Genomic DNA, 72089 nt, shown 5'->3' on the forward strand with positions numbered 1-72089 from the left:
GAGGATATCCCAACCTGACACAAAACAGAAAGTGTCATGTTCAAGAGTGAGCTGCCAACACAACTGATTAGATTTCCAAATTTCCCCCCACGATTTCTGGAAGGTACCCCAATTATTTTTTAATCGCAAGCTTGAAGGGGATAGTATATGCTTGCACTGTAAGTTCATCCTTCGGACGAATCCGACCTAGTAAGTTTAACGAGCTCTATGAAGGAGAAGATCATGTTCGTCATGGTGACGAATCTGATGTCATTTAATATTTTAATGAGTCCGACAAAGGTGTTGTTGGCATTATGATACATATGTTGTACTTGATGGCAACCCACTCATCTCAGATAATAAATTATAGTGTAGAGAAAAGTTCACGCACTTATATGCAGAGAAACGTTTATTTCATGTAGAGAAAAGTTCACGCACTTTTATGCAGAGAAAAGTTTATTTCATGTAGAGAAAAGTTCACGCACTTTTATGCAGAGAAAAGTTTATTTCATGTAGAGAAAAAGTTCACGCACTTTCATGCAAGGAAAAGCGCGTATATGTTGGAGAACTTACCTTTGGTCCATGGTAGTTAGTCCTTGGTATTTGAACCTATGAGGAAAAGCGCATATATGTTGGAGAACTGGTCCATGGTAGTTAGTCCTTGGTATTTTAACCTATGAGGAAAAGCGCGTATATGTTGGAGAACTTACCTTTGGTCCATGGTAGTTAGTCCTTGGTATTTGAACCTATGGTTTTGGACCATGGTACGCACTTTCATGCAAGGAAAAGCGCGTATATGTTGGAGAACTTACCTTTGGTCCATGATAGTTAGTCCTTGGTATTTGAACCTATGGTTTTGGACCATGGTACCTCGTCAAAAGTGTTGATCTCACGCAATTTCATGGTTGGTTCATGGTATTAGTCCGACAGTTTTTGATCCTATGGTTTTGGCCTGTGGTAATACATCCAAAAGTGTTGATCTCACGTACTTTCATGGTTGGTCCATGGTATTAGTCCAACAGTTTTTTGATCCTATGGTTTTGGCCCGTGGTATTGTGAAAGGCCTAAGACTATAAAAGAGGAAGTAGATCATTTGGCAAAGCCTCTTCTGAATTATCGAATATCTGATAAAGTGCTAGATCTGGAATATTGTGATTGGTTTTTGGTGCAGATATGGATCTGAATGAAGAAGGAACCTGAGCGTAAGGAGAAGGATAAGTTCTATTGATGGGTCAAAATCTTAAGGCTGGAATAGTGGTATCTCTATATGATTTTGATCTGTGATATGTGGCATACGCTTGATCTATAAATCTAATAATCTGGGTCTGAATTATTGATGCATGTTTTATTTTACACATGTTATGATCTGGGTATGTCTGATGTAACAACTGCAAAGTTATAAGGAAATATTTGCAGATCTGTATGCGGGTTGGCTTTGGTGAAATCAGAGATTGATGATGCAAGTGTAGTTGATGGGTTTTTGATGTTCTTGGATCCAGTTTGAAAATTTATGAAAATTGGTCCTTGAAAGAAAAGAAGTAGGGGGTTGTAGCTCCCTTCCAAGAGACTGGAAAACGAGAGAGAGTTGTATCTCTCTGCAGGTTGCAGCCTGCGTACTGGTAAAGGACTGCACCAGTACAAAACCATTGTAAAAGGAGTTTCTAATTTGAAAGAAGATAGAGACATATTGCAGCAGGTGGTTTTCACCCACATTGGGTTTCCACCTTACATCTTGTGTTCTTTGGTGTGACTATCTGTTTTCTTTGTTCATGCTCATTATTTTATGGTACTGACATGCAAAAATAATTCAAAGAATAAATAAGGAAGATTTATTAAAAGAACTTGATAATACTGATTCACCCCCCCTCTCAGTATTATTTCCAACAGGTGTAACTCAATATATTTTCATGTTTAGAGAGTTTTAAAAAAACATAGAGAAGAAAACTCCACATGGTCCCTTTTCATACATTTGTGTCTCTTGAGCCCAAAAAGGTAGAAAAGTATACTCGAGAGAACCGCTTGACCATTTTAGTCAAAAAGTACTTTTTTTTGTAAATAATGCATCCCACCCCGAAAAAGGGGTAAACGTATACTGGGCACATGACATTTTGTAGCCTTTAACGAGTTCAAAATGACAAGAGCTTGGCAATATTTTCATGTTTAAAGATTCAGAAAAGAGCTTGAAAGTGAACCCCACATTTTTATTCTCTTTAACGAGTCAAAAAGGGAAAAATACTCTATGATTTTTTCATGTTTTTACAAGTCAGAAAAGAGCTTAAAGGTGACTTGTCCTGGAGGAATGAGTGGTATAAAGGGTAGCAACTGGTTCCGGCAATGGAGGAACTATTCAAAACATGTAATGGTCAAGAGGCTGGCTAATAAAACCACTCATTGTTGCGGTTCCTCAGGAAAGGAAAAAACAACCAAGTGAAAGCATATGATTAGCCAAAGATATGGTGGTGATGGAATAAAACAACTAAGGTTCATCTAGTAGAAATCAACTAATTAAAATGGCAATCACGAGATGTAAATCAGGCATGGGTTCATTTTTACACAAGCTTGAACCATGGAGAACTCTACTTGGATTCAGTTTCATGTTTACACAAGTTTGAAATGAAAAACTATGCTTGCTATAATTTTTCATGCCCCCGGCATAACAACTCAATCGAGGTACATGCCCCCCAAGCTTCATTTTAGTCAAATAGGTGGATGGAATGAAGGTTCACTTTCGAGATCCTAGAAAGACTCCACTGGGATTTTACGAGATCTTAATCAGAGACTCAACTTGGAAGAGGGAATTGCTTCATTTCTTAATGAGGTTGACATAGTAAAAGAACTATCCTCAAGACCCTTGTTTCATTTTTTAACGAGCTTGACACAAGATAAAGAACTATGCTTACACACCTTGATTCATATTTTGATGAGCTTGACCCAAGACAAGTAACTATGCTCAAACCTTGTTTCATTTTTTAACGAGGTTAACAAAAGACCAGGAACTATCCTCATCACATATTTTCATGAACCATATGAGAACATGGCTCCCAAGAGGTCTTCACTAGACAGAAGAACCACGGTCTAGGAAGAATACATGTCATTTGGTACCAAAGACAGATCGGGTTCCAATGCCCCTAGTACATAATGTACTATACCATCTATGTGATCATCATCAGATGTGGAGACGAAATGGGTAGCCACATAATTGACCTATGGCAGGGAAGGAACTGCTTGCAAACAAGAGCTGATAGGGGACGATGGTTGCAAAGGAGGCGCCTGGTGACCAATGAATGACAATTGATCAATGGTCACTGTTACACAGTAATTTGTCACCATCCCTGTTACTCCTCTTGTCGTACCTTGGAGGACCCATCCCGGGAGTTATAAGAAGTGACAAAGTCTAAAAACACTTGCATTATGTTCCCCTGAGTATGTACTCCATGTTCCCTGAAGACACCTTCTGCAGATCATCCCTGAAAAGTGCTCTTTTTCCATTGGCGCAAGTCCACAGTATCCTACCCGCGCCAATGATGGAGATCCTCAAAAGAGGGCGCGACCATTGGCGCTCTGTCTTAGAGCAATAGTCGCGCCAACCAAATTTAGTCGTGCTTTTAACGCACGTCCGAGTGTTGTTTCCTTCATTACATGGAGCTTTTCTGAAGATAAAAAATCAGTCTTTTGTCGAGCTTTATCCTATATCCATCTTTAATGGCTTTCGAGGATAATGCTAATCCACAAAAGGTGTCCCGGTTCATCGTATCCTCCTCCCTTCTTCATCTATATAAGCTTGTCATTATGCATTGGACAAGCTAGTGCTAGAGTGCTAGAGTGCTAGAGTGCTAGTGATTTAGTGGCTGGTGATAGTAGTGATAATCGTTAGTCATGGAGTGTTAGATGTTGAGTTCTTGAGGTCTTGGAGGAATGCTAGTGAGTGCTAGAGAGGTTATGCTGCCGAAGAGGAGATGCATTGCAATACACATATAGTTACTCGCCCAGCCAGGAGAAGGGTCAACGTCAGAACAATGGTTGTAACTTTTCCTGTTTAATTAATTGATGAGCGACTGCTATTATAGTTCCAATCTCATTGTCTATTATGGTGATGTGTTGATTTATTTCCTTTCTGACTGAAATATAGTTGTGCCTTGGTAGTTTTTATGTTGGTATCTGTCTCTTCCTTTGCATGTGCAGGTGTTCGTTTGTGATCTGTTGGAGCGAGGGAGCGGGGATATCAACTCTGCTTCAACCATAGCGTTGGACTCCAGGTTGGTCTTCTTGATTCACCTTTGATGCATAACTAGGAACTTGCGTAGCAGTGTGGTTTGATTGTGGCTAGTTCTGTTATAGGCTAGTGGGATCGCCTCTGTCCGCAGAGGGGATTTACCTGACCAACAAATTGGCGACTCCGCTGGGGAGAAGCTAGTTGATTTTTGTCTTGCATGTTAATTTTCTTCTGCTTGCTTGAGTGAATGAGCTTCCTGAGTCAGTTTTGAGTTTATTCTTTACTGTTTGACCCATCTGAGCACTGTCAACCCGACCTGAGGTCGTATCATTTATTTTTTTAGTTGGAAAGCTTAATTGGCGCGGTTATTTCTCTGACAGTCGTGCCAGTTGGCGCATGTTGCTCAAAGGCAACTCGCGCCAATACTGTGGTAGCGCAAGTTGCAGGCTGACAGTCGCACCAGCTCTGTAAATTTTTCCTGTGTGTGGGTGGAAAGCTCTTTCAGTCTCTTTTTATATCTCTTTCAGCCTCTGGAACTGTGTTGAACCTCTGCCTGACTGGTCTTAGCCTGTATCCCTCAACTGTTTGCTCATTTCTATTGATTTTCGTCTCAGCCCTAGGATATCTAGTGACTTTGCATGTCTAGCCTTCTGTGGGAAGTTTCGATCTCTTGATTATCCAGTAAGCTTGTTGGTTGTGTTCTGCACCTATCCAGTGCTTTGTTAAAGCTTGATCTTCTATACTCTGAATACTTCACTTCTAGCCTCTTTGGAGTTCACTACTCTTTGTGTTTTTCCTTGCTTGCATGGTTCATTTTGGTGTTTCAGAATTGGTTCTATTTCATTGACTGAACTTGGATTGTGCATATCTCTTAGAATTTGTTTACATGCATCATGCCATCTTAAAGGAAAGAAAAACAAAAAATCTCTTGCATCATAGTAGTTAGCATTTATTGTTATTTGTTGCCATTAAAAAGAAAAAGAAAAAATTTCGTTTCTTGTTATTAGCTGCATTAGGATCTTTGTTGATTGTTGAGGTGATCATTTAGTTTGTGAAAAAGATCTCAACCCTCCTGTAGATAGAATTCATCGAATCAAATGATTTAGTTTTGGCATATAGTTTGCATGTAAGAATTTTTTGAGATATCACATACAGTAGGACCAAAAAACTGAAACATAATCAAAGATAAACTTTAAAATGAACTCAATGAACATAACAACGCATTGGAACATAACGCAAATACTCTAGAGGTCTAGGTTAGAGACGTGTTCCGGCGTCTTTAAACCTGGTAGTTTATCGTCGAGTGGTTGGGTGATTCCTCCACGGTGAAACGATAGGTGCCAATACGGACTGTGCTCCCACGTACCGTCGAGTATATATTGGGAGACCCCTATAGGAATAAAGCCTTTATCCATAGGAAGCCGTGTCAGCCGCCCTACGATTCGCAATGCAGTGAACACAGCATTCACGAAGATTGACCACCCGTACCCTAAAAAGTATTCTGTGGTTTTGCGAAAAGTTTGGCACACCCTCTACCTAGAATTCCAGAGCAGTCACTTTTGATCCTTTTCGGACTCCCTAAACGAAAAGGTGCCTGTGAGCGTCTTGTCACTTCGTGCTCATTAAATATTCGAAGGAGACTAGAGTCATCTTTTATCCTTTTCTCGACTCTTAAAAAATGAAAAGGTTAAGTTCAGTGTCTTAAAATTTATTGGCCACGATAACATTACCCAATTAGATTTTGTTTGCGTTAGCTTGAGTAGGGTTATTTCTCGTTCAATGGCAGCCTTTCCGGTGCCCACCGGCCAAGGTGTTCCTCCTGATGGGAACCCTCACTCATTTCCTTCTGTTGGAAATGTTGGTGTTCAGTATATCGCAACATTGTCTTTGCCTGGGTTGACCATTGGTTTACCCGTATGGTTGTTTTCAAACTCGGTGGTCTCAAGTGTGATGACTCCTGTCCCGCCACCACCTCCTCCACCCGAACAACACCATGTTGATTCTAAGGTGGACCCCTTCCCTTCTTCGCCTATTTCTGCGTCCTCATCTTCTACTTCGCCTGGTGAAACCTTGGGTTTCACTAACCAGGTGGCTAAGAAGAAGAAGAAGAAGACCAAAAAGAAGAAGTCTCCTAAGGGAAAGGTCGTATCTACCATGAAGCTATCAGAAGTGGAACCACCTTCTGCTCCTCCGCGGAAGCTTCGGTCTCCTTGTCGATTATGCAAAGGGGACCATTTTCTTTCTGATTGTCCTGGCATTCCTAGGATCCTAGATATATGGTCCCGTGACCCGACTCGCCCCTTGCTGTCGCAAATCGACGATACCTTACTAGTTGGTAACAGAAAAGGGAAGGTTCGTTTCCCTTGTCGACTTTGTGAAGGTAATCATCTCCTTCACCTTTGTCCACTTATGGATGAAGCTTCCTGTCTTTTGGCAAGTCTGTTGGATCCCTTACCCTAACTACCCGCTGGATATCAGCGTCTTTTTACAGCTGCAGAGCATCTCTCCACTAACCAAGTGATCAAACATGATTCCTCTTTGGTCCAACTTTCTCTTCCTGAACCTACCTGTGCTCCGCCTGCTCCAGACTAGTCCCTGTTCGGAACGAGTGTTGATTTATATTCATCATCTACGCACCACTTGATCATCAAAGATGAACCACCTGAGTCCAAACCAAACGAAAGTCCACAGTTCCAGCTTACAAGTGACCCGGTCTTTCGAAAGGTCCAGCTTACAAGTGACCCGGTTTTGCCTACAGAAGTTCCATCCTTAGATGCTCTTACACCTGAATCCAAACCAAACGAAAGTCCACAGTTCCAGCTTACAAGTGACCCGGTCTTTCGAAAGGTCCAGCTTACAACTGACCCGGTTTCGCTTCCAGAACTTCCAACCCTAGATGATCCTACATCTGAATCCAAACCAGACAACAGTCAAACGGTCCGGATTACAAGTGACCCGGTTTCGCCTTCAGAAGTTACCTCCTCAGATGATGTTATCACTGCCAAGAATGAAGAACCCACCGTCCAAATTCTATTCATTGACATAGACGTTAATGATCAAGTGAGCGTCCCTCTCATTCCTTCACACCAGGAAGAAAGTCCATTAGAATCATATCCGGCTGTCTATCCAGTCCCACCTCCAAGCAACCTAGTTGTTTCCTTTAATTGGGATCAACTAGTCAATCCTCGGTTACCAGCCTCCATACCATTTCGAATTATAGTCCAATTCTATCGCATGGTTATGGCTGGTACAATTATTGATGAAGGATCTCCTGTGAGTATCCTTTCTTCAACAGCTTGGGAAGCACTTGGTTCCCCACTGCTTCTGCCTGAGATGAGAAACCTTATAGGTTTCCATCGAGAAATCACTCGACCTTTAGGAATTCTTCCCAATGTACCTATCACGTTAGAAGGGAAGACTATCCAAATGGGTCTCATGGTAGTCCAAGGTCCGTTAGATTACAATTTACTCCTTGGACGAGACTATATTTATCGTATACGTGCTATTGTGTCCTCACTCTTCAGAGTGATGTGTTTTCCGCATGAAGGAAGAACGATCAAAGTCGTAGACCAACTTTCATTCCCCGGTTCACACTTCACATATAGTCATCTGCCATTCCTAAATGGTCTTATTTCCACAGGAAATGCCCCAGCACCCACCCCGTCATTCTGATGACGGCAGCTCACCCGGGCACGTGACTGAAGCCCGGGGGGCATGCATCCTCCTTCAAAATCGAGTCTTTCCAAGTAAACCTTCATTCCATCCACTCCGTGAATGCCATGAAGCTTGGGGGGCATGTACCTCGATTTGTATGATCATGCTGGGGGCATGCAACAAAATTTTTTTTACAAGCAAAGTTCTCCATGGTTCAAGCTTGTGTAAAAATGAACCCATTTACATCCCGTGATTGCCTTTTATCCGCTAAATCCTACTAGATGAGCCTTGGTTGTTTCATTCCATCGCCACCATCTTTTTGGCCGATCATATGCTTTCACTTGGTTGTTTCTCCTTTCCTGAGGAACCACAACGATGAGTGGTTTTATTAGCCAGCCTCTTAACCTTTACGTGTTTCGAGTGAGTTCCACCATTACCGGAACCAGTTTCTATCCTTTACACCACTCGTTCCTTCAGGATGAGTCACCTTTACGATCTTTTCTGACTCGTAAAATATGAAAAGATTTCCGAGTATTTTTCCCTTTTTGACTCGTTAAAGAAAATAAAAATGGAGGTCCGCTTTCAGCTCTTTTATGACCATTTAAAGAGGAAAAGATTGCCGAGTCACTCCTCTTGACTCGTTAAATGGTGATAAGGGGCGGTCGTTTTAAGTTCTTTTTGTCGCCCGTTAAAAAATAAAAAGATTACCGGGTTTTTGTCGTTTCAAACTCGTTAGTGGTTACGAAACGACGTGGTTTTGACCGCTTTTTTACTTTTTCAGGTCGAAGTCACTAATCATGAAAAGTACTCCTCGATCGTAATGATCGGGCGGTTCTTTCGGGTATTATTTTATACTTTTTCGGGCCCGAGAGACACAACTCTACGAAAAAGGACATCCCTGGAGTTTCCTTTTCTGCTATCTTTTCAAACTCTCTAAACATGAAAAGATGCCGAGTTCTTCCTTTGTCAGACTTGTTAAAACTTAATGACATCGGATTTTGTCACAACACAAGCATATGCTATCCCCATCAAGCTTGTTAAAAATAACTGGGGTACTCACCAGAAATGGCGGGGGGAAAAGAAAATTTTTTGAACCATAATTATTACCGTAACGGCAGTATGTCGCTCTTGAACATGGCACTTTTTGCTTTCGTGTCCGGGGTGGGGATATTTCATCTCATATCTTTCACTTGCTTCCATGGACTTGGGTACCCTATTTGACCTCTCATCCACTCATTGCCTCGTCATCATGACCTTTGATACATTGATGTCAAATACTGCCAATTCCGTTAATGTGCCGCCGATATGTTCAAGAGAAGTTGACCTCTGCAAAGAAACCTCCCTCTGATAGTTCGAACAATCTTGATTCACAACATCATCTCTCTGTCTCGTGTCGATGATGTGGGAAACATTATGGCCCACCTTCGATCAAGGTCACTCCCTGTCGACTTCAACTCATTATCCAGGGAGTTGATCTAGAGACTCCTTTCCGGTGCCTTGGAGCCTGCATGCCTCAATGGCAGGTTCTTCGTGTTCGACGTGAGGTTTTCATCATTGGCCTCCGATCGAATGATTCTACGGGTGTTCGACTTCAGATCATTGATTCACACACCGTAGATTGTACCTATAGTACCTTGAGGGCCATTGTCATTATTGGTGGTACCTCTCGCGTCTGTTAACAGTTTCCACTATTGACTGGTAATCAGACGATGTTCATGCATGTTCGACTTCAGCTCATATATTCACATGCTTGAACTTGTACTCTTGTTCGGGTCGAGATGGAGCGCAAGACCCTGGATTGTGTCTGTTGTAATCCAGGCGTGATTCTTGATACTTGACTCATTCACTGGATGGCTGCGACCATACCTGAGTCAATTCATTGATCCTAACCAGATGGTTGCATCCATACTATGGATCCAGATTATTTATGTACTCTCTTATGGATGGCTGCGACCATACCACGTACATCATGTAATTGAACTATCAGTCATGTCTCTTAATACAGCTCCTCGGCGGCAGTAACTATATGTGCTCTTATGTGTTCTTATGTGTGTTCTTGTAAAGCATTTCACCCCTCTCCACCTCTCGGACTTCATGCTTTAGGGGGCATCTGTTACACAGTAATTTGTCACCATCCCTGTTACTCCTCTTTTCGTACCTTGGAGGACCCATCCCGGGAGTTATAAGAAGTGACAAAGTCTAAAAACACTTGCATTATGTTCCCCTGAGTATGTACTCCATGTTCCCTGAAGACACCTGCTGCAGATCATCCCTGAAAAGTGCTCTTTTTCCATTGGCGCAAGTCCACAGTATCCTACCCACGCCAATGATGGAGATCCTCAAAAGAGGGCGTGACCATTGGCGCTCTGTCTTAGAGCAATAGTCGCGCCAACCAAATTTAGTCGTGCTTTTTGCCTTAACGCACGTCCGACTGTTGTTTCCTTCGTTACATGGAGCTTTTCTGAAGATAAAAAATCAGTCTTTTGTCGAGCTTTATCCTATATCCATCTTTAATGGCTTTCGAGGATAATGCTAATCCACAAAAGGTGTCCCGGTTCATCGTATCCTCCTCCCTTCTTCATCTATATAAGCTTGTCATTATGCATTGGACAAGCTAGTGCTAGAGTGCTAGAGTGCTAGAGTGCTAGTGATTTAGTGGCTGGTGATAGTAGTGATAATCGTTAGTCATGGAGTGTTAGATGCTGAGTTCTTGAGGTCTTGGAGGAATGCTAGTGAGTGCTAGAGAGGTTATGCTGCCGGAGAGGAGATGCATTGCAAGACACATATAGTTACTCGCCCAGCCAGGAGAAGGGTCAACGTCAGAACAATGGTTGTAACTTTTCCTGTTTAATTAATTGATGAGCGACTGCTATTATAGTTCCAATCTCATTGTCTATTATGGTGATGTGTTGATTTATTTCCTTTCTGACTGAAATATAGTTGTGCCTTGGTAGTTTTTATGTTGGTATCTGTCTCTTCCTTTGCATGTGCAGGTGTTCGTTTGTGATCTGTTGGAGCGAGGGAGCGGGGATATCAACTCTGCTTCAATCATAGTGTTGGACTCCAGGTTGGTCTTCTTGATTCACCTTTGATGCATAACTAGGAACTTGCGTAGCAGCGTGGTTTGATTGTGGCTAGTTCTGTTATAGGCTAGTGGGATCGCCTCTGTCCGCAGAGGGGATTTACCTGACCAACAATCACTATTCTCCCTTCATGCATAAAACAAACCACATGGAAAAGAGAAGAAACAAGAGTGCCCATGACATAAACATAGTCACGTCCAAGGAGAATATTGAAATATAAAGGACCTTGGACTACCATCATGTCTATATAGATGGTCTTCCCTTCCAAAGTAATAGGGAACTTCAGAAGGACCCCCAAGGGTTGACTGGTTCCTCTGTTGAAAGCCAACAGATTCTGAGTGATAGGCACAAGCTATGGGGAGCCCAAATCTTGCCAAGTAGTAGAATACATGATGCTAACAGATGCACCTTCATCTAATATAGTGCCATGTACTACCATATTATAGGCTTGTACTGTGATCTGGAAAGGCACATAAGATGGGAGGCGGAAAGCAGTCAATTGACTCCAATCAAAAGAAATGATAGAACTACTTGGTGGGGGTATCATATGATTTCCCTCATGCCCTGCAGAAGAAGGAAAAGGACTCTCCTGAACAACTAGGACGGGAGGGTCACTCTTCGATTCATGAGAATATGAGGAGACGAGAAGAACATAACCAGTATGATCACCACTACTCTCTTCAGGAATAGAGTGAACAACTGAAGGTGGATTCAAGTCGACACTCTTTTTTACCAATGGTTGGTCGGGAACAGACACAAGAGAGTCATGCTCAAGAAGAGCAGGATGGGCAAGAGATGAATCCAAGTCAATCTCTTTACCAACTAGGAGAGGGCCAGAAGAAATCCTCTGATAACCAATAGGAAGTTGAGGTTGAGGTTCTATAAGGTTTTCCAAAACTTTGGAAGCTTTATCCATAAGAGGACAAAGGTGAAGAAGATGCTCTCCTTCACATAACCTACAGGGGAATCTAATCTTTCCCTTCTTCTTATCATCACTAACTGAGGGTGTAGCATCGACATGATCTCTAGAGGTCAATGGGGATGGTCGATCCAGATTTTGAGACCATACCTCTAAGACTTTGGGAATGCCAGGATAGTCTCGAAGGAGATGGTCACACTTACAAAACTTTCAAGGGAATCTAACCTTCCGTGGAGGATCAGAAGGTTTGCCTACAGGAGGCGAATTTGGAGTAACAGCCACATGGTTGGCCTCTTGCTTATCTGATTTCTTCTTCTTTGTCTTCTTCTTCTTCTTTTTAGCCTCCTGGTTACTAGATTTCAAACTTTCACCAGGCGAGGTAGAAGAGGAAGAGGAAGAAATATGGGAAGAAGGGGAGAGGTCAACCTTAGAATCATCGTGACATGATTTGAATGAAGGGGGCATTTGGATAGGAGTCGGGACACTCGGGACCACCGAGGTCGAAAATAACTAGACAGGTAGATCAATGGTTAACCCAGGAAGGGAAAACGTCGCCATATAAGGAGCACCAACATTTCCAAAAGAAGGAAAAGGACCAAGATTCCCATACGAGGGAAATCCTTGATTAGAAGATTCTGGAAATGGTGCCATTAGAATCGACCCTAAATAATTACTAAGGAATATAACTTTAACTAGGAATATTTCATGGTAAGTTAATTTTAGAACACTGAAACAAAACTTTGACCTTTCATGTTTTAAGAGTCGAGAAAAGGGAAAAAGGTGACTCTAGTCACTTTTAAAGTGAACGAGCTCAAAAGGACAAGTGCTCAATGATATTTTAAATTTAACGAGTCAAAAAGACCAAAACGACTGCTCCAGATAATCTAGGCAAAAGGATTACCAGGTAACCGTGAACTGCAGAATACCTCCCGACGAACCGAGGAGTACTAGTAGGAAATCTCCCCGAATGTTGTGTTCGGTGTATCACGTTTACAAGGTGGCAGTGTTATGAAACCAGCTCAAGAAAAGATAGAAAATATAGATCAACGCCTTAAAATTCAACCTCTTAGAGGGTGCAACCTCCTTTACATTACATAAATGAACAATTCTTGTATGATACAAATGAAAAGAACTCCTTTCTATATATAGGAGTCTAAGGGGCCATAACATAATCAGAGCCGACATAACAATAATAATGTAAGGGCACAATAATAACAATAGTGGGCTTCTATGGGGCACAATAGTAACAATATGGGCACTACATGGGTACATCAATATAATAAGTGGGTTGTACTAATAACAATAAGGGATTACACTAGTAGTATAGGGGCCTAACATGCCCCTCTCCTTCAAAAAGCATTGTCCTCAATGCTTGAGTAGTTCTTGATGCTTCTGTATAAAATTCTTGTCCTCCCATGTGGAATCTTCAGCGGGTAAGTTCTTCCACTTGATGAGATACTCTAAAATTGATCAATTTCGTAGCTGTCGGGTTTTTGTTTCCGTGACTGCTCCAAGTTCCAATATGATTTTTCCTTCCTTTTCAATTTTTGGCAATGTTTTTTGAATTGGGATCTTTTGCAACTTTTGAATAAGTGGCCATAGTTCTTCATCCTTCTTCCATTCATCCCTTGATTCATTTATCCAATCTAGTTGGATAATAGAAATAGCACAAAACAATGCTTCCACATCCTCATCCTTGAAGAGTCTTCCCATTCGGTAAGGTCGCCATTTTTTAAGTGCATGTAGTATTGCCAACATTTAATTCTCATAAATAGCTTGCTTGAGATGTAGCAGTAAAAATACCCAATCACCTACATCAAAACCTTTTTCACTACGATGTTTATCTACCTGTTGTTTCATTTGATTTTACACTGAAGTGGCGTTATCCTTTAAAAATTGGAGAACTTGTTGTTGATGCTCGATGTGATCTTTCACTGCTTGAACCTTTTTCTTCTTGTAATGTCCTTCTATCTCTAGAGTTTGAGGAGTGGCAATTTCTTCCAGTCCTTTACAAGATATGGTCAAATTCATTTCTTGATGCTCGATGTGATCTTTCACTTCTTGAACATTTTTCTTCTTGATATGTCCTTCTATCTTGATAGTTTGAGGAGTGGCAATTTCGACCAATGAATTACAACATATGGTTGGATTCATTTCTTCTTTCTTGATGTGATCTTTCACTTCTTGCACCTTTTTCTTCTTGATATTTCCTTCTATCTTGAGAGTTTGAGGAGTGGTAATTCTTTCCAATGCTTTACAGGATATGGTCTGATTCATTTCTTCTTTCTTTGGGGTGGGGTCCTAGCGTATATCCTCTTCTTTTGGTGTTTCTTGATTCTTTTCTTCCTCCTCTTCATATTCTATGAAAATAATTTCTTCTCAACACACTTATGACCTTTAGTGCATTTTCTATCACAATTGTAACAAAGCCGTTTTTCTCTTTTTTCTTCCAATTGTTGTGGTGTAACCCTTGTAGGTTGTGGAAGGTTAGGAGAAACAACACTTCCATCTTTATAGTTGTGGGGGGTATGCTTCCTGGTTTCCATAATTTTTCCTTCCAATATGTCACAAAGCCCTTTTACTCTATCCAATTGTTGTGGTGTTGCTCTCAAGAAGGTGTTTCTCTTTGTATCCTCATAATGTGCTACCATTTCCTCCGTGAAAATTGACCACGTAACAAGTTGTTTACGAGAACAAAGCCCTTCATACCATAAAAATTGATCTGGTTCTAAATATGAAGATGCAATACATACATTTTGTAATAGTGGTACACCATGTAGATCAAAATATTGCTCCATCTGAAGTATCCAATTTACCGGATCCTTGCCATCAAACTTCCTCATCTTGCGTTTTCTTGATTTTAGGAGCTCGATCTTGAAATGACTGTAACTCTGTACTTTTGAATCTTTAAGTTCTGAAATTGTGATTTTTATTAGCCCTCTGTGTTCTCTTTCCAATGCCCCCAGTCTGAATCAAATTGGATTCTCCAAGAAAGCGTTATGCACAATCTCCCAAGATGACTTGATTTAGACCTTTCCAGAAGAGTGAACTTGTATGAAGTGCCAAGTGTCACTGTTTCGACCTTTGGCTCTGAAAAATATATACAAGAAACTATAGTCCATCCTATTTCTGTACCTTCTTACGAAATTTCAATCCGATGCTCAGAGAGAAAGTTATGACGATTTTCCCCAGGTCACCTGTTTGGAATATAATTCAGGAGTCTGCAAAAATACCAACTTCCTTAGATCATATCTCCAAAAATATAGCGCGAAAAGATCTGAAATTTGGACCTGAGGTTCAGCGCAATTTCTTCTCAAATGGGTTTTTTTTGCAACTTCTGAAATGTCGCAGAAAAAAGTTATAGCGAAAATGCCATGATGACCTGTTTGGAGCAGCGAAAACCTAGAATCCAAAGCTCTGATACCAAATGTTATGAAACCAGCTCAAGAAAAGATAGAGAAGATAGATCAACGCCTTATAATTCAGCCTCTTTGAGGGGGAAACCTCTTTTACATTACATAAATGAACAATTCTTGGATGATACAAATGAAAATAACTCCTTTCTATATATAGGAGTCTAAGGGGTCATAACATAATCAGAGCCGACATAACAATAATAATGTAAGGGCACAATAATAACAATAGTGGGATTCTATGGGGCACAATAGTAACAATATGGGCACTACATGGGTACATCAATATAATAAGTGGGTTGTACTAATAACAATAAGGAGTTAAACTAGTAGTATAGGGGCCTAGCAGGCAGACTCAGCTTCCTATGGATAAAGGATTGCAGACCTAGTGGGGTCTCCCTTTATATACGTGACGGTATAGGGAGCACAAGTCCGTACTAGCACTGTCTAATGTCGAAGCGAACGACAGATGCTAGGTTTTAATACATCGGAACATGTCTCTAGCCTAGATCACCAAATGTGAGCGTTAAGTTTCAATGCTTCCTTAGGTTAATTCAATAAATTTTAATGGTTGATCTTGAATTAGGTTTCAATTACAAGGCCCTATTGTTTTCATCTGAAAACTCCTATATGCAGTCGTATGAGAAAAGAAATATTTCTTAGATGAAATTTAACACTAATTGAGGGAAAGAGAGCACACAATCAATGCAACAATCAAAGAATGAAAACTTTCACTAAGATAGCACTTAATCTTTCCTTAACAAAAAAAAAAGTTTCATTTCATTTCCATGCCTATGATGATGCAATTTTAGCTTCTCAATAACGCTACTAATGCAATATTTTCTCTTAAGTAAACTAGAATGACGTTCTTCTTTTCATAAAATGCAAAATGAATATTTCACATAAAGCACCCTAACGAAAATTTTCCCAATTCCGAAAAAACAAGCATCAATCAAACCGAAATCATGATAAATGAAACTAAAAGCAACTTCATCCCTAAATCAAACCAACCAAACACATAAATGCTTCAATCAAGAAACCAAGAAATGTAATCTATGCTTGGAAAGAGAAAAGAGACACTCGAAATAAGAGAAGAAATGAGACTCTTTCACTCATTCAATTGAAAATGGAGCAATGAAGATGGGAGTCGGAAGAAGGGAGTCTGAGGGTCAAGACACACTGGCACGAGAATGTGAGAAATTCATATTTTTTCTTAACTCAAAGACTGGAGTGACTACCTAATTGAAAACTAGTGCTGATCGACATGACTGGACAATACTACAACTAGCGCTGATGGCCTGATCGGCGCGACTGTCGAACTGAAAAGTAGCGTTGATCGAGGGATTCAAAGAAAAATAAAAAATAAATTCACACAGGGCCAAACTTAATGCTTCAGAGGGTGGGCTAAACCAAGTGAGCACAAAAACCAAGCTAAATGGAGCTTTCTAGTAAGGGAGAACACAATCTAAACAAGCTAAAAGGCAAAAATCAAGAGAGCAAGACACACTGGTCAAGATCTAGGGTGAAAACTAATATTCACCTACAGGAATCGACATAACTACCTAACTAACAACAAGCACCAGAAGGGGGCCGACGCGACTGTTTCTGAGTATATCACGCTGATCAGCACAATTGTCAGTGAAATAAGCACGCTGACTGAGGATGCAAGGAAAAATAGTTTTTTTTTCAAAGGTTGAGACCAGACTCGCTACTATAAATTTAAAACCTAGAGCAGTAAACAAAGCAAAGAAGACAAAAATAAAGGGAAATGGTGATACTAGAAAATTTCACACAAAACCATGAAATTCCAAGCAAACAAACATGAGGATTGGTCTCCCCAGTATGGTCACCAATTTGTGGTGAAGTAAAATTATGAGTGCGGACACAAATAATTCCTCTAGCCCGATAATGGGTCTAGCCACAACTGATACATTCTATGGAATATTTCCTTAGGTTAGAACCAATTAAGAGGGCCTACCTCTTAGTACGCTTATCCCGTTTGGTGATGACCTTTCTTGTTTGCTCCAGCTATCTCCTGTTTCCTTCTTCGAGCACCTGAAACAAGTAAACAACAACCGTGATCATAGACAAATTGTAATTAAACCTACTTAACGAGTCAAGAAACATTAAGCCATAAACATGTGAGATGACACATTATGTAGGAAATCAATCGATAGTTTCATATATATTGAATCAAGAAGAGATTACAACCATTGTCTTGACGTTGTTGTTCTCCTCCGACAAAACTAGGTTCCCACACACTTCCATTAGCATTCCATGATGGCCTCAATAATGATAGTTTTAAGGCCCTTCCCTTTAGGTTTCACACTAAACCAAATTCACACTTCTCCCTTACACACAACTAGAGAGCTACAACTATGAATAACTTGTTGTTTACTCCAAACTTAATTAGCACTAGCACACCAACTTTAACACTAGCTTGTGGTCATGAAAAAGGGAGGTTTATATAGCATGAATCGATGGGAGATGGTTCCTTTTCTCATGGGAGAAGGTCTTATCTCTTGATATAGTTCCATCCTTATAGGGGAAAGAAGCCCAAACTGACATCCTCGACTCCATCCAGCTCAACCATTCACCAAACTTCCGTTACGAAGCTTCTAGAGCTGGAAGCTTTGACTCCTTATTTAAAAAACTTCCAAAAGAGGATCGACGTGACTAAAACAAAGCTCGGTCGCTCTGGTCGGCACTGTTAGTGTCAATATCTTCACACTTCCATCAGTGATCAAATTTCTCTTTTTCACACATATTAGGTGTCTCATCCGATCAACTGCATTCCATTAGGTCATGGATCAACTGATGGTAGTGGTTTCATGTCAATTTCCCTCATGACATTCACCTGTTGACTTGTTTTCACAATTTTTAGGTCATTTACATCCTGTTTTATTTCATTTATAAAAATCAGTTTTAGGGTTTAGTCTCACTAGGTCTTAGGGTTTGTCATCGTGGTCATCTTAATTGAATAAAAAGGTCAGCAGGCACATGAGGAGGATTAATAAGTTCATCAAATCATAAATTTACTTTTGATATGCCCAATAAATCTTTTTTACCTCAAAACTCTATTTTGAGGTGAAAATAGAGTTTTTCCATTTTATGTACAAATTTCATGTAATTTAAGTGTTTCTATATGTAATAAGTTCAACAGTTGTTCCTGGTCACCTTGCCAACTTCTGCTACTGCAAAAACAAAAGAACCAATGCATCAATCCATCAAATGGTCAAGAAAAGTCAAACTTCAAATGAAAAACAGAGTTTTTGAGAAAAAGTGACTAAGACTTTATAAAAGTGGGTTTGCAATGAGGAAAAATTAAAGTGCATCATTTATAAAGTGAATTTATGCTAGCCATTCATTTCATTGTGCAAAACATCAAGTGAAGAGCCAAAATCACGATTTGAAGGGAAATTGAGCAAAGGAGGAAGAAAACCTTGTTTTTGCAGCAAGTTTGCCTGGCGTTGCACATCAGAGGGTTGGTGTTGTGCATCAGACCAGCACTGCACATCAGACAGTTTCTGCCAGTGTAAAAATACACAGGCGCTGCGCATCAGGCAGGCACTGCGCATTGGGCCCAGTGCGCTGCGCATTGGCCAGGGAGGTTCCAAAATCACTCAAATTCATCCTAAACTCTCCCAAACGCTGCATTTCACTCCTACAAGTAAGTTTTCATTGATCTTGAGCTGAAATTAGTTTTCTTCATGTGTTGTTCATGAGTGTTGCTTCTTAAAATCAAAACCCTAGCTTGCCTTCATACATTTTCATCTCATTGCAAAATTTTCACTGCATTACAAAACCACCATCTTTTTCCCCTTTTCCCAAACTTCATTTCCCTTAATCTACCCATTAATTCCATTTTCCCTTTCCCTATTCCCCTAAAAAAAACTAATTCCCTTCATTAAACCCTAAGTCCCTCATAAGTCAAAACCCTAATTTCCTAAATCTGTCCCTTCATTCCCCTACTCCACTTCACATTTGCAAAATCTCTTCATACTCATATTCTTTGTTCTCGCCCACCATATCATCATCACATTTCATCATTAAGACAAGCATCATGGAAAGAAGCAATGAATCAAGTTTTGAAGAAGATACACTTAGTGATAGCTCAAGGGAAAGAAATGTGTAGTCTAGGAAACCTCACAAGGGTGGAAAAATCATTAGGGAGGAACCTATTAGCATGAGTGAACTCCTTTCTTGCCCTCTAGCCACCACATGTTTCAGATATCAGTCATGTTTTGAGTTTTGTGAAATGGTTGAGAGGGTCAAATATCACCATGAGTTAGCAAGGCAGTTTATGATAAACATGGAAAATAATGTGTTGCATCTCGCTGGGGTTAATTTCACTCTTTCACTGGCTATCATTGCAGAAGCTACAAGAATGCGAGATGTAGGGGAAAAGTGGAACAAAAGGCAGAATATCAGTAAACAAAATTATGAACCTTATATCAAGGCCAAATACCATGGTAAACTTAGTAGGGTGTTTCCTTTCAAATTCTTGGAGGACCGGTATGTTCCACTCATGAAGCTTATCATCAAATACTTTACATGTGAGGGTAGGTTCTCCAGACTTTATGCCTACCACATCAGATTGCTTATTCACTTCACCAGGGTTAGAATGATAAGCATTCCTTATTTCATATGTAAAAACATAGAGAGGATGACAGTGATTGCAAAAAGAAAACCATATCCATAGCAACTCAATAGTATTTATCATTTTTCTGTCATCAAAATTGTTGTTTTGCATCAACTCACTCAATTGGGAGTGTCATGGGAAAATTTCATTGCCCATGAATGCTTCAAGGGGCCTCAAATATTTTCAGATCCTCAAGAGGAAGGTGAACCTTCTAGGCAACAAAATCCTCTGACCTAATATACCTAGCCTAAAATCAGCGTTTATTTTCAGTCATCTCAAGCCCTATTTTCCATATTCTAATTGAGATTGACAAGGAGAGAGCCCTCTCCCGACTTGGTAGGGCTAGCTACTAGGTTAAGCGTGGTTTGATGTTACGCTAGACCTGCCTCCCTTAAGCCTGAGGTAGATTTAGGCACTAACATAGTGGTAACCATATTGGGGAAGAACTGAAAAATATTACCCCAATACTTTTAAAACAATTCTAGACTGTTGGATGATAGGTTTAGAATTCATTAGGTTGAACTGATTATAATGTTCATTTGAATTTTGGGAAAAATTAACACACTGGCTTCAAGAAGATACACCAGGCCCAATCCTGATCCTAATCCGCCTCCCGTGTTTGAAAATCCTAATCTCATTCCAAGAATACTTAGGCAAGAAAGTTCTTTGAGTCCAAGACCGGTTTTCATATCTCATTCATGTCCAGTCGTATTTCAATATCTTGAAGATCTCCCTTTTGATGAACACTTTGATTTGTCTTTGTTTGAAACCAAATCTGAAAGTGTGATTGGTGATACCATTTTAAATCCATAGTTTGTCCAATACCTTGAAACTGAAAGAGCGAATAGATCAATTGATGCTTATATTTTGAATTCACTTCAAACATTTATTGTGGCTACCAATATTCCTGAGCTCCTAGAATCAGCATTTGCTACTCTTGGTTCATCTACTGTTTTATCTAGTTCTGAAATTCATACTAAACCACCTTTTATCCCCACCCTTCCAGTTCAACCCACCATATATGATCAGAGATCTTCCATCTCTTCTCCTCCTTCAACACCTTAAACATCTATCATCTCTTCTCCTCCTTTGACACCTCATACACCCATCTCATTGACTACTATTGTTGTTACAAATCCTCCTGCTTCTCCAAGGCCAGTTTCCAATCCACCTCCAACAATGGCTGCTAGATATGCACATCTCGTTTTTCCACAAAACTTGGATGCTATGCCTGCTAATTACCAAAGTAAGATACCATTGTTTGATGCTACCCAACGTATCATAGCGCAACATCATGTTGACAGGATGAACGTCTTCTTTGATATTCATGAGATAGATGAAGTGAATGTGACCATGTGATTATTTGTGCAAAGTTTTGGAGGTGAGGTACGGAAGTGGTTAAGAGCACTTCCCGCGGGGACTATCAATACATTTTCAGTTCTTCACAGACAATTTATGGATTGTTGAGGGATAAAGAAAAATCCACTCCAAATTCTTTCCGAATATGAAAAATTTAAAGAGCAATGTTGGTGAAAGTGTTCAGGATTACTGTGTAAGATTCAATACTGTCTATAATGCTATTCCAGCTGATATCAAGCCACCAATGTGGCTGGCTTTGATAAAATTTCCCTATGGTTTTGATCTTGACATGACATACCAATTGAGAGAACGAGATCCTGCTACATTGGAGGATATGTAGAAAATTGCAGTGAGTGTGGAGGCAAATCTGTTAACTAAGAGAGCTAGGACGAAGACTAAGAAGAAAGTGACCATAAAGGAAGAAGCTTCTTCCTCAGAACATTTGCTTCGTAAAATTGAGAAAATTTTTGATAGATTCACCATTGCAGATAAGCCAGAGACACCAATTAGAAATCCAAATTTCCGTGGTCGGCAACAGCCAGAATTCAGGATTAAACAGTAGGAGCAAAGAGCTCAAGATCAATCGGCACAACAGCAAGTCAAAATACCTCTACAACAGAACTATGTGCATGGTTCGGAGTCAGAGGGTGATGAGAATCCAGTAGGAGAGGAAAATCACTTTTTTATAGCAGATGGTTTGCTTATTTATATCACAGAGGATGAGGAATATTTAGAAAGCCCAACTGTACAGAAAGATGAGGATTTTATACTAGCCAATGAAACAATCCTAGAAGAAGAATCAGATGAATATCAGAGGGGATATATGAATGCACTGACAACACAGCAAAGACAATATTCTCTTAGGAGCAGGGAGGTACCAATCAATCCAATTCAAAAGTGAAAGGAAGCAGCACAACCAAAGAATGATTCTCCAAATGTTCAGAAAAAAGGAAAGGAGCCAACAGATCCTACTTCCAGTAAAGTACAATCTACAAATGAGAAGTCAAATCAGCCACTACAACAAAGGAAAAGTCTTAAAAGAAGGATCCTCTAGTCAAAGAGGTAGATAAAACTACAACCTTTAGCTTAGAGAATGAGATTACTAAGTTAAAAGTGTTGATACCTTTGACTGAATTAATGAAGAATAGCAGTTATAAGAATCAAGTGTCAAAAATTTTGAATGTAGATCCCTTGTCTGATATGGTTAATGTGGAAGATGACCTGTTGGAAATAATACTGAGAGGGGGGGGTGAATCAGTATTATCAGATCAATCAAACTTTTAATTTCATACTCAGAAACATATACACTACTTCAATTAAGTTAACCCGCGTGTACACGCTACTGTGTCTAATGAAACTCGCGTATATCCAGAGATCTTATAATTCAGTTAGCTTAATCTTCAGTAAATGCATCAGATCATTATTAAGCATATTAACAGTAAACAGGTGCAGAATAACAGAACAGAACATCACACAAGAGCCACACACATGAACACAAAGATATAAGGTGGAAACCCAATGTGGGTGAAAACCACCTGCTACAAGTCATCTCAATCTTCTTCTTAATAAGAAAATCCTTTTACAATATTTGTACTGGTGCAGTCTTATACCAGTACGGGAGCTACAACCCCCTTTGCTCTTGTACTAGCCGATCCATTTACTAGTACGCAGGCTGCTACCTGCTACAATGCTCCAAAGATCTCCTTTAGCTTTTGTACTAGCTTAGATACTAGTACGTAGATGCTTGCCTACAATCTTCTCACCTCCAGGTACCACGTTTCATCAATTTTCAGACTGGATACACTGAAGCACAGCACATAATCTGAAAGGCCACTTTTCATCCAATTTTCATACTGGACCCATAACTATCATTGAAGCTCAAAACAATCATCAAACCCTGAATCACTGAAACCCTGTTAACAACAGTCACCAGAACACAGAGCAGACACAGAACTCTGTAATAACCATCAGATCCATCTGCAACTTCAAATATCAAGCTTTACAATGTATACGCTACTTCGATGAATCAAAACCGCGTGTATACGCGCTTTTTCCAAGGACAACCCGCGTACAGATCTAAAAATAATTTCTCATAACTTGTAGCTGTACCAGACATCAGTCATACTCATAACACTTATAGAACAATACATGCGTCAGTATGTAGATTTAGAATAAGCATCATAAAGATAGTTCATTTCAAACCATTTGATCCCGATCTCTCCTTAGATCTTGTTCTCCATCAACCGATGAGATCTCTCCTTAGCTCAGATCAAGCAATGCATCATCAACCCATAACCTGCATGCTGGATCTAATGCTTCATCAGATATTCAAGACATTTCAGATACACTTGCCTAATGATTTCCTTCTCCTTATATAGCCTTAGGCCTTGTTCAATACCAAGAGCCAAAACCATAGAAATCCAATACCATCAACTTCAAAACTAGGGATCAACACGTCCGTCGAGACACCAAGGTCCAAAACCATAGGCACAACTTCCAAGGAATAACCGCCGTGGACCAAAGGTACTTTTCCACATACACGCGCTTTTGCTGAAGCCAACCTGCGTGTACACGCGACTTGGGCTTAACGAACCTGCGTGTATGAACTTTCTCTTCTTCTTATAGTCTGATCATCAATTCTTTGCTGCTGACCTTCTGTACTATGATTTGTCATCAGTGAGGTTTGCCATCAAGGACAACACTTATCTCATAATGCCAACATGACCAACCCGAGCTTATTTTTTTCCGGCATTAGAAGGCCAATCTAAGGATAGTGAAGTAGCCCCGTTTTACATCAGCCTTAGATTGCATGATTATGTCTTGCACAATGCCATGTTTGATTCAGGAGCATCTCACAATCTGATGCCAAAGGAAATTATGGAAAAATTGGGTCTGGACATCACTAATAAATACCATGATCTTTATTCCTTTGATTCCGATAGGGTCAAATGTATTGGTCTCATTAAAGATTTGGTTGTGACTTTAGATTAGATTCCAGCAAAGAATGTTCTCATGGATGTAGTTGTGGCTGACATTCCCCCTAGATTTGGCATGCTTTTATCTAGGTCATGGGGTGCAAAATTGAAAGGGACAATGCAATTAGATTTCTCTTATGCCACTATTCCCGTGTTTGGTTAGCTGAGAAAATTATATAGAGAGAATAAGATGAAGTATATGATCACAAGCAAAGAGAAACCTTTGAATCATCCAATTAACTATGTACATACAGATTTATAATATTTTGTTCTTTATTTAGATAGTGTTTTTAATGATGTAAATAGCCAACTAGTTGAAGTGGAAGATGTTCCAGAGATAACAAAAAATTTCAGGGCAGTACTTGATCAAGAGAGACAAAAGCTTGCAAGTACCGCTGAATAGTCTACGTTCCACCAACAGCAGAAAATTGATGGGCAAGAGCCAAAGTTAGAAGAGTATACAAAATTCCAGCACTTGGAGGAAGAAGTCGGTTTATGAAGTATGGATTTCGATGGAGCAGTAGGTAAGGATGGTGCAGGAATTGGGATTTGGGTACGCAGCCCTGTTTTCCTACCAAATAAAGTCCCAAGTAATGTAAGAATTTGTTCATATAAATTGGCTTTTGATTGTTCCAACAATGAAGCCGAGTATGAGGAACTGATTGCAGGGTTGAAAATACTCAAGAAGTTGAATGCAAAGAGAATTTCAGTTTATGGCGACTCCGAATTAGTAATCAAACAAGTCAAGGGTGAATACCAAGCCAAACATCCTCAAAATTTCGCCCAGTTTCTTCTATGGTTGACTTTTCTTCTTTTTTGGTAAATGCGTACATGGTAAATGATGTGTTCGATCTAAATATTGATGAAAATCATGCCATAGGGTAGATACATCAAGTTCCAAGTGGTTTTGAACTGTAATGAATTAGTTTCCTAAGTTTCAGAGGCAAGCTGTTCCACTGCCTATTTTCTAGTTCCTAGTTTAGACGTTGTTGAAACAGCTCCTTGACTCATGGATTCAACCCTTGATGGCTAGCATAGGTGGTTTGATGATTATATTATGTACTTTCTTAGTCATTTATAAAATTTTGACTCTTGTGGATGCTTTGAGCTTTATTGAAAATCATTTCTGCAGTTTGGCAAGGAAATGAACCAGGGTTTTGTAGCATTTTGTGGGATTCTTGTGATAATGTGTCTTGGCATTATTTCTTCCTTTGTTACTTAGTTTCTCTTATGTGTATATGTGCCAACATCTATTTATTTCTTCATAACTAAATGAATCAAGATAAATAGGTGGAATCCATTGATATTCAGTGCTCTTCCTTGAGGATACATTTAGTTTTTAATATTTTTTGTTGTTTGAAGAGGACTCATGAACTTTGCATGCCTTCTCCAACTCCTCCCTGGTCTTAGACTTACCATCATGCCCAATTCAAAGTGCAAAAACACCTACCTACCTCGACCCACAGAACCTCCTACAAATCTGAGTTGATTTCCCAGACCCAAAGCTTCCTTTCTTCATTTGATCCAACAACCAACCATCAAAATCAAAGAAAATCCTCTGACCTAATATACCTAGCCTAAAATTAGCATTTATTTTTAGTCATCTCAAGCCCTAGTTGCTATATTCTAATTGAGATTGACAAGGAGAGAGCCCTCTCCCAACCTGGTAGGGCTTGCTACCAGGTTAAGCGTGGTTTGATGTTACCCTAGACCTGCCTTCCTTTAGCCTGAGGTAAATTTAGGCACTAATAGGCACTAGAGACAGTGTTAAACCCTGCATATCGGCATGAGGAGGACAAGGGTCATTAGCGTCGATCTTGTAAATTGGGAAAAACAAAAGATTTTGGGGAAATGGTGCAAAAGGTAATTGTTCTACTCATGAAGATGGACACAATGGGAGTTTCTTCATCAAGGGAAAGCATGTACGGTTCATTATAGAGGTCCTCCAGGATCAAGGAACGGTGAGTATAGGGACAATGACAAAATGTTGTGTAACAATCCCTAGCTGTTAACAAGTTTATTTTCCACCCCATCTATTAAGTAATATTTTATGATTAACAAAAATAATAGCAAAAAAATAATAAAAATAGAAAGTCGTCGAGGGATACGAGGTCTCATCATGAGCCAACCTACCATGATTATAGGGCCTAGTGAAGTGACATTATCACTTCAGGCCACCAATCCAGGGTAATGGCCTTCAGTCTTAAGGTTGAGGGAGAAGAGGTCTCCTCATGAGATGACTTGTTCACTTTATTAGTTCTTGTGAATGGAATTGTTATTAAATAGTTCCCACGTCAGAACAATGGCCTTCCATAGACATTTAATAAAATTTAAATCAAATTATAGCTACTAATATATTTATAATAGATAGGACATTGTAATATTAATGGGTTAAAAGGAAACCCTATCGGGGCTATGGACGCCTGCTGGCAGTAGTGGACATGCCTGTGGTATTAAAGTTAACTTAAACACTACAATCTAGTCAAGTAATCTTGTCTCCCCAAAATCAATAATTGAAAAAGGAAAATCATTAGATTTGTTAAAATATACCATGGGGTAATAATAGCTCTTATAAAGTGATGATATTGGTTGCTAATGAGAACTAATAGTAATTCTACATATCAGGGATAAAGATTATGGGACATTCAGAAATCTAGCATTTTTTTAGCATCTTTCCTATTATCTCCTTTTATTTTTTAACTGAACATAGTTTCTGACCATCTATTGTTTCCAAATCGTCATCTTCCCATGCCTTTTATTTATTTTAACATTGATGTTTTTGTTAACATAATTATTTTCATCATTATTTCACTTTATGATTGGATGGTCAACCTAACGATTATTTGGCATGCTATAAACATTTCTCATTCTCTGCCACCATTTTTTATGGTTTTTTTGAATTATTAAAAAATACGACTTTATGTTTCAATTATGACAAGATATTGTCAGTTCATTAAGCTGATTGACGATCATGGTCAGCCCTCAAATTCTATCAGGCGTGAAAAGGTGTTGTTGCATGTTATGTTCATTGAATTCCCATATTCTACGTTGTATTGTTACCATATTATACTCTGATCTCTGTTGTTTCCATTTGCAATCATTCCTTGCTAAATGACTAATGATGGGATGTCATTTAGTATGCTATGAACCAACCTAATTGTAGGCCATAGAAGAGGCATGTAGTATTTTGAATCGAGTAGGATAGGTATATTATTTTGGATGATTGCAGGTATTTGACAATGAAGTTGCACTTGAATTCATGCAGAATTTGAATGTAGGGGTAACAATGGTAAAGAATGTGCAAATACCAGTCAATGAATAAATAACATTAGAGGTAACGAAGTACATACCTCACTACATAATGCGTCCCTCCAATTTTCGAATCCAGGGGAAGAACTAGTTAAGAAAAGAAAAGGGTATAATCCCAATTCACTTCCGAAACTTTGGAAATAGCTAATAGGAATTATTCAGTGATACATCACTTGTGACAAAAGGTGTGATGTAGTCCAAGGCCACCATCTTAATTTAATTGTGTATCTAAGACAAAAGGTAGTCCTAAACCTTCCTTATTTTATGCATTCGCTTTTACATGAAATTGTTGGTAGATTAAGAAGGTCTAAAGATCAAGTTTCAATTGTCAGCCATCATGGGCTCATTAAATTTCTAGTTGTGAGGAGTTTGAATCAAATACAATAGAGTTGGGATGGATTTTTAGGAAACCCTAGGGATGAGCAAGAAATTCCCTTAGGAAGTGAAGTGATTGTTTTAACGCCTGGAAATATTTCGGCTGATAATGAGCAAGCAGGAAGGGGCAGTGAAACCAACCAAAATTAAACCTATATGATAGAAGACACCTCATAAGAAGTTTTGCAACTTGAAATTTGACACCTCAAAAACTTAGTAGAGAAGAAAAATGAGTGGCATCCTTTTTGGCCTCTTTGCCCAAAATGAGGAGAAGGCCATCTAGACTAGTTAAACTACATCAGGGGCATATTTCCTTAAACCCCCCTGAGTAGTCAGAAAAATAAAATTTAATTCAAAAAAATTTTGATGAGGAAGGAAAACAATAGAAAACCCATGAAGAAAATGTAGCTCAGGATTCATAAGCTCCAGAACAAACAAATCTAAGCCAGGAAGAACATGAAATAAAGGTGGCTCAAGCATTGGAAGGATTGGAAAATTTATTGGAAACAATCAACTAGGGGGAACCAACATCCACTACAATAGAGGAGCCTGAAACTCATATAGGTAGCCCTCTTAATTCTTATCAAGATGCTTCACCTAATTCTCTAGTTGCAACTCCTTCTATTTGATCCCCGATTTGTTATACAAACTTGAAGGTGATAGAAAAATTGCAAGTAAAATTTTATGTATTTTAGGCAATGGATCACTTTTAAAAACACATAAAATAATGTTTTTAAAGCTTAGTTAACAACATAAATAGAGACAAATATACCATATCAGAAACACATAACAAAAAAAATAATAAAGGAGTTCATTCCTCTCCTGGGCTACATCTTCTAGTCCAGCTTCCGATGTTGGGCCTATTTCATTAAGTGCTAAAATTTGTGTTTATATGGATTTAGAGTGCTAATAATGTAAATGTTATGTCTCTAATGGCTTCAAAATAGTCAAAAACCCATAGTTAGGCTCTTTTTGGGCTCAATTTGGCCAAAAAATGAAAAAGTTATGCTTTCTAGAAGTTTTCCCAGAACTGATCTACAAACTGGACTGGTCTGCTATCCATCCTATGAATCTTCCTTTTTTGGAACTAGTAAGAGACAATTTCACCCGACACTGGAGAGATTCATTCCGATTGGGCACAAAATGTCGCTTCCTTTAAATGCCGAATAAGGCATGTAGGCGGAAAAAATGGGCCACATGGGGCCATACGACTAGGCGTTGTGGCTAACCGCTCGCCCCCATCAGCATAGCCCCCAAGCTCTTCAGAAATTTGTTCCATGGCCGTCATATAACTAGGGTCGTTCCTCATTCTCTGCACCTGACCCCAAATACTCTGCTGCGACTATACTGGTCCCATGCTTATATGTTGCGACCATGGTCTAGGCCTAATTCTAGCCCCCCCACAATTTTGCGCTTCGATTGTATGTTATATCTCGTTACCTCAGGCCGGTGATAACCCCGAGCTCCCAATCCTCCATCTTTGGTCTCATGGGTGTGGGGTGATTGGGAGCTAGGACTTAGCCTCGACCTTGTCCCCCAAACACAAACTGCATAAAGTTTAAATAAACGAGATATCGTATGCTCCCGATATCACGTTTTGATCATTTTTAGAAAAATGATCAAAACGTGATATCGGAAGCATACGATATTGGTTTTGAGTGATTTAAGTTTCCTTTGATTCAGGTTTTTGACATCTACGCTTTGGTACAGGTTTCGAGCACTTTTGAACACTTTAAATTTTGGGCACTTTACAAATCCCCTGGATGAATCCCCAACGACCATTATTTTAGAGCCATCTGATTATTTTGAAGCTATTTCCACTCAAGGCCACTCCATCAATTTTGTTGCCACTATATTAGAACCCTCTTCTCCAGATGATATAGCTCCACAATTTCCTCCTCGTGACTTGATTGATGTAAGCCAAGAGCTTAAGACTACTCCTTCATCCATGACAAGCAGACCTCATATTGATCTTCTTGTTAACGTTTCCTTAGAACCTTTGATTGATTGAACACCAATGGAAATTTGTAACTCATCTATTGACTCTCTAATGGTTGATTTTTCCCAAAAGACTAATGTCAAAGCTTATGAAGAAACAAATTTTGTCTCCCTTATTACTGTTCAATAGTTTTGGCTAGAAACTTTGCTTGAAGAACTAGAGGTACAATAGTTGTGAAGAATGAAGTAAAAGATAAACTTCTCAAGGAATTTATTACACTAAGGAAAGAAAATGATAGGTTACAAAAGAAAGTACAATAATTGAGAAAATGGTTACAAACCAGCAGACAATTTTATGAGGGTCATGAAAAGAAATTTATAGAACAACTTGGAACTGATGATAGGAAGAAATAAGTCCAGAATACTGAAACTTAGACTGGTCTTGTACATGTTCCTATTGAAGCATAAGTTCATACTTATTTCATACTTGTCTCCAATGAAGCAGGAATCCAAACTAACTTTTCACATGTCTCTATAGAAGCAGAAATTCGAATTGATCCTGCACCTGTTTTTATTGAAGCTGAGACTCAAATTGATCCTACACCTATTCTTATTGAAAGAGAAGTGAAAAACTGATATTATACCCCCTTATACTCCATTGATTGTAGATGCTGCAATAAAGGTTCTATACAAAACCCTAGCAGAACTTAAAGAGACCATAGCTAAATATCGAAGGGAAATAGGTTCTCAAGTTGAATATCAAAAGCTGATCCAATGGTTTCAGGGATTAAAAATAGTAGAGGATGAAACAAATGCAAAGTTAAGAGCTTCCAAGAAGAAAGTTCAGGCATTTCAAGAATGTATTCGTAAGGTCACAGAGAAAAAGGATGAAATTTATTCTATTTACTCAGACATCCTAGCATGTAGATCTCCAACACAAAATTTTGCTTTATTTCTACTTGAACGATATTTGATGTTTAAAGTTAAGTCTATACAATGTGGACAACCTTATGAATTCAACAATGTGCTGAATTTCATCATTGTTTTTCATAAGCAGGATGAGAAAACAAAGTATCTCATGTGTGAAATCTACATTCATAACTTCCTTTTGGCAGAACATCTAAATTAAAATATTGTTCCTTTCGTAGGAGATGTTAAACTTCATGCTTTTATAACGTTGCACTAAATCAGATAAAGTGGGAGAAATATTATTACACCTTTTAGTGGAGAGAACATAATATTGATCCCTAGGTTAGAGGTGAACCAAAGAATCCCTTTGCTACACTTCATTGCCACAATGCCTTTATAGAGAAGCTTGATGTTTCTTCCTCACTTGAGAGAATTCATAATGAGGTATTACATTAAGGATGGGAACAACTAGAAGACAAAAAAAATGAGGCTATTAGCAGAGATAAAATGAGATGCCAAGTGTCATCCAAAAAAAATAAAAATAGGAACCTTTTGGCATATACAATTTTCAGCAATTTATGTCCAAAGTGCATGATTATGTTAATGTTGTGTTGGAAGAAGGAATCAAATGGATGGGATTCACGTAGATATGCCCTATGATTTGGTGTCCTCAACCTTATTATAAGTTTGATTATGAATTTTCAGAGGCAGGTAACTATGTGGCTTTTCAGGAAATCAAAAATAGGAATGGATTCACGCTTAGAGGAGAAGAACACTATGGAGCCTACTCAACTTCCTCACATGTTAATTATTTATTTGCATGAGGATGTGTAAAAAGGTTAGTTTGGGGTTGATGTTGGGCCTCACAGTTTTCATGATTCCCTTAAATTATTCCTTAGTTTTAATGTTGTTTTCTTGTCCTTTTTCTTATATTTATGATATATTAATTGGTATAACATACGTCTTAGAAGGAATTAATTTACCTTTATTATTTCACCCTTTAGATGTACTATTTCGATTACAAAAGTGATATTTGTTCATGGTTGAATCTTGACTATGAATAAGGATTTTGTGATATAACAGGGGCATCTGACACTTGATGTTGTTTCCAAAGTTGTTCATGGTAAAATTGGGAGAGTGTGATGTTGTTTCAACTAATTGTGGCAGATCGAGCGAGGTTGATTCTTATATGAGTAATTTGTTAGGGACAAAGCCCTTGATTTCCTTATCTGGGTGATATTAAGACTCTTTGTAACTAAAAATTATCATCCTAAGAATATTTAGGTTCTTAGGATTGCTCTTTGTTAAAATATTTACTATTTTTATCTCCCTTGATTATAGTATGAAGACAGGGCTTGTGTCCCAAAAGATAAATTTTTGTAACTTTTTCATCCATTTGATAGACTCGCTAAAAGTAATAACAATAATCATTGTTCATAATATAATGAAAGTTTTTATTGTTGAGAATTAATCCATTGTTCTGATATTTTCTACAATACGGTTTGACTTTGGTAGTTCAGGCATGCTCTTGGATGGGATGTTGTCTTCATTTCTATTATTAAGTTCACATTTTATCTCTTTTCATCGGTCATTTATTTTCTATATTGATTTTAAATCGTGTGCTTCATTTGAGTAGAGATAATATTGATAGTTGTGGTGATCCAAGTGGATATTGGTGGCCACCTTCTTATTCCACCTAAACCCCCCAGTCATGTTCATCTATTTCCTTGTTCATTTCATCATTTACTATTTTTAGCAGTTTTTTGGGTCATGAACTTCTGGAGTAGTTTTGACCCCCTAAACGGTGTTTTTTTGGGGTCCGCAACAAACCCAAAGCCATAGGAAAAGGCTTGAAACAAAACCTTTAGAACGCAGTGAGACCTTTCCAACAAGGTATCGTACATGCCAAACTGAGATAATATGACCAAGTTACAACCCCAGGAAGTTGGTTACCCAATAAACCCCAACAGGGCCCACAAACTCTTGGTGTTACATCTCCTGGGGTTAGGGTTTTGGTTGTTTAGGGTTTTCTCATGTTTTCCAATAATAAATAGGCCCTTGAGCCTCATTGTAACATAGTTAAAAGGCATGTATCCACCACATCTTTTCTCAGAGATAAGCTACCATCGCCCGAGCTATCTTATTTCCATTCTATTTGTAAGCATAGTTCAGTATCTTTCTATTAATGAAATGAAGTGTTTTTCCGCTGCATCTCCATGTTTATGATTATATCTATAAGTTGTTGCGTTCCTGTTTAAGTTCCGATCATGCGGCATTTGACGAGCCCCATAAATCGGTAATTATATGGGCTCATTTTGCCTCCTAACATAGTTAAATCAACCATTCTCTTAGCTTATTTCATGTTTTTTTATTATATTTATGGTTATGGAGTGAGTTGAGTTAGTTATGATGCCATGAGGTCTAATATGTGTTTACTGCATATTTTTGTTGAATTTTGAAGACAAAGTCAAAGATTCAATGGACAATTGGTAGCAATAATTCAAAGTGGACAAAGGAGAGGATTTATAGGAGGGAACTCCCCTCATTGATTACTCCCCACTTCGAATTCCCCTTCATGCAGCTTGAAGTACACACAACCAAATCAATGCATTAGGAGGCAGCCGAGCAAGTGGAGGATAACTTATGTTTATCTCAAGTTTTGGGAGCCAAGCCTCCCTGATTTTAAGGAAGCTATTGGGAGCTTCAATTTTATAAGTAGAGAGGCCTAGGACCTCACTAGGGTCAAATTTTTGTTGTACTTTTGCTATTGTAAAACTCTGCTCAACTTCAAGCTTACTTTTGTCAATAGTTTTATGTAATCCTATTACTGTTTTGATAATAAAGATGAGATCCTTTTTGAGCTAGCACTGAGTTACCTCAGAGGATTGGGTTAGGGCCCAATCCAAGCAGCCAAGCTCCTCTTTGTTTGTATTTATATGCTTTGTTTCAGTTTATGGATTAGTTGCTATTAGATGAATTTCTTTCTTGGTTAAGAATAGGTTGTTTTTGATGGTTTAGTAGTTTTCTTTCATTTGTATTTTCTATAGTAGGTTAGGCAATGATAGAAAGAAGATTCAAAAGGCTAACAATAGTGCCTTGGCCTCTTTTCCTCCCTTTGGGACTATGAATTGAGGCAAAGACCCTCTTGCTACCCCAAAAACACAGATTTTCCTTCTCCATAGGATTTCTAGTGTTTGCAGTTTGTTAGAAGGTTAATGCTTTGCTTTAGATCTCTTCCACCATGCTCATTTTTGTATTTGCAATAATTCTTCTTCCATGCTTTCTCTTCTTGTAGCATTGCTCAGCATTCACTTCCATGGATCACAGTTTAGACTAGCTTGATGCAAAATTCTGTTTTTTAGATGTACTCACTTCCTTGCTTGCTTGATCTTATTGGTTTATTCTCAGTTCTTTTGCAATAGATCTCTCCTCATAGCAGGTCAGACTATTATCCATCACATTCTCTCCCTAATCCATGCCCTACAGGTTGCCCAAAGTTCACCTCAAATCTGCCTTAGTTTTCTGCATTTTTCCATAGGATTTCTTCCTCTCTCCCAACCATCTTTCCCTCTCCTAGTGACCCTTGGTGGACCTTAGGCACCCTACCACATCATCCCAACCTTCATATACCTTTTCCACGCACTCTCACACCTTCAAAACCTTCAAAACTGCTCTCGGCATCCTCCTATAGACCTCCTGTAGATCCCCTGTGTCCTTCTGTAGATTTTCCTGTAGGCTTTCTTTTGAAGGCTGAGTGTGGGAAAATCCTCTAGAAGGCCACCCGAGACCTCCTAGGACCCATCTACACCATCCTACATCTCCTCAAACTCCAAAGTTGCCTTCAACACCACCTATCACTTCCACCTTCACACACAACAAAATACATGCATGTCAATTTCACACAAAAATACATAAAAATCCAAAAAGATGTTTTTTTCTCATTTACTTCTAGAAATAGCTTGAGTAGATGTTTTTTACTTCCTTGAGTAGGTAATGGCATTCATTTCATGATTTTCATAGTGCTTTCTGCAAAAGTAGGATTAGTTGGTTATGAAGGGTTTGCTAGGCTTACTTTACATTTCAGTCTTTTTCCTTTCTGCAATTAAAGTAGCCTCTGCAGAATAAGCTTTCCTTTCTTTCATCACATACAGAGCTTCTTCTGGAATCCATAGAAGCTGGCTTGAGCTCCTAGTGATCTTGTGCCAGCTGACCAAGTGACAACCTGCAGCAAGAACTAGTACTTGTGCATACAACATCGTCGCTTCCAAGTTTGTTACGAACTATCAGGTTGATAAGAGTAAAGTAGGTAGCCCAGGAGTTGCAACATTATTGCTACAATACTGGTGCTCACCACTTTTTGGCGCCGTTGCCGGGGAAGCATCAGAGTATTTTGTGATTACTTCTTTCTTCTATTTTCTATCGCAACATTATGCTAGATAGGTTATTTCAGCAAAGGTAGAATAGTAATTTCTTTCATCTTTTGCATTTCCTTTCTTTCCTTTTCAATTCTGCAAATTTCATTTCAGCAAGAGCAGGTTAGTCATTTCTTTCAAGTTCTGCATTTCCTTGCTTTCCTTTTCAATACTACAAATTTCATTTCAGCAAGCTCATTTCAGTAGTTTCAATTTGTTTTGTTCAATCCATTTCAGTTTTGCAGGTACAATCAGTGTGAAAACAACAAAAACCAACCAAAAAGATTTCCTTTCATGCCTCGTAGGAATAGAGATAATTTAGGAAACTTCTTGCCCAACACCCCCACTACCTCACACATCCAACCTTCTCTCTTCTTCGATGGAAATGATCAAGAAGAACCTTTAGGTGAACACTCAGAGATATTTGAAGAACCTATAGGGGAAGAAGAAGAAGAAAACATCCCTCCTGAGCCAATGGCTGAAAACATAAATGCTAGGGGGAATGGGGAGAGAATAGAGGGTACCTTTCCTATTAAATAGACCAATGGGGACACCAAAATGAAGAATATAAGCCCTTCAGCCCTACCTCACTTCCATGGTTTGACTATAGAATATCCTAACACCTTGTTTGAGTTTGATGTCATCTGTCGAACCTATGACTATGCAAAAGATGAGCAAAAGTTGAAACTATTCCCTTCTACTCTCAAGGATGCATCATTGTGCTGGTTCATGGGGTTACCTAGCAATAACATCATAACTTTGGCTCAGATGCAGTAGGCCTTTTTGTTGACAAATATCGAGACTATTGTATGTCAAAATATACCAAAGAAGAAATCTTCTGAATGACCATGGGAAGTGATGAATCCTTGGAAGATTATGAAGAGAGGTTCCAGCTGAGCTACAAAAGGGCCAGGTGTACACTTGATCCTGAATCTCTGAATTTGGTCCTGCTTAGGGGAATTTCAGAAGACCTTCTAGACACCCTCCATCTACTGGTTGGAGGAGACATCTACCAACTATCTTATGAGGACATAAAGACTCTTTTTAGAAACCATTCTAGAGTAGCCAGAAAGCAAGGTAGGGGGAGTCAACCCATAGCCAGTACCTCCTCTTCCAACTCATCCATTAAAGGTGAAATTGGAAACATGCTAGAAGACTTCAAAAGTGAGATGATACATACTCTTGCCATGCAAATGGATACCTTGCATATCAAAAGGAAACAAGAGGAAGCAGAGTGGGCTTTGGCCATCTTTTGTCCTAGATGCACGAGGAGGCATCCTAGGAACGAATGTCCATTGAACTCTATAGAGGTTTGTTTAGTCTGTGAAGAAGATCATTCTACAGATAAGTGCCCTTCCTTGCCCAGACTTAAAGCTATATACCAAGGGGCTGAAGGAGCCACTAAACCACTCTATTTCATGAACCAAAGGAGACCGCATGGACCTAGACCATACCAACAGTGGATGCAAGGGACACCCTAGGCATACTACAACCCCAACCAAGTCACTTCCATAACTTCTTGGGGCCCTCCTGCTCATCCTTTCTAGTCCACGCCTCTTCCTTGGTCCTTCCCGTCTCAATATCATGCCCAACCAGTTGCTCATTCATTTCAATCCTATGTTCAACCGCAACCTCAGTGGAATGCATCTCATCAAGGGTGGAGGCCCCAGTACAACTCTCCTCCCACTCTTTTGCCTCCACCACCTGCTCAACCACAACCATTACCTTCTGCTCCACCAAGGCAACCCCAAATGCCTACCCAGCCAAACCCGAACCCAAACAACATACAGGCTCAGCAAATATATAGTGGGGAACCATCATGCCCAACTTATGTTGTGGAGATTCAGGAGATTAACCTATGATCTAGGAAGGTTCTCCGAGATAGCCAACCTCCACCTAGGGAGGTTGAGGAAGATAAAGAGGAAAGTGAACCTAAAGCAATTCCACCCTTTCTTGAGAGACTATCCGGGACAACACAACCTACCACAGAAGAAACTAAACTTTTGGGAGAATTGAAATAGTTATGTGTGAAGATACCACTTGTCCAAGCCATAAAATATGTACCTATCTACAATAGGTTGATCAAAGAGAAGTGCATTAGGCATCCAGGAAGGAACAAGAGAGATGCCCCAACCATCAATGTCATAGGAGAACTGTCCGACCTGATGTTGGGGTAGGTAATCTATCCGAAATTTCTAGACCCTGGAAGCCCAGTAGTTGATGGCCACATCAATGGCACCATGATCCCACATACCTTGATTGATTTGGGAGCTGCCATTAATGTGATGACAAAGGACACAATGCTCAAACTTAACCTCCAGGGCTCCTTGAGGAAGACCATGACAGTACTGCAGCTAGCAGACCGCTCCACCGTGATCCCTGAAGGGATTGTGGAAGATGTGATGGTCTGCATTGATTCTTGGGAGTACCCTGTTGATTTCTTAGTTCTCCATCCGAAGACAAAGCTCACTGGGTATCCTCTCATCCTGGGAAGACCGTAGTTGGCTACTGTCGATGCCTACATCAGCTATCGAGCTGGGAACATGACCATCAAGAACGGGCATATGTCCAAGCAGTTAATCCTATACCCTCCTACCCAACCCTTGCTAGAACATGATCTACCTCTCTAGTTGGAGGAGGAGGATGAGGATGAAGTCTATTCTGCACCACTTTGTGCATTAGAAACTGCCATGGGGGGAAAACTACAAGATGAAGATGATATGATTGAAAATTTGATTCATAATCCACCCCCTAGTGTCTTACCATTAGAGGACATAGTGAGAGAAACCCACAAAAACCCCTTAACTAATCTTTGTGTGGCCGACCCACCCTCTCTCCGTGTTAAGAATATAGAGTTCGGCCTAGAAAGAACCTATTGGGTCCCTATAATACTAGTGATTACCCCATTACTATTGTATTTATACCCCTTATTTATATTATTTGTGCCCCTATTACCCCCATATTATTATTTTTGTGCCCCATAGAATCTCTCTATTGTTATTTTTGTGGCTTTGCATTATTATTGTTAGGTCGGCTGGATTATATTATGACTCCTTAGACTCCTATATATAGAAAGGAGGTTTTGTCATTTGTATCATCCAAGAATTGTTCATTTATGTAATGTAAAGGAGGTTGCCCCCTCAAAGAGGCTGAATTCTAAGGCGTTGATCTATCTTTTCTATCTTTTCTTGAGCTGGTTTCATAACATTTGGTATCAGAGCTTTGAATTCTAGGGTTTCGCTGCTCCAAACAGGTCATCGTGGCATTTTCGCTATAAATTTTTTTCTGTGACGTTTCAAAAGTCGCAAAAAAAATGCATTTGAGAAGAAATTACGCTGAACCTTGGGTCCGAATTTCAGAGCTTTTCGCGCGATATTTGCGGAGATATGATCTGAGGAAGTTGGTCTTTTTGCAGACTCCTGAATTACATTCAAAACAGGTGACCTGGGGAAAATCGTCATAACTTTCTCTCTGGGGATCGGATTGAAATTTCGTAAGAAGGTACAGAAAGAGGACAGACTGTAGTATCTTTTGTGTGTGTTTCAGATTCAAAGGTTGAAACAGTGACTCGTGGAAAGTCGTACAAGTTCGATCTACTGAACTAGTCTAAAAGCAAGTCACTGTGGGAGATTTCACATAAATCTTCCTTAGAGAATCCAATTTGGCTCGGACTTGTGGCATTGTAAAGAGGACGCAGAAGGCTACTACAGGTAGTAATTTTAGAATTGGATGATCCGAAATTATAGAGATACATCAGATTCAATATCAGGCTTCTATAAAGTGAAAAAAGGTGTGTAGTTTTTTTTTTTTAATTTTTGTGTAAGCTTGGTTTAACGGAATTCAAAGGGCATAGTAAAGCATTATTATCGGTAACTGATGCCCCGAGGAAAGAAAATGCAAACACCTAGTAAGGAACCTGAAAGCTCTAGCATGACTCATGAAGAAGAGGAAGAAATGCTACATGATATATCAAAATTACAAGAACAAGTGCAACAAATGTCACGCTCACAAAAGCTAACAGAAGCTAAGATAAGTGGCGTAGAATCTAAGATAAAGGGCATGGAAGCTAAGATGGATGATTCAAAGACAGATTTGAAGAGAGACATGGCAGATTTGAAGATAGATTTGAAGACAGACATGGAAGAATTGAAGAAGTTGCTACAAGAAAGGGTCACTAATGGTGAAAAGGTAGTAAAGGAAACTCATGATGGGAACAAAAGAAATGTTAATCATGATTCCATAGACGCTAATGTTGGATCGAAGAATCACCATATTCCAAAAATTGATATGAGGAAGTTTGATGGCAAGGATCCCGCCACATGGATATTACAGATGGAGCAATTCTTCGATCTCAATAATGTGCAAAACACACAAAAGGTATGTATGGCAACTGTATATTTGGATCCAAATAAGTTTGTATGGTATCAATGGCTTTTCTCTCATAAACAATTTATCACTTGGGAAATTTTTACGGAAGAATTGATAGCACATTATGAAGATACAAAAAGCAACATTTTTTTTAGCCAATTGATAAGTCTCAAACAAAAGGGTTCAGTAATGGAGCACATTGAGGAGTTCCAAAAATTGAACATAAGGGTAAAAGATATTCCAGAGGAGCATAGGATTGATGTGTTCATAGGGTCTTTAAAGGATAATATCCAACATGATGTTCGCCTTTGGGAACCTGATTCATTAGAGAAGGCATTCAGGTTAGCAAGAAAAATGGAAAGCAAAATTATGGCAACCAGGAAGCATACCACTCACAACTATAAAGATGGAAGTGTTGTTGCCCCTAGTCTTCCACAACCTATAAGGTTGAACCACAACAATTGGAAGAAAAAAGAGCAAAAGGGCTTTGTTACAGTTGTGATAGCAAATACACTAAAGGTCATAAGTGTGCTGAGAAGAAATTATTCTACATAGATTGTGAAGAGGAAGAAGAAAAGGAGCAAGAAAGGTCAAAAGAAGAAGATATACTCCAGGAACAAAGCCTAGATGAAGAACAAATAAATCCAACCATATCTTGTAATGCATTGGCAGGAATTACCACTCCTCAAACCATCAAGATAGAAGGACAAATCAAGAAGAAAAAGGTAATAGTGTTGATTGATTCAGGAAGCACCCACAATTTTATTCATTGTAGGGTAGCAAAAGAATTGAATTGCTTCTTATATCCAGCACCAGAGTGTCAAGTGATGATTGCAAATGGAGGAACAATAAATTGCTCTGGAAAGTGCCATAATATCAAGCTATCCATGGGAGAATATGTATTGACTAGCCCAATGCTTTCCATTCCAATGGGAGGTGCGGATGTTGTACTAGGAGTCCAATGGCTACAATCCTTGGGTACAATAGCTTTTAATTTTCAAGAACTTTTCATCAAATTTTCTACAGAAGGAAAGGAAGTTGAATTAAGGGGTATTGCAGGGAAACCAGGAAAGATAATCAGCTCTCATGGTCTGACAAAGCTTCTAAAAAAGGAGCAAAGAGGTGTAATTGCACAATTATGCTCGCTAGATGTTTCCACATTGGAATCATCTATTTCTCCAGATCTCCAAAAAGTCCTGGACAATCATTCCAAGGTATTTGAGACTCCCAAGGGTCTCCCACCTATGTGTGATCATGATCATGCTATTCATCTGATTCCAGGAAGTGTTCCTCCAAACATCAGGCCGTACAGATATCCCTATGTCCAAAAAAGTGAAATTGAACGTATGGTTGCAGAAATGCTAGAGGCTGGTATAATTCAACTGAGTCAAAGTTCTTTCTCAGCTCCAGTAGTATTGGTGCACAAGAAGGATGGATCATGGCGCATGTGTCCGGATTATAGGGAGCTCAACAAGCTCACTATTAAAGATAAGTTCCCCATTCCTGTTATTGATGAATTACTGGATGAATTGCATGGATCAATTTACTTCACCAAGTTGGATCTTCGTTCGAGATATCATCAAATCAGAATGAAGATTGAAGACATTCTGAAAACGGCATTTAGAACTCATGAGGGTCATTATGAATTTTTGGTCATGCCTTTTGGCCTTACCAATGCACCTTCAACATTTCAAGGTTTGATGAATTCAATTTTCAAACCATTCCTTAGAAAATTTGTGTTAGTATTTTTTGATGATATACTAATCTACAGCAAGTCTTGGAAGGATCATGTTGAACATGTTGACAGGGTGCTACAACTATTGGAGGAGAAACAATTATATGCAAAAAGATCCAAATGTTTCTTTGGAGTCCAAGAGGTGGAATATTTGGGTCATATTGTATCTCATGAAGGAGTTAAGGTAGACCCTAGCAAAATTAAAGCCATTAAGGAATGGAAAATCCCCACATCCATAAAGCATCTGCGAGGATTTCTTGGGTTGACAGGGTATTATCGCAAGTTTGTTAAGAATTATGGGAGAATAGCAGCACCTCTAAAAACATTATTGAAGAAAGATTCATTTTCATGGACTCCGGAAGCAACAAAGGCCTTTGAACATCTTAAAGAGGCAATGTGCCAAGCACCAGTCTTAGCTACACCGGACTTCACAAAAACCTTTATTGTGGAATGTGATGCTTCAGGAAATGGAATTGGTGTTGTTCTAATGCAAGATGAAAGACCCATTGCTTTTGAAAGTCGTCCAATCAAGGGAAAGTTTTTAAGCAAAGCTATTTATGAGAAGGAAATGTTGGCAATACTCCATGCACTTAAGAAATGGCGACCCTACCTAATGGGAAGACACTTCAAGGTAAAAATGGATCATGATAGCCTTAAATACTTTTTAGAACAAAGATTATCCTCTGAAGAGCAACAAAAGTGGGTCACAAAGATGTTGGGTTATGACTTTGAAATCATCTACAAAAAAGGGAAGCAAAATGTGGTGGCAGATGCACTCTCAAGAAAGGATGAGGATGTGGAAGCATTGTTGTGTGCCATTTCTATTATCCAACCAGATTGGATAAACAAAGCAAGGGAGGAATGGAAGAATGACGAAAAAGTGTGGGCACTTATTCGAAAGCTACAACAAGATTCCAGTACTTCTGATACATTTAGCTGGAAAAATGATTCGTTATGGTACAAAGATCGCTTATACCTCTGTAAGAATTCCCAACTAAAACAAAAGATTCTTATGGAATTGCACACTTCTCCCTTAGGAGGGCACTCAGGATTTTTAAAAACTTACCACAGGGTTAAGAAGGAATTTTTTTGGGATGGCCTTAAATCAGATATTCAAAAGTTTGTGGCGGAATGTTTGGTTTGCCAGCAAAATAAAGTTGAAACAATTAAGACACCGGGTCTATTACAACCTTTATCCATTCCAAGCCAACGTTGGGAGGAGGTTTCAATGGATTTTATCACAGGTTTACCCAAGTCTGAGGGAAAGAGTGTCATCATGGTGGTAGTTGACAGACTTACCAAGTATGCACACTTTTGTGCATTATCACATCCATTTAAAGCCAGTACAGTTTCTACTGCATTTATGGAAATGGTTCAAAAGCTACATGGAAACCCAAAGATTATTGTAAGTGACAGAGATCCCATTTTCACTGGAAATTTTTGGACAGAATTATTTTCTTGTCTTGGTACTCAGTTAGCTCATAGCTCATCTTATCATCCTCAATCTGATGGGCAAACTGAGATAGTAAACAAATGTTTGGAAGGATATCTTCGTTGCTTTGTATCTGATAAACAGACACAATGGGTCAAATGGTTGCCTCTGGCTGAATGGTGGTATAACACTTCCTTCCATACAGCAACAAAAATGACCCCATTTATGGCACTTTATGGGTATCAACCACCATCCATCACATCATATTTAAGAGAAAATTCTAAGGTTCAGGCAGTGGAACATCACATCGAACATCAACAACAAGTCCTCCAACTCTTAAAGGATAACCTCGTGTTGGCACAAAATAGAATGAAACAACAGGCAGATCAACATCGCAGTGAAAGAAGTTTTGATGTAGGTGATTAGGTATTCCTACAGCTACAACCATATAAGCAAATGTCCCTAAAGCAAGCTAAGAAGGATAATAAATTATCACCAAAGTATTATGGTCCGTACAAGGTGTTGCAAAAGATTGGTACTATGGCATACAAATTGGAGCTTCCTACAGCTTCTCGATTGCACCCAGTTTTCCATGTTTCATGTTTAAAGAAGGTTATAGGTGACAAGCTCCCAATTCAAACAATATTTCCAGAACTTGATGAGGAAGGAAAAATTATATTGGAACCAGAAGCAGTCACAGAAACAAGAACTCAACAGCTACGAAATCGATCAATTTTAGAGTATCTTATCAAGTGGAAGAACTTATCCGCTGAAGATTCCACATGGGAGGATGAGAATTTTATGCAGAAGTATCCAGGAATACTCAAGCATTGAGGACAACACTTTTTCTAAGGAGAGGGGCATGTTGGGTCCCTATAATACTAGTGATTACCCCATTACTATTGTAGTTATACCCCTTATTTATATTATTGTGCCCCTATTACCCCCATATTGTTATTTTTATGCCCCATAGAATCCCTCTATTGTTATTTTTGTGGCTTTATATTATTATTGTTAGATCGGCTGGATTATATTGTGACTCCTTAGACTCCTATATATAGAAAGGAGGTTTTTTCATTTGTATCATCCAAGAATTGTTCATTTATGTAATGTAAAGGAGGTTGCCCCCTCGAAGAGGCTGAATTCTAAGGCGTTGATCTATCTTTTCTATCTTTTCTTGAGCTGGTTTCATAACAGAACCTTGAAAATCAATCCATCCCTATCAACTTCCCAAGAGAAGGAGTTGTGTAGCTTATTGGGAAAACATTTAGATGCCTTCACCTGGAGTTATACGGAGATGAAGGGAGTGCACCTTTTAGTATGTACTCATCATATATACATTAAGGAAGATTGCAAACCAGTCAGGAAGCCTCAAAGGAGGATGAATCCGACACTTAAAGACATTGTTAAGGAAGAATTGAAAAAATGACTGGATGCAAGATTCATCTACCCCATCTCTAATAGTGAATGTGTATCTCCTTTGGTGCTAGTGCCAAAGAAAAATGGCAAGCGGAGAATCTATGTCGACTATCGGGAATTGAACAAATCCACTAAAAAGGACCATTTTCCTTTACCATTCATAGATCAAGTGTTAGATGGTCTGGCAGGGAATTTTTTTTCTCCTTCTTAGATGGGTTCAGCGAGTACAATCAGATTCAAATCAGCCTGGAAGACCAAGATAAGGCCACTTTCACTTGTCCTTGGTGTACCTTTGCATACCGAGTCCTTCCTTTTGGTTTGTGCAACACTCCAGCCACTTTCCAGAGAGCGGTATTGAATATATTTTCTGAACTGGTTCATGATGCAGTGGAAATATATATGGATGATTTTACTCCTTATGGTTCTAACTTTCAGGAAGCTTTATCTAACCTAGGAAAAGTTCTAGCCAAGTGTATTGAGATGAAATTATACCTCAGTTCGGAAAAATGTGAATTTTTGATGACCGAAGGGACCGTGTTAGGTCATGATATATCTCAATAAGGATTGCAGGTAGACCCCAACAATATTGCCATCATCCAAAGGGTCCCACCTCCTTAAAAGGTGAGATATGTCAGAAGTTTCCTAGGCTTAGGTGGATATTACAGAAGATTCATTAAAGATTTCAGTAAGCTAGCCTCTCCTTTGTTTGGACTTTTAGGCAAAGATGTTGAGTTCATATGGTCCGAAAACTGTTAAGAAGCCCTAGATACCCTGAAGAGCAAGTTAGCATCTACCCCAATTCTCAAAGGCCCAAACTGGGCCCTACCCTTTCACATTCACAAACTTAGGACAAATTGATGAAAAGTTACCTTATGCCATATACTTTATAAGAAAAAATTTGTCAAAGGCAAAGTTAAATTACACAGTGACCGAGAAGGAACTCCTAGCTGTTGTGCATTCTTTAAACAAATTCAGACATTATATCATAGGCTATCAAACCTTTGTGCACACTGATCATGCTACAATTAGATATTTAATGAACAAACTAGATGTAAATGCTCGCATTATTAGATGGTTGCTTCTATTACAACAATTTGATTTGACCATTATTGATTAGCCTGGTAAATAAAATATTGTTGTTGACTTATTGTCTAAAGTAAATTTGCCTGTAGGTGAAGAAGGAATGGTGGATGACCGAATGCCAGATGAACATCTGTTTGCTATTTTAGTACTCTCTCCATGGTTTGCTGATATAGCAAACTACTTGGTTTCAGCACAGTTTCCACCACACCTGTCCTCAAAAGAGAAGAGCAAGATAGTAAGGAAAAGCGCCCCTTTCACCTAGATTGGGGGTAATCTCTTCAAACTTGGCCCAGATCAGATCTTGAGAAGATGTGTAAGGTAGGAGGAAGTCTTTTACATTCTCCTAACCTGTCATGACGGGCCTTGTGGAAGTCATTTTGCAGCAAAGAGTTGCCTTCAAAATACTGCAAGCAGGCTACTATTGGCCCACTCTTCATCAGGATGTGAGGAGATATGTCAGCCAGTGCGATTGGTATCAAAGGATGGGGAGACCCACTTCAAAGGATGAAATGCCCATGCAACCTCAAGTGACCTTTGAGCCATTTGAGAAGTGGGGCATGGAATTTGTGGGTCCTATCAGCCCTCCTTCAAGACAAAAACAATACATCGTTGTGTGCACCGATTACCTGACAAAATGGGCAGAAACAAAAGAAATCAAAGCAACAACAGAAGAAAAGGTAGTTGAGTTTTTGAGAGAAAACATATTTTACAAGTTCAGGTATCCAAGAGAATTGGTCACAGATCAAGGCAGTCATTTCACTTCCAATTTGATTGAAGACCTGCTCACACATCATAAAATCAAGCACAGGACTTCCACCCCTTACCATCCACAAGCCAATGGGCAGGTGGAAGTCACTAACAGAGCTTTGGAAAAAATTCTGACCAAGGTAGTGAGTAGCAACAGAAAAGATTGGGCGGACAGATTAGTTGAGGCCACTTGGGCCTACAACACAACATGGAAGACCACTACAGGGTTCACACCCTATGAACTGGTCTATGGGAAGAAGGCTTTGTTGTCAATAGAAATTGAATTCAATACAGTAAGGATGGTAGCTCAGTTGGACCTAGACCTTAGCCATGCACAGAAGGAAAGTTTACTCCAGCTCAATGGATTGGATGAACAAAGATTGCAGGCCCTTCTCCACACATAGGTAGTTCAGCTTTAGAGGAATATATGGCATGACAAAAATATCAAGGAGAAGCAATTCCAAGAGGGAGATTGGGCACTGCTCTATGATTCAAGGTATAAAGACTTCATAGGCAAGCTGAGGATAAGATGGCTGGGACCCTACACTATGGAAAAATGCAATGTCAATGGTTCAGTTCTAATCAGAACCATTGATGAGGAAGCCATCCCCATGCTTGTCAATGGACATAAGTTGAAAATTTACAAGAAGCCCCTCTCCAAGCGAGAGTTCATTGAAGATTTGAATAAGACAGTGATGGTAGTGGAGCATGTCTTAGCCTCCACTCCACCCACTCACTGAAGGAAAAGAAAAAATAAGGACTCAAGTGAAAACCTCCATGAGGCGCTTGAGTCCCATCATTGGGTTGAAAACATCTTCTGAGGCGACCTAGTGATGCCAAAACAAAAAAAAGAGAAAAGAAAAACAGAATAAGATCCTTGGGTGAAAACCTCCCTTGGAGGTGCCCAAGGCAAGAAATTAGGGTGAAAACCTCCTTGAGGTGCCCTAGTTGTTTTCAAAAAAAACAAAACAAAAAAAGAGGAAGAAGAAAAAGAAATTGAATTTTAATGTGCATTGCAGGTTTGCAGGAGGACCACAGGGAGCAAGAGAAGATTCCACAGAGCCCTAACATTCACACCAGCACCTATTTCATCTCCTCCACACTCTTCTCCATCATTTCTAACCTTTGTTCCACCCCATTGTGCTCTTTGTTCAGAAACTATGTGTTCTACAGGAGGCCCTGTGTTTTCTACAAGAGGCTCCTGTACGAATTACAGAGAGCCAGAAATGGTTCCAAAAATCCGTTTGAGGGGCTGGGAAGCTTCATGAAGAACATATAAACCCTCCTACAGCTATCAACCCTCCTTTCCATCCATTCCGCACCTGCATCACATCATCATTATCATTTTTTTCCTTCCTGTCATAGAAAAACACAGAAAACCAGTTTTTAGTAAAAAGAAAAAAAAAACAAAAATAAGAGAGGAAGTAGCACCTCAAATCTCACCTGCATCTTACCTAGTATCTATCCATCTCCATCTGCATCTCTAGCATCATCCTCATAGCTCCCAGCACATAAATAAGCTGAAATTTCAAAGGGAGAAGCAGCTATAGGAGCTCCTGTAGGAATTCCTGTAGCAGTTGATCCCATTAAAATCAAGCTACAGCAGTTAAAGAAGTGCTTCCATGAGGATTGAAGGAGACATTTGAAGCTTAAGATCCAGCCAGAGGAAACCTACACAAGGCAAAAATCCAAACATCAGAAAGTAGATAGCATGCAACAAAGGAAATACAAGCATGCAGCAGTAAAAGGAGCCAAAATACCTCACAACACATACATTCGACTCATAGGTAAGTGACTAACCCAGTCCTCTGTTTGCATTTGTGTAATTGAAAGATATGCATGAGAAAATGAGATAGTTGAGGTTGAACGAGGAAAAGGTGGCCAGTTAACTTGGCCACCTTCATCTAGTTGACTGCACTCATCCAAAGATGTCACCCACATGTGCGCATAGTTAACTCAGAGAAAGATACCAAGGACAGGTAGTGGAGGGTATGCAAACTTCGATGCAATGATGAGAGGTGATTGCGGGAAGAAACCATGATGAAAAGGTAGGTGAGGACCAATGGTCCAAATATGGCCAACGTACATTTTTGCCAACTCACCCCCATCACCGGAAATATCTAAAGGAAGTAATAAGTACTCCTCCTCGAGCACTCTCACCACCTTTTCCCTCATTCTCTCCTCCTAAACTTAGTTGCAGCAAACTCCTTGTCACCCCACAACCTCAAAACCATTATTTTCCATCGATCTCACCAATCCTCCTACTCTCGGCATTGTCTACAGGAGCACTTAAAGGTTCTATAGGAGCACCTATAGGCAGTTCTACAAGAGGGGCAGTGAGTTGTTTTTAGGAAGAAAACACGGATTTTTTGCTCGATTTCTGGCTTGAGGAGGTAGGTTCCATGCTTACCCATCTTGATTATCAGCATATGTAAGAAATGATATCATTTTAAGGAGGAATTGAGTCCATAAAAGAAGAGGAATTACATAAAAGTTTTCTGCCTGTTTTTTTTTTTTAAACAGTTTTCCTCTGTTTCCCTATTTCTTCAAAATTCTTGTCTCCATCCCTACACTTGGTGTTCAAAAGGGGTATAATCACAATGACAGGAGGATTCATGAGGAAGGATCCCACTAATTCAACCAGGCTCCATGAACATCCCCTAGTAGTGGCCATATTCACAAGGGAAAATTGGATGAACGTTTTTGAGAAATTCCAAGGGTTCGATGAGGAAATTGCTCAAGAATTTGCCTTTTCTTTAGTCCCTCACTCAAGAACCCATGCCACTATCACTTTTAGAGGTCTTTCCATGGAAATAACCCTAGAATTTATCAGTAGGGTTACTACCCTTCCTCTTGGATTACCTTGGAGCAAAGATGAAAAACCAATTGGACAGGCTGCTAAGAAAAACTTCTCTCAAACCAATGAACATCCTGTAGAAGATAAAAATGGCATTAGAAGGACAAGCATACCCTACCCTTGGGATGAGGTTAGTTACCAAATCATCAAATATATTTCCTATGAGGGGAGGTATAGCATAGTCTATGGCTATCATTTCAGAATCCTTCATGAGCTGAGATATGGCATGGACAATCCAACACCCCAGAAACTCAGCATCCCCTATTTCCTCCTGTAGTCCCTCATAGACTCCAGCATTAAGTTTAAGGCAGGGAGTCTAGATCAGTTGGCTCACCATGGGTTAATCAAAATTTTAGTGGAAGAAGCTCTCCATACATTCACACTCCCTATAGCATGGGAAGTCTTCAAAAACATGACAGCAGAAGATGACATAAAGGCCCTCACCTATGATATCAATCCTTCTGACAGTGAGGAAGAAGAGCAGAAACGGGGAGAAGGTGAAGCAACTGATGACTCAGCAGGACAAGAAAAGGATGAGGAAGAAACTAAGATAGAAGAGGAGAAGGGGGAAGAAATAGAACAGGAAGAAACAAAGCAAATAGAGATAGAAAAGGAGGCAAAAGGAGGAGAAAAAGAGGCAGCATAGGCAAAACAAAGAGAAGGTTCCCCTGAGACCCTGCAAATGGAGGTAGAAGCTGCCCTCACTGCCCTGAGCACACCAATTAAACCAAAAGAAAAGAGAAAAAGGCAGGCCTCCATGTATTTCAAGGCCTGGAAAAGCACAAGGATAACAACAGGAAAACCCCAGCCATCTTCAACAGTTCCCATTACAATTGAAGATTCACCCACTGTCAAAGGGGAAGAATCTCCCTCTAAAAACCCCTATCACATATGAAAGAGGGACTCCTAGATCTTCCACTTGGAAGGAAAAAGTGCAACTATAGGACCCAAAAACAGTCCTACAGGAGGCACAGACAGTTCTACGGTAGACATTGTCAAGGCTACAGGAGACTCAACAGCTTGAAAAAACAATGGAAGAGCAGCCAAAGGGGAAGGAGGAAGCTACAAAGCCACAAGAACCTGATCCCCAGCCCAGCCTTGCCTCCTATTACCATCTCCTTGAAGGAGGAAGGATAATTCCACAAACATTTGCAATCCCATTATTCTTTGAATTAGAAAAGGAAAAAATTAGAACACATAGGTGGATGCAAATAGCCAAATCCAAGGGAGTTGAGGATGTTGGCCACATGGAGAACAAGCTTAGAGAAATGGGCAGGGAGTTAAGTGTTGTTAGACATAGAGAAGCAATTGCAAGAGACCAACTTCAAACTGAAAATGAATTGCTAAGGAGGAAGTTAAAGGAGAAGGAGACCCAGCTGGCATGCATGGCTAGCTTATCCATGGATGCACTGCAATGTAGAACACCAAAAAAATCCTATGGATTATACCTCAAGGACCAATGGCTACAATTTCAGATCAAGACTTTGGCACAAAGAGGAACAATGCCTTTTCAAGATTATAGACAATTTATGGACCTCTGTGACCAAAGCACAACATAAGATAAGGCAAAAATGGTAGAATTTTACCTGCATAATATGGCCCTCATAGACATGAATGTGTGGGACCCCAATGCTAGGATAGGGGACCTACAACTAATGGCCATGGCTTCATGGATGAACCATGAGGAGTTAAGGGAAACTGAAGTAAAAAGGTTGATGATTAGAGAGCAGAATGAGCCACTAATGATCAGAGCTGAGCCATCAGATCCCATGGCTCTCATTAGCATACACTAGTTGCTTGCAAATAATCCTCAAATTGCCCCTAGATATATAAGTGATCAAGGACAGGCCATTGCACATTTTGAGGACACGAAAAGGTTACTTGGGGATGACTTTGTGCATGCATGTATGAGGAGATGGAACACCTTACCATACAGTCTAAAGATCAGGGAATATCATTCACCAACGATGATGAAGGAGGCACTAAGGAGAGTGCCAATATACAAGCACTCAATGCAGAGGCTGCAGGTCAATTGGATTGGCCTCAAACTGAGTCCACCACTATTGTTAGGCATGCTAGAAGGGAGAACCAAAGAAGAATAGCAGAGGTAGTGGGAAGAGATAAATAGAAAAGTAGGCTTCTATGACAAGGAAGAGGAAACAACATCAGAAGCTTGGGATGCTAGAGAGGCCACCAGGGCCATAAAAGATGAGGAGATGGACTAAGTTGCTCAGAGGATGAGCAACACCTTCAGTAGGGGGATGATGATGAGCCCCATAAATGGGTAATTATATGGGCTCATTTTTCCTCCTAACATAGTTAAATCAACCATTCTCTTAGCTTATTGCATGTTTTTTGATTATATTTATGCTTATGGAGTGAGTTGAGTCAGTTATGATGCCATGAGGTCAAATATGTGTTTAATGCAGATTTTTGTTGAAATTTGAAGACAATGTCAAAGATTCAATGAACAATTGGCAGCAATAATTCGAAGTGGACAAAGGAGAGGATTTATAGGAGGGAATCCCCCTCATTTATTACTCCCCACTTCGAATTCCCCTTCATGCAACTCAGAGTACAAACAACCAAATCAATGCACTAGGAGGCAGCCGAGCAAGTGGAGGATAACTTATGTTTATCTTGAGTTTTGGGAGCCAAACCTCCCTGATTTTAAGGAATTTTTTGGGAGCTTTAGTTGTATAAGTAGAGAGGCCTAGGGCCTCACTAGGGTCGAATTTTTGTCGAATTTTTTTTGTACTTTTGCTATTGTAAAACTCTGCTCAACATCGAGCTTACTTTTGTGGATAGTTTCATGTAATCCTATTATTGTTTTGATAATAAAGATGAGATCCTTTTTGATCTAGCACTAAGTTACCTCAGAGAGATGAAGCTCTTGGGTTAGGGCCCAATCCAAGCAGCCAAGCTCATATTTGTTTGTATTTATATGCTTTGTTTCAGTTTATGGATTAGTTGTTGTTAGATGAATTTCTTTCTTGGTTAATAATAGGTTGTTTTTTATGGTTTAGTAGTTTGCTTTCATTTGTGTTTTCTATAGCAAGTTAAGCAGTGATAGAAAGAAGATTCAAAAGGCTAGAAATAGTGCATTGGCCTCTTTTCCTCCCTTTGGGACTATGAATTGAGGCAAAGACCCTCTTGCTGCCCCAAAAACACAGATTTTCCTTCTCCATAGGATTTCTAGTGTTTGCAGTTTGTTAGAAGGTTAATGCTTTGCTTTAGATCTCTTCCACCATGATCATTTCTGTATTTGCAATAAGTCTTCATCCATGCTTTATTTTCTTGTAGCATTTCTCAGCATTCACTTCCATGGATCACAGTTTAGACTAGCTTGATGCAAAATTCTGTTTTTTAGATGTACTCACTTCCTTGCTTGCTTGATCTTATTGGTTGACTGTCAGTTATTTTGCAGTAGATCTCTCCTCACAGAAAGTTAGCCTATTAGCCATCACATTCTCTCCCTGATCCATGCCCTATAGGTCGCCCAAAGTTCACCTCAAATCTGCCTTAGTTTTCTGCATTTTTCCATAGGATTTCTTTCTCTCTCCCAATCATCTTTCCCTCTCCTAGTGACCCTTGGTGGACCCTAGGCACCCTACCACATCATCCCAACCTTCATATACCTTTTCCACCCACTCTCACACCTTCAAAACCTTCAAAAATGCTCTCGACATCCTCCTGTAGACCTCCTGTATCCTCCAGTAGATTTTCCTGTAGGCTTTCTTTTGAATGCCGAGTGTGGGAAAAGCCTCCAGAAGGCCACCCAAGACCTCCTAGGACCCATATACACCATCCTACATCTCCTCAAACCCCAAATTTGCCTTCAACACCACCTATTCGCTTCCACCTTCATACACAATAAAATACATGCATGTCAATTTCACATAAAAATCCAAAAAGATGTTTTTTGCTCATTTACTTCTGGAAGTAGCTTGAGTAGATGTTGCTTAGTTCCTTGAGTAGGTAACGGCATTAATTTCATGGTTTTCATAGTGCTTTATGCAAAATTAGGATTAGTTGGTTACGTAGAGTTATCTAGGTTTACTTTACATTTGAGTCTTTTTCCTTTCTGCAATTAGAGTAGCCTTTGTAGAATAAGCTTTCCTTTCTTTCATCACATACAAAACTTCTTCTAGAATCCATAGAAGTTGGCTTGAGCTCCTAGTGATCTTGCGCCAGCTGACCAAGTGACAGCTTGCAGTAAGAACTAGTACTTGTGCATACAACACCGTTGCTTCCAAGTTTGTTACGAACTACCGGGTTGATAAGAGCAAAGTAGGCAGCCTAGGAGTTGCAGAATTATTGCTGCAATACTGGTGCTCACCACATTGCTTTGCAGGTATTCTTCCATCAAGAGTTGATTTGTAACTGTTGTTTCCTAGATATTATCTCTTAATTGTTGATGGTTATATATTAGTTTCACTTTTTCTCTTGCTATCTCTCTTTCCTATCCATTAGTATGGTTTTCCAACATTGTTCATTCGATTTTGTATTTATTGTTTCCTAAGTAGCAACTTAACATTCTATAGATTTTCTTGTTGTTTCCCATTAAAAGTGATTAGAACTTGATAATTTTGAATAGTTTCTAGAGAATACAATCTACCTGAAAGATAGATCTTTTGAATGCATGCCTCAAGTTAGGAATTGATTCTCTCTTTCTAGTTGAATTGCTTACTCTTAGAGAATTGGTTAATGTTAGTTTCAGAACCTTCTCTTGCATATACTTTGCAGAAAACCTTGAAATAACCAAATGAATCCTTAGGTTGATAACTAAATGTGTGGTAGTTAGTTGATTCTTTGGAACAATTAATTGTCTGAACATCAAGTGAGATGAAACATGCCCAACACGCTTCGTTTGGCAATGAAACATCGATGTTTCTAGAGAAGCGAAGGAATAATTATGGTAGAGGAAGGGGTTGTGAGAATTTTTTGTTGAGGCGAGGTATGGGATTGTTGTTGATTGACATTTACGCCAACTTGGTTTTTCAAGGTGGCATACCAGTGGTACCATTCCCTGGAAGCTAAACAATTGCACAGGATAGGGATATTTCAAATGAAGGTGGTGGTTTTATTTTCACATATGAACACTGAGAAAATGCCTATGAGTGGTTATGGGATCTAGGTCAGATTGGGCATCCTCCTAATGAGGAGAGTGATGTAGTCATTTTGCGTAATTTGTAGTGGTAGGTTGTGTTATCACTCCTTTGGATCTCCAAGGCTAAGGAAGATTCGAGCTGAGGTAACCACATACCAATCTTTTGACTTGGTAGCTAGCCCTACCAGGCCAGAGAGGGATCTCTATAAAGAATCACATCCAAGAGGGATAGATGGATTAGAGTTTTAGGCTAGGTATAAAGTGCAGAGGGTTGTTTGATTTGATTTGGTGGGGTTATTGCTAGATGAGGGTATTAGGTCAAAGAGGCTAGGTCAGGGAAAATCAGATGTGATTGTAGACATTCAAAGGGGCAAGGTGGGCAGGAGGCTTAACACTTAAAAGGTGATTTGGTGAGATGATTTAAGACTGATGAGGAGTTAGGAAGAGAATGGGAGATGTATTCTTCCTAAACTGAAGAAAAAAGACAAATTATGATAACTTTCCCACAACAGAGCATGAACAAGCATGTATTCTGCCTATCAACTTGAAAATTACCATATAATAGACATGGAATGGTTTATGAGCATAGCTCATGGGGCTTTGGATTGATGGTGAATGGGTGCATTGTTAAGGCACTCCTTGCGATAGGTCACTGGTTCAAATCCCCCATGGGTGCTTACCTACCAAAAAAAATAAAAAGAATTGGTTTATGAACATACAAAACATTCATACAAATGATCACAAATAAGAAACAATGCTAAACATCCATACCACATGTATCCCAAAGAAATAGTTGCAACTCATCTATTAATACTAGCCAAAATCTGATACAATAGTGTCTCTATTCACTAGTACAACATCCAACTGAGTCCAACCTCTAAAAAGAGTGAAGAAAGAGAATATATAGACATAAAACAACCTTCTCCCATCCTCAGGGGTCGAATCCCTGAGTTGAGGAAGAGATCCACAAAAATATGAACTGATACCAAGAGTGTAGGGAGGTCCAAGTGACTCCTCCCTAATTAAAATGAAACTGATTCATTTGACTTCATGATGATATTTATCTAATTTATTTAACCTAGGTGACTTATCCACATGATATTTACATTTATTTTCAATAATTACATGAGTAAAATTTCATAAAATTCCTTGAGTAACTGAGAAAGTGTGAAAAAATAGTAGAATGTCAGTTTCTGGTCTTATGCGTAGCGCCAGTGGTCTATGTGCATCACCTTTGGTCTGTGTGCAATTCCATCTTCCAGATGAGTTTTGAAGGGGTTCCCAATGTCCAAATTGAGCTCAGGATAGCTCATTGGAAATATTATCCTGTCTACTTTCTTGAAATGTACTTGGTTCTAAACAATGATAAGATTTCCTCCAAAAATTAAATCTCCCATGACTTCTCTAGTGTGCAATGCTTAGTTGAAAAAGAGGGCAGGAATGTGATTTTGGAGGTGTTTTTGGCCATTTCTCCCTATACTATTGCCCAATTTTGGTGTGACAATAGTCAAAATTGCATGTTTCCTGCCTTCTAAATCAAATGGTGATCTTGGGTTTTCATTTGGAGGCCTCGAGAAGGTGCACAACGCCTAGGGTGTTGCGCATAGGACAGTCAAACTGTGCCAAAAATTGTCAAAGTTTGCACAAAAAACCAAAAATTCCAAAAAATTCCCAGAAACTTGTCAAAATTGACACATGAGCTATTGATGAAGTATGTCAATCATGGAAAGAGACCTCAACAAGGTTATCAAGTTTTCTCTTCTCCTCTTGCATATTTGATCTTTGCCTGAACCTCTGCTTCTGTCATCTTTTCTTTGCCTTTGTGTACCTATTTTTCTAATGAAGAAGGCAGGGCCCCTCCCACAATCTGTGGGGAAAACACCTGCCTATGACCTCTCTTATAAGTATATTCCAATGTGCCCAAATCTTCCCTCTTAGGCTTGATGGCCTTAGCTCTGCTAGGTGACCCTGTATAATCATACAATGGTGATGATGATGGTGAAATAGGCTGAGGTGATGGAGGAATAGATGTAGTGGGCTGAGATGTAGGGGGTATGTCTTCAGCATGATGATTAGTGGGATGAGATGAAGAAGGCATATCTTCAGCATGTGGATCTTATGGAGCAGTGAGAATATCATTGGCAATGAAAGTGTCCCATGAGATGTTCAGTTGATTAAGGTGATGGAGGACAATGATCTTGATCAGAGAATGATGAAAGAGGATGTTCATTTGCAGATCATAATTTTTTCCCTGAACTGTGTCTGCCATTTTTTAACGCTCCTGAAAAAATAATATAAGGTTACACCAGCAAGGGTCACTTGACTGTCCTTAATATTTGAAATGAAAACTCTAGTCAAAATAGGGTGGCTCTGAACTCTTTGTATCATTTCGCAAAAAACAAAGCATCCCATATGTTTGATTATTTTCATGGGTGAGGCCATTAGTTCTCTAGTGTTTGTAGACTCAAACCTCAATATTCTTCCTCCTTTGTGTGGTCTTCTTTCTTCTGTGTCTTCCTCTTCTGAAAAATCTCTATTTTCTTCCTCCATGATGTGTTTTTGTTCTTTGTGCTTGAAACCCTAGGAATTATGAAATAAGAGTGGGAATGGGGTAGGAAAAATTTAGGGAGTGGAGGAAGGGATTAGGGAATTTAGCGAAGTGATAGGGGATTGAAATATGTATGGGATTTAGGAATTGATATTTTATTACAAGTATGTGTTAGGGTCCTATAATAATAGGATTCATAATTTTGAATTGGCTATGGTTAGTCTTGTAATATTGTACATACTTTTTCTTTCTGCAAAGTGTTTTCCATATTAAAAAATTTTAAAACGTAAAGAGGGTATGTCCTAAAATAAATATCAAAGGACAAAAAGAATAAGAAAAGATCAAAAAGGTAAAAATATATGAACCCCAAACAAAAATAGATCATGAAAGTGTGCAAGTCCAAGTGCCACTACTTTTTACTTTATTGTGCAAAATAATGGTTGTGTGTAGCTTTTTACTTTAAATTTCTTGCTTTTAGTTAGAAAATAAAGATCTAGCCAAACTGTTTAATCTTGGCAGATCAATAGTCAGGTAGAGAAATACAATGTGCTCAACAGCTTAATCTCAGCCATTGGAAGATATAAGGTTACAATTAGTTATTTTTCTTTTAAAAAGAAAAAGGAAAGAAAGGGTATGCTAGCTTAAATGCACCCAATAAAGTGAATAAAAAATTTTAGGATAAGTAAAGGGTAGGTAGAAAAGAGGTTACAAGGTTGTCAAAGCATAAGCACATTTATCATGCTTAATCCTATGTTTCAGTGTGCAGGAGCAGTGATGAAAGTGAAAGGATGTTCATGAGCTGATTTAATTAACTTCCCCTCATTTCATTTCATCCCCCACTACATACTTACTAATTTCCCCATTATCCCATCATTTTTTATGAATATACCCTTTTCCCTTCATTTTGACCCTTACCCCTTGGTTTCACACATTTCCATAGAAAATTACCCTCCAAAAGTCATTTCCCTACCCAAAATCCCTTTTCCCAAGTGTGAAACCCACTCCCCACTGAAAAAATAACTTTCCCCCTTATTAATTTCCCTATTTTATCTAAAAAACCCATAAAACCCCTTTATCCTAAGTTCTATTCCCCCACCGCATTATTTAATTAATTCCCCCAAATTCACATTTTTCCTAACATAAACCCGTTTAACCCACCACCCTCGGTGCGGTTAACAAACCCTGCCACATTCAACCCTAGTCCCAATGTATTAAACCCGCTCATTATATTTTTAACCCGCACAATATTCATTAATTAATTACAAATAAGTTGTAATTAACCCTAGGCCCTGCAAATCTCTGCCGATTTCCCTCGGTGAAGCTTCACCACGTGACAGCCATTAGATATTTCACCGCTAGATCTGACGGCACGCATCCATATCACGCTGATTCCTTTTCTGATCTTTACCTGCCCGAGAGCACATGAGATTCACAGTTTTGCTTGGGCCCCTTTTAGTTATGTGGCAGCTCCAGGCGAACTCGCGTGCTCTCAAGGAAATACCACTCAAATGCTAAAAGCGGTGCGATGGCCCTAGAAACCACCTCCTTGCCAAAATCCGAAACCACTCACTATTCATTTATGAAATTTCACGCCAAATTGTAACCATTGTGGGGTAAAAGGCCAAAGATGCTCATTTTCACTCTTTTCACTCATTCACACTGTGAAAGTTTCCTAAGCCTTCCTGTGCCACCCTGAGCCTCTGCAACCAAATTTACCACCTTCTGCCACCAGAAGATGCTCCAAATACCCAATTGAAGCATCCAATTGACAATTGAAGCCTCAATACCTTCTACAATTACCTTAGAACCCAGTTTGCATGCCAAATCGCCAATTTCCAGGTAATTAGCAAGGCCAGGAGATTGAACAAACACGTTTTGATACTAGTCACAAAACCTGTTTGCTCCAAATTCTCAGGAAATGTATTCAAATGCTTCATTTAGCAGGATTTTTTTGTACAAAGAGAAAATCAAGTTTGAACCAGAAACAAAGCAAGAAGAAATCATTTACACAGAGGCAGCAATTGTTAAAACAGAGATAAATCAGCAACAACATATTCACATTTTTACATGAAGTCAAATAGGTCTTTAGTAAAATTCACTTTTACTAAAGACATAAAAGCAAGATAAGAATAAAAGATAACAGATGATATGATTTACTGTGATGTGTAAAAGTAAAAGTAGGTGACAAAGCATTCATGGTAAAAGACTAAACAAAGGAGGCAGATGAAATATACAAAAAGATGCTCAATATCCAACTACCAGACGCTAAGACATGGGAAAAACTAAATGATTTACTGTAGAAATACACAGTAAAAATATAAATGTACAGTAAAAAGTAAAAGAGCACAGTAAAAGGGTATTGAAAGGGCAGCAAGGTCAAAGTGTATCAGATGAAAGTGTATCCGATGAAAGGTCATAAGTAAATATGACATCCAACATGAAGACCAAACAACCAAGCAACTTAAAGGGCGAAAGACCAAAGACTAAAAGACAACAAAACCTAAATAACAGGGACAACAAACATCGGTTCAATAGCTGTCTCTATCTTCTTGCATGAAGATATTTCTTTTTCCTAGATTAGTTCTCAATACAGTTTGAGATATTTTGTAAATTATTTTTGTATAAATACTTCATAATTCGAAGTATTGAAGGTGGATTACTATACATTTGTAGAGTTATTTTGATCTTAAACCTAAGGGTGATTGTACCAATTTTCAAGTCAACAGACTGGAGCAAGTAATAAAAGCATTACATTACAAGATTCATGAGATGAGCTATTGCAGTGAAGTATCTTCTTTTTCTGATTTTGCTACTTTCTTGTGTGTTTCATAAACTTAAATGTCATCCAAATTTGAATGAATTAATTGGAAATATCACTCGAAACTTGTTTAAGTACACTATGTTTTGCACAGTTAGTCATTTATATGTTTTCCTTTGATATCTAGATTTGAGAACCCTTAATTTCTCTCCCATCTCGGTCGACCTCTTTCATTCTCTTCATAATCCGGCCCAGGGAACCCTTAATTGCTCCCTGGATCCGATTGGAAACCATTTCACCATCCAACCTTTGAGATCTGCAAAAAACTCACATATCTTTCCCTGTAGACACTATCTTTTAAAAGCTTGATATAGTCCTGTTTGTTTCACATTTGACCCCATAGCCCAATGGTAAAAGCAACCCTCTTTTCATCTAAGTAAGTGATCCCACCACCAAAATCCAAATCAAAACCCAAGGGCAACGATAACTAGCCTAACATCATTTTAAAACAAAGTTAAATCATAAAGAGAGAGCCCTGTCTGAGAATTTGTAAGGCTAGGTCCTAATCTCAAAAGTTGGTTTGTGGTTACCTCTAAACATTTCTTTCTTTAACAACTTCAAAATAAATTTTGGAGTGATAACATTATTGGCAACCATACTGGGGACTTTGATCCTCAGTCTAATAAAACTTTAAGGAAACCTTAAATTTCATGTTAAGCCCCTTAAGGTCATTTTCTGAAGTTGTTCTTGAAAAGTTTCATAAAAAACAGTTAGAAAAGTTAAAATCATGGCTCCCAAGAAGACTCATTATACCAAGGCAAATCTAGATCCAAACCCTGCTACCATAGTTGATGACCCAAACATGATTTTAAGAAAACCTAAAAAAGAAGAAACTCAAGCAAGTAATAGCCAGTTGGTCAAAGAAAACTCACTCCCTGAGGAGTTGTCAACTTTATAAGAAATTCCTTTTGATTTTTCATTTGACCTCTCATTATTTAGAACTAAATCTGAGAATGTCATTCATGAAAATGTGTTAGACCCTGATTTTATTCAACTTATTGAAACAAAAAGGGTGTCTATCCATCTTGATTTAGATAAATTTGTCTTGGAGACTTTTGACAAGTTAAAAGCTTTGACCTCTACATTCATAATCCATATAGATGATGCTTACCTTCAACAATTTGTTGAACTAGCTGCCCTCACTACTGTTGCCTCTAAAATTTCTGCACAATCTTCACTCACTGTAAATACACCTTCATTTACTACAACCTCACCTATAGTATCCACCACAATCCATTCCCCTAAACTAGTTATTCATCAACCATCCTCATCATCATCTAGTTCATCTCCATCTAGTTCAAGCCCTTCCTCAAGCACCACAACTTTACCCCCTAGTCAAACCAGAATCTCAACCATGGCAGACTGATATGCACCTCTGGTTTTACCTGCACAACTCCATGCCATGCCCCAAGATTATCAGAGAAAAATATTTTTGTTTGATGCTACTGGTCAGTACACTGCCCAAAAACATGTGAACAAGATGATTGACTATTTTGAGTTGCATGAGATAGATGAATTAGATGTCCAAATGAGGTTGTTTGCCCAAACATTAACTGAGGATGTCAAGAAATGGATCAAATCTTTACCTGCCAATCATATTGCAGAATTAACTAATTTTCATAGATTATTCATTGATATATGGGAGAGATATAAAAACCCTCTGCAAATACTTTCTAAATATGATAACATTAGAAGAGCTCCTAATGAGTCAGTTCAGGACTATTGTACTAGGTTCAATAACATCTACAATGCAATCCCAGCTAATATTAAGCCTCCACCTGACCTAGCATTAATTAAATTCCCTGATGGTTTTGACACTGACATGTCATACCAATTAAGGGAAAGAAACCCTGAAACATTGGAACAAATGCAAAGCAATGTTGTTAGTGTAGAGGCCAACCTATTAGCCAAGAAAGCCAGAATGAGAAATAAAAAGAAAGTTGTAATTAAAGAGGAAACTTCCACTTCTGATAGAAAAATAGAAAGTTTATCAAAGAGTGTAGAGAGAATAATGGATAGCTTAAAAAACATGGAAAGGAAAACTCAATGGGAGAATCAACGAACACCCCCAATAAGAAACCTCAACTTTAGGAAGAACCCTAACATTGGAAAGAATGTTATGCCATATCAACAAATTAGGCCTCCTTTCTAGGAAAACTATGCTAAGGGTTAACAGAGCCATGAAGGAGAGGATGACACCTAGATAAACTTGTTAGGAATAAAAAATGAAGATGTTGTTTTTCTTACTCAAGAAGAATAGGAGTTGTACATGATGCAACAATTACAATTAGAATCCGGTGAGTCCTTTGACTTTAAACAGGGTTATGAGTGAGCTATATGTGAGCTACAAAAATAATATAGCTTAAGAAGTAAAAATAATAATGAAACTCCCGCTAAGAGATCAATCCAGACCCAGAGTAAGAAAATAACAAAAACTCTCGTTACCAAAGTGTTACAAATCCTCCCTAGGGGAACACCAGATACTTCTACCCCAAAAATTGTAGATATAACCTCCACTGAAACTGAAACAGAAATAATTACTGAAATCAATCCAAACAAGAGAAATCAAAGAAAAATAGCTGAAACACAGACTGAATTTCTTAGTACTGAAAACAAGCTAAAAACACATAGACTGCATTTGTTAAGGAAGATCTCATCCAAACAAACAAATCTCAGCTCCCTTTCAACCTCCAAACTAAAATTGGAAAATTAAAGATATCCATTCCTTTGATCAAACTAGTAAAGAATGAATCCTATAGGTCACAGATAACTGAAACTTTAAATATAGGAGAGGGAGAAGATGCTGCCAATTTGAATGATGATCAACTTGAATTATTGTTTGGCCCTGAGGTGAATGGTACTCATTAGCAAGGGGGAATCCCTCCTTTGTACATTAGCATGAACATTCATAACAAAATATTACATAATGTCATGTTAGACTCAGGGGCATCCCATAACTTGATGCCAAAAGCAATCATGGAGAGACTAAACTTAGACATTACCAGACCATATAAGGACTTGTTTTCCTTTGACTCTAGCCAAGTTAAATTCCTTGGTTTGATCAAGGATTTATGTGTAACTCTAGTCCAGTGCCCAATAAAGAGTATTTTGATGGACATAGTAGTTGCAGACATCCCACCCAAATATGGAATGTTGTTATCTTGCTCATGGGGATCAAAATTGCAGGGATCCTTGTAGTTAGACATGTCATATGCCACCATATCTGTTTTTGGCCAACAAAGGAAACTGTATAGAGATACCTTGATGGAATACATGGTGAGTAGTGTAGAAAAACCACAAAAATTTCCTATATACTCCATGCATTTTGATATGGACTCTTTCATCATATACAATTCAAACCATGACAAAAAGGAAATCATAGTTGAAGAATTGAAATACAAAACCACTGACACTAAAAACATTTTTCATGAGTCACTATGGCATTTGGATTTTGATGGATCTGTGAAAAGGTTAGGGGCAGGAGCAGGAGTGTGGATCCACAATATGGAGAATAATCATGCTGAAGGTCATGCATTTAGGTTAAGTTTTAAATGCACAAATAACATGGCAGAGTATGAAGCTCTGATCTTAGGATTACAAATGGTTAGAAAACTTGGAGCCAAGAGAGTTTCTATACTTGGAGATTCAGAACTGATTATTAAACAGATTAATGGTGAATACTCTGTAAACAATCCTAGACTTAGTCAATATGGGGGACTGTCCTAGATTTGATTAAAGACCTCCTGGAAACAAACTTTGCTGCCATTCCTAGAAAACAAAATATGCAGGCTCACAGTCTTGCCACTTTTTCTAGTACCTACAAATTTCCCTTTCAACCCAATCATCAGTACACTGTAGAAGTGAGACATAGGCTTGTTATACCAGGAAATTTGAGGTATTGTCAGGTTTTCTCACAGGATTCCCAAATTTATAACTTCATGAACGCTGAAGGTGAGTTTCAGAATTGTAAAATAGATACAGACTATACAGTAGAAAATAACATAGATAGTGACATAGATGTAAATATTTTAGATATAGGTAAACCCACTAAATTCACTAAATTAGAAATATATAACTTAGAAAATGTAGAGATAGAAGAGATAATGAATGATGATCCTGAAATTCTGAACCTTAAACATAATTTTTTTCCTAAGGGATTAGTTCCATTAGAAGATTTGTTTGACTCAAACAATGTAGCTAGAAAAATGAAAATGGAACCTTTAAGAGCAGACATAGAAGAATGTAACATAGGAATTGAGGAAAAACCAAAACTAATTAAAATATCAAAAGCCTTACCTCTAGAGGAAAAGGTTAAATACATAAATCTGTTTAAAGAGTTCCAAGATGTTTTTGCCTGGAGTTATGAAGACTTGAAGTCTTATGACACTAGCATAATTCAACACAAAATACCTCTCAAAGAAGATCATAAACCTTTCAAACATAAAATTAGGAGAATTAATCTGGTTCTTATGCCATCTATTGAGAAAGAATTTAAAAGAATGTATGATGCCCAAATCATAGCCCCCATTAGATATTCAGATTGGATTTCAAACTTAGTCACTACTAGGAAAAAGACTGGAGAAATCAGACTTTGTGTTGATTTTAGAAATTTAAACAAGGTCTCATTAAAAGACAACTATCCTCTACCAAAAATGGACCATATCCTTCAGAGGGTAGTAGGCTCATCCAGAATTTCATTGCTTGATGGATTCTCTGGATATAACTAGATCTTAGTTCAACCAGAAGACCAAGCCAAAACTGCATTTACTACTCCTTGGGGTACCTTCATGTATTTGAAGATGCCTTTTGGATTAATGAATGCAGGAGCAACATTTCAAAGAGCTATGGATATAGCTTTTTCCAAGGATATCCATGACTTCCTAGTGGTATACCAAGATGACATCACAGTCTTTTCTAAATCTGACAATGAACACCTAGATCACTTGAGAAGAGTATTTATCAAATGCAGAAAATTTGGGATTTCTTTAAATCCCAAAAAGACACTCTTTGGTCTAGAAGAAGGAAAGTTGTTGGGACATATAATATCCAAAGATGCAATTAGAATAGATCTTGCTAGAATAGAGGCCATTTTTACCATTACCCATCCTAGAAACATTAAAGAGTTACAGTCATTTTTAGGCAAGATAAATTTTCTTAGGAGATTCATTTCAAATTTAGAAGAATTGATTAGAGAACTAAATAACATGTTAAGAAAAGACTCAACTCTTAAATGGATAGTGGAGGCCAAATAGTCCTTTGAAGCCATCAAGGAAGCCTTAACCAAAACTCCAGTCCTTATAAGTCCTGATTTTCAGAAGCATTTTATAATTTTTTCTTTTGCTTCAGAACACACCATTGCAACAGTCTTGTTGCAAAATAACGACCAAGGATATGAATAACCAATTGCATTTTTTAGTAAGTCCTTAAGAGATGCCACACTCAGATACAACATTATGGAAAAAAAAGCATTAGCTTTAGTAAAGGCTATCAAAGATTTTAGAGTCTATATTCTGTATTATCACATCATTGCTCATGTTCCAAATTCAGTAGTAAAGGAAATTTTGACACAAAATGGGTTGGAAGGAAAGAGAGGCAAATGGATTGCCACTATTTTGGAATATGACATAGAAATAAAGCCTACTAAACTTATCAAAGGCCATGGTTTAGCTAAACTCGTGGCTGAATTGAACTGTCAGGCCCTAGATATAAAATTCATTAGTGCCCTTAATGATCAGGAAGAGATGGCGACTCCACAGATGAGTGAAACCTTTACAGATTCACCTTGGTATGCAGATATCATATTTGTATTACTGAAATTACAAGCTCCTCCTGGTTTAACAAGAACTAAAGCTAGATTTTTGAAAATGAAGTCATTAAAATATTGTATTATAGATAATGCCTTGTTTTGGAAAGACAATGGTGGTATTCTTTTGAATTTTTTACTGAAAGATGAAGCTGACAAAATTGTGCAAGGATTTCATGTAGGGGATTGTGTAGGACACTTGTATTGGAAAACTATTGCTGACAAAATCCTGAGGGTTGTTTTCTATTGGCCCACTCTATTTGCAGATGTTAAGAAACATGTGACCTCCTGTCGTAAGTGCCAAATATTTGAGCGAAATAGAAAGCTTTTACCCTTGCCTCTCAAACCAATCTCCACAGAAATGCTATTTCAACAATGGGGGTTAGACTTCATTGGAGAAATACCCCCAGCCTCATCAGCTCAACATAAATGGATTTTGAGAGCCACTGATCACTTCACCAAGTGGATATAAGCGATCCATTCTAGACAAGCCACGGACACTGTCATTATCTCATTCCTAGAAAATAATATCATGTCGAGATTTGGATTCCCCCAAAAGCTCATCACTGATAACACATCTACTTTTAAATCCAAGAAAATGGTAGGCTTTTGTAACAAATATCACATCACCCTTAGCCATTCCACTGCGTATTACCCTCAAGGTAATGGACTTGCAAAATCCTCTAACAAAAGCCTACTCAATACCATTAAGAAATTACTGGAAGACAACAAAAAGTTGGTTAATGCCTTATGAGAAGATAGGCTAACCACTAAGAAGTCAATTGGTACATCTAATTATCAGTTGGTATATGGAATGGATGCTATTTTTCCATCATCTTTAGGAATACCAGTGATGAAAATCATCCAGGAATTACAGGTGGAACCAAATGATATCCAAAGAAGGATAAATCAGACCATACACTTGCAACAGACTAGAGAAGAAGTCTATATAAAATCACAAGTAATCCAGGAAAAAATAAAGAATATTTTTGATAAAAAGACCAAAGCTGATAATTTTTACATAGGTGATAAAGTTCTTAGATGGGATTAAAGAAGCGAAGACAAAGGCAATCATGTCAAATTTGACTTCTTATGGCAGGGCCCTTATGTCATTTATGTTTACAGGGGTAACAATGCATTTTTCTTGAGAGAGATAGATGGATCAGATCTACTAGGAGGACCTGTCAATGGTAGAATGTTGAAGCATTACATATCCACTGATTAAAAATAGTTCACTTTACTTTGCATCATTGTACATAACATTGCAGAGTGTAGATTGGATTGGATGGTGATATTTTGAAGTTGAAGCCCAGAGATAAGGCCCTGAACTTTGAAGGTTTCACCATCATAAGTATGAATAAGGCAAAAATCATAGAGGGACAGTTTACAAGGTAACTTCAGTCACAAATCAAAAGCTACTGATCTTAAATTTCTTGACATTTCACTAGGAAACGCCATCCCCATGTGGAGACATTGTTAGGGTCCTATAATAATAGGATTCATAATTTTGAATTGGCTATGGTTAGTCTTGTAATATTGTACATACTTTTTCTTTCTGCAAAATGTTTTCCATATTAACAAATTTAAAAATGTAAAGAGGGTATGTCCTAAAAGAAATATCAAAGGACAAAAAGAATAAGAAAAGATCAAAAAAGTAAAAATATATGAACCCCAAACAAAAATAGATCATGAAAGTGTGCAAGTCCAAGTGCCACTACTTTTTAATTTATTGTGCAAAATAATGGTTGTGTGTAGCTTGTCATAAATTCCACAACCCATGATAGTCAAATAGTTTAATATTGACTACTTCATGCTTTAAATTTCTTTCTTTTAGTTAGAAAATAAAGATCTAGCCAAACTGTTTAATCTTGGCATATCAATAGTCAGGTAGAGAAATAAAATGTGCTCAACAGCTTAATCTGAGCCATTGGAAGATATAAGGTTACAATTAGATATTTTTCTTTTAAAAAGAAAAAGGAAAGAAAGGGTATGCTAGCTTAAATGCACCCAATAAAGTGAATAAAAAATGTTAGGATAAGTAAAGGGTAGGTAGAAAAAAGGTTGCAGAAATACAAGGTTGTCAAAGCATAAGCACATTTATCATGCTTAATCCTATGTTTCAGTGTGCAGGAGCAGTGATGAAAGTGAAAGGATGTTCATGAGCTGATTTAATTAACTTCCCCTCATTTCATTTCATCCCCCACTACATACTTACTAATTTCCCCATTATCCCATCATTTTTTATGAATATACCCTTTTCCCTTCATTTTGACCCTTACCCCTTGGTTTCACACATTTCCATAGAAAATTACCCTCCAAAAGTCATTCCCCTACCCAAAACCCCTTTTCCCAAGTGTGAAACCCACTCCCCACTGAAAAAATCACTTTCCCCCTTATTAATTTCCCTATTTTATCTAAAAAACCCATAAAACCCCTTTATCCTAAGTTCTATTCCCCCACCACATTATTTAATTAATTCCCCCAAATTCACATTTTTCCTGACATAAACCCGTTTAACCAACCACCCTTGGTGCGGTTAACAAATCCTGCCACATTCAACCCTAGTCCCAATGTATTAAACCCGCTCATTATATTTTTAACCCGCACAATATTCATTAATTAATTACAAATCAGTTGTAATTAACCCCTAGGCCCCGTAAATCTCCGCTCGATTTCCCTCCGTGCACCTTCACCGCGCAACAGTTGTTAGATCTTTCACCCCCAGATCTGACGGTGCACATCCATATCGCATTCATTCCTTTTCCGATCTTTACCTGCTCGAGAGCATGCGAGATTTGTGGTTTTGCTCAGGCCCCTTTCGGCTACGTGGCAACTCCAGACGAACTCACGTGCTCTCAAGGAAATACGCCCAACTGCCAAAAGCGGTGCAATGGCCCCCGTAAATGCCTCCCTGCCAAAAGCTGAAACCACCCACTATTCATTTATGAAATTTCATGCTAAATTCTAACCGTTGTCGGTTAAAGGCCGAAGACACTCATTTTCACTATTTTCACTCATTCGCACTGTGAAAGCTACCTAAGCCTTCCTATGCCACCCTGAGCCTTTGCAACCAAATTTGACCACCTTTCTCCACCAGAAGATGCTCCAGATACCCAATTGAAGCATCCAGTTGACAATTGAAGCCTCAATACCTTTTGAAATTACCTTAGAACCCAGTTTGCACGCCAAATCACAAATTTCTAGGTAATTAGCAAGGCCAGGAGATTGAACAAACAAGTTTTGATACTAGTCACAAAACCTGTTTGCTCCGGATTCTCAAGAAATGTATTCAAAGGCTTCATTTAGCAGGAGTTTTGTGTACAAAGAGAAAATCAAGTTTAAACTAGAGACAAAGCAGGAAGAAATCATTTACAAAGAGGCAGTAATTGTTAAAACAGAGATAAATCAACAACAACATATTCACATTTTTACATGAATGTTACAGGGAAAAGTGTCTATTTAGAACTGCTCTATCCCACTAAGGTGTGACAGCTGCCTTAGAAACAAATAGAGAAAAACTACTTTTGTATTTCCTTTATGAACTATAGATAGAGAGGAATAGAAAGAACCAACCTGTGTCTTGCGCTAATCCTTTGATCCAATCCCTCTCTTCTTTGATAGTCTCCTTCGATTTTTAATGAGCCTGAAGTGACAATTGCTCAGATGGACCTTTTCCGTTAAGGAGTCTGAAAAGGAATGAAAGGGACTGCTCTGGAAGTCTAGGTAGAGGGAGTACCAAACCAATCGCAAAACTGTAGAATACTTTTTACGGTACGGCAGTCAATCTTCCCGAATGCTGTGTTCACTGCATTGCGATCGATAGGGCGGCAGACACAGCTTCCTATGGATAAAGGATTTAAGCCTATAGGGGTCTCCCAAAATATACTCGACGGTACGTGGGAGCACAAGTCCGTACTGGCACTTATCATATTAAAGTGGAGGAATCACCCAACCATCAGTGAGAACAACAGTTACCAGGTTTTATGACGCCGGAATACTTCTCTAGCCTAGACCTCTAAATGTTGTGCGTTAAGTTCCAAAGTGTTGTTAGATTCATTGAATTTATTTTAAGTTGATCTTGCTTATGAAGTTTGCCTTTCGGGTTCACCACGAGATGTAGATGTAATTCCTAAAATGCAATCTAAAGATGATAAACAAACTTTTATCTCTTTTGTGCAATGAAAATCCTAGCTACTAGGGGAAAAGAAAGACACAATCTTTTCACAAAGAGCAAAGAGCACACTGTAAATGCACTTTCCTAAATCAAGCCAAACAGACTATCTATATGCAAATGCACATGCATGTATTTGTTTTCGACTTTCTTAGTATTGATGCTAAAAAGAAAGTTGATGTACAAATCTGAATTTCTTTTTAAGCGACAAATATAAACAAGCTATTTTTCGAAATAAAAAATAGAGATGATTACGACACCTTGCGATTTTGAAATGAACACTTGTTCTTGAAACTAGAAAATCACAAATTCAGACCAAAGGCAATAGTAACAGTATAATCAACCATCAACAACAATCAAACTTTCTCCTATGATCGAAATCAACACTTGCGACAGATCCAAATCAAAGGACGACAGTACGATTACGCTACTTCTGCTAAGGAGAACTGTAAATGACTCAACAAACACACAAAAACATCTACAGTTCTTTTGTACAAAGGAGGCGGAATAACAGCAAGGAAAAGGGGTTTCAAACAGATATATACTGATCACAGGCAGCAAAAATCAGAGATAGAACTGGAAAGAATGAAGCACAAGAACCACAGCTGCACAGGGCCAGTCTGATCAGCGCAACTGTAACACAGATAATCTGAAATGCATCGCAGGTTGCCCTTTCGGGAAGTGCGCTGAAATTCAAGATCTCTTAACAGTACCTGCGCTGGGCCAGAAACGAGACTCTGTCCGGGTTTCGGGTCACAGTTTGCAGTTCAGTCTTTGGTTTTTGGCCGAGTAAAAGCAATCAGTAATTCAATAATCAGGGGTAGATCTAAGGAGGATCTAAGAGCTATCACAAGGGCAATCAGATAGTTTGTGAATCATTTGTTCAAATCATAAACAGATCCAGTGAATGGATTGAAGCAGCAGATGTCTACTTTGCATTTGTTATGGCAAATGCAGTTCGAATGTCACTTATAAGTTTATGAAACAAACAAACAAAGAATGATAAACAAACAAACTAATTAGCTCCCCAGCGGAGTCGCCATTTTGTTACAGGGAAAAGTGTCTATTTAGAACTGCTCTATCCCACTAAGGTGTGACAGCTGCCTTAGAAACAAACAGAGAAAAACTACTTTTGTATTTCCTTTATGAACTATAGATAGAGAGGAATAGAAAGAACCAACCTGTGTCTTGCGCTAATCCTTTGATCCAATCCCTCTCTTCTTTGATAGTCTCCAGCTACCTGCTCCCTTACTTGCCCAGCTTCACAAAGTACCTGTAAGATCACAGAAGAAGAACACTATACAAAGACACGGATCTATATTCATAAACAACTTAGGATCAGATTTAAGTTAACCATACAAATGTAACAAGCATCAATGATACAAAAGCATGGAGGGAAAACTCAAATAGTTTTTATTGATAAACAAGAAAAGATCCAGGAGGAGTTACAACCGGTGGTTCCTGACCCAACATCAACCTCCCAGCAAAGAAGCCCCTCTTCACCTCAAACAAAGCATAGATCACCCAATACTCTGATGTTTATCTCAAAAACCAACAGCAATTCCTTATAATATGCAAATTCCAGCCTCTGGATCTCTGGGATAAGGGATCCATATATAGATATCTGTAAGGAGGATGAGTCAGCTTGTGATTTGATTAGTGTCTTCTCTCTATCAGTTCTTGCTTCCACTTGGAGACTGAAGGCCTCTTACTCATCCTTGGTCGAATTCAGTGAGGCAAGTGTCACAGGAGAAGATTCTGGAAGCTTCCATTGTCTCTCCACCTCGCGGAATGACACTGCCATTTGTCATTTCTCGCCCATCGCACCCTAAAGAAGGGACTTTTGAAATGCAACGCACCCTCATAGTGTATTTAGGTGCAATGCAACGCACCTAGCCAGTGGAGCAGCTGAAATGATCCTGTTTTGACTTTTTCTGAGCAGTTTCTAGTGGAGAACTTCTGGGAGAAGCTGTAATCTGTTGACCTTGTTCCTTTAGGGGTTAGAACAACACTTTTAGGGACTTAGGAGCCCTTGGTTTATGGACATTTCATGCTTAGAGTTGTAGGGCACAAAAATGTCTATAACAATGAAGTCAAACAGGTCTTTAGTAAAATTCACTTTTACTAAAGACATAAAAGTAGGATAAGAATAAAAGATACCAGATGATGTGATTTGATGTGATGAGTAAAAGTAAAAGAAGGTGACAGAGCATTCATGGTAAAAGACTAAGTAGAGGAGGCAGATGAAATATACAGAAAGATGCTCAATATCCAACTACCAGATGCTGAGACATGGGAAAAACTAAATGATTTACAATATAAATACACAATAAAGATATAAATGTATAGTAAAAAGTAAAAGAGCACAGTAAAAGGGTATTGACAGGGCAATGAGGTCAAAGTGTATCAGATGAAAGTGTATAAGATGAAAGTTCATAAGTAAATATGACATCCAGCGTGAAGACAAAACATCCAAGCAGCTTAAAGGGCAAAATATAAAAGACTAAAAGACATCACAACCTAAATAACAGGGACAACAAACAACAGTTCAATCAATATCTTTGTCTTCTTGCATGAAGATATTTATTTTTCCTAGATTAGTTCTCAATACAGTTTGAGATATTTTGTAAATTATTTTTGTATAAATACTTCATAATTCGAAGTATTGAAGGTGGATTACTATACATTTGTAGAGTTATTTTGATCTTAAACCTAAGGGTGATTGTACCAATTTTCAGGTCATTAAATTGGAGCAAGTAATAAAAGCATTACATTACAGGATTCATGAGATGAGCTATTTGCAGTGAAGTATCTTCTT

The sequence above is a fragment of the Pinus tabuliformis genome, chromosome 9 (assembly GCF_031772625.1).
Source record: "Pinus tabuliformis cultivar Carrire ecotype Pingquan chromosome 9, CPIR1, whole genome shotgun sequence".
Classification (NCBI taxonomy): domain Eukaryota; kingdom Viridiplantae; phylum Streptophyta; class Pinopsida; order Pinales; family Pinaceae; genus Pinus; species Pinus tabuliformis.